Source organism: Nicotiana tabacum, chromosome 11 (assembly GCF_000715075.1).
Source record: "Nicotiana tabacum cultivar K326 chromosome 11, ASM71507v2, whole genome shotgun sequence".
Lineage (NCBI taxonomy): Eukaryota > Viridiplantae > Streptophyta > Magnoliopsida > Solanales > Solanaceae > Nicotiana > Nicotiana tabacum.
This window is the reverse complement of record NC_134090.1, coordinates 2,698,741-2,770,829: the sequence shown is the minus strand read 5'-3', so window position 1 is coordinate 2,770,829 and position 72,089 is coordinate 2,698,741. Positions and strand designations below refer to the sequence as shown.

General features: G+C 35.7%; 3 protein-coding genes and 2 long non-coding RNA genes across 10 annotated transcripts; 1 reads left to right on the top strand and 4 right to left on the bottom strand.

Annotated features, from left to right (window-relative positions):
• Positions 1 to 3,781: 3,781 nt before the first annotated feature.
• On the bottom strand, positions 3,782 to 6,094 carry LOC142166174 (6,7,8-trihydroxycoumarin synthase-like). The gene is made up of 2 exons (XM_075224651.1): positions 5,132 to 6,094; positions 3,782 to 4,554 (listed from the first exon to the last, which is right to left on the bottom strand). Exons 1-2 carry the CDS (start codon positions 6,017 to 6,019, stop codon positions 4,327 to 4,329), a joined length of 1,116 nt encoding a protein of 371 aa, XP_075080752.1. The 5' UTR covers positions 6,020 to 6,094; the 3' UTR covers positions 3,782 to 4,326.
• LOC142166465 (cytochrome P450 71A1-like) lies at positions 3,922 to 4,308 on the bottom strand. The gene has a single exon (XM_075225849.1). The coding sequence runs from the start codon at positions 4,306 to 4,308 to the stop codon at positions 3,922 to 3,924; it is 387 nt and encodes a 128-aa protein (XP_075081950.1).
• Positions 6,095 to 37,969: 31,875 nt separating the features above from the next.
• LOC142166173 (uncharacterized) lies at positions 37,970 to 44,880 on the top strand. Of its 6 annotated transcripts, none has more exons than XR_012696366.1 (5): positions 37,970 to 38,106; positions 38,959 to 39,021; positions 39,334 to 39,354; positions 43,192 to 43,503; positions 44,662 to 44,880. It is a non-coding gene; the product is annotated as an uncharacterized LOC142166173 (long non-coding RNA). The 6 variants fall into 6 exon arrangements; XR_012696365.1 differs by lacking the exon at positions 39,334 to 39,354 and adding an exon at positions 38,193 to 38,268; XR_012696368.1 differs by lacking the exon at positions 37,970 to 38,106 and adding an exon at positions 38,115 to 38,268.
• A 16,135-nt stretch (positions 44,881 to 61,015) lies between these two features.
• LOC142166172 (uncharacterized) lies at positions 61,016 to 61,467 on the bottom strand. The gene is made up of 2 exons (XR_012696362.1): positions 61,343 to 61,467; positions 61,016 to 61,245 (listed from the first exon to the last, which is right to left on the bottom strand). It is a non-coding gene; the product is annotated as an uncharacterized LOC142166172 (long non-coding RNA).
• Positions 61,468 to 61,802: 335 nt separating this feature from the next.
• LOC107810120 (UTP--glucose-1-phosphate uridylyltransferase-like) lies at positions 61,803 to 68,845 on the bottom strand. Its single transcript, XM_075224650.1, has 21 exons — positions 68,580 to 68,845; positions 68,399 to 68,446; positions 67,579 to 67,670; positions 67,347 to 67,437; positions 66,112 to 66,172; positions 65,954 to 66,031; positions 65,802 to 65,852; positions 65,627 to 65,700; positions 65,059 to 65,131; positions 64,879 to 64,936; positions 64,686 to 64,732; positions 64,527 to 64,592; positions 63,639 to 63,671; positions 63,199 to 63,251; positions 63,027 to 63,102; positions 62,887 to 62,943; positions 62,668 to 62,751; positions 62,467 to 62,568; positions 62,279 to 62,383; positions 62,080 to 62,151; positions 61,803 to 61,994 (listed from the first exon to the last, which is right to left on the bottom strand). The coding sequence occupies exons 1-21, from the start codon at positions 68,660 to 68,662 to the stop codon at positions 61,968 to 61,970; spliced, it is 1,431 nt and encodes a 476-aa protein (XP_075080751.1). The 5' UTR covers positions 68,663 to 68,845; the 3' UTR covers positions 61,803 to 61,967.
• Between the last annotated feature and the right edge of the window lie 3,244 nt (positions 68,846 to 72,089).

Sequence of the window (72,089 nt, the reverse complement as noted above, 5' to 3'; positions counted from 1 at the left end):
AGGCTATATGTTGGTATTGTTGGGACCCACAGAGGTCGTGTACATGTGAATTGTCTACTTAAATTGTTGTTTTGTACTCAGTCACAACTTACTTGATTATTTTATCTCAGTCTCTATTGTTCATTATTGATGTATCATATCATTGTTGTTTGGGCTGATTTTTATGATTGTGGAGAGCCCAGGAGACTGGAGAGCTTTATGACTGAGTGAGGCCGAGGGCCTGATTGTGAGTTATTATACTATAGCACGTGAGTTGGCCATGCAGCACGTGAGTTGGTCGTGCGGATTCTTATATTATACTATAGCACGTGAGTTGGCCGTGCAGCACGTGAGTTGGCCGTGCAGCACGTGAGTTGGCCGTGCGGATCCTTATATTATACTATAGCACGTGAGTTGGTTGTGCGGATCCAAATATTTATATTATGGCACGTGAGTTGTCCGTGCAGCACGTGAGTTGTCCGTACAGATTATAGCGCTTGGGTTGTAGGAGCCCCTCCGGAGTTTGTACACCCCCAGTGAGTGCGAGTACCCATTGAGAGTGAGTGATGAGGGCTGGGAGCCCAGTGAGTGATTGTTGTCCTGAGAGGTTGTACTTGATTTCCATCTGTTGTTACACTTAGTTGTTATCTGTCATTGTTGTGAAATCTCTGAAAGATTTTTATATACAGATTACATGAACAGGAACTGTCTAAAAATTGATTTGACATTAAACTGCCAGATTTGATAGCATGTCTATTCTTTGCTGGAATTACTGAAAATGAACCATAACTGTGTAGCTAGTTACTATCTTCATTTCCTTATTTATTATTGTTACTTGCTGAGTTGGTTGTACTCATACTACACCCTGCACTTCGTGTGCAGATCCAGGTGTTCCCGGATATAGTGGGTGTTGATTCTTTCACACAGCTGATTTTTTGGAGATTCTGAGGTAGCTGTCGTGTTTCCCAGACCTTTCCTCTCCTTCCCTATCTCCTTATTTACTATTTTTAGTCGCATGCTGTTATAGACCGTATTTTTCAGACTTGTATTCATAATTAGATGCTCATGTACTCAGTGACACCAGATTTTGGGAGTGTTTATATCAAAAATTGTGAGGCCTTTTATTAAACTCAAATTATTATGTTTTTCAAACTTAAAGGAAATTGGGGGTTATTGATGTTATCGGCTTGCCTAGTTTCGAGATAGTCGCCATTACGACAGGTCATATTTTGGGTCATGACACTAAAGTAATGACTATTATTCGTTAATTCATTTTTTATGGGCCTGCGAAAGTTTAGGCGATTCGGGGCCAGTATGTCACGACCCGGAATTCTCACCCTCGGGAGCGTGATGGCGCCTAATATTTCACTTGCTAGGCAAGCCAACTTTAGAATAGTTTTTAGTCATTTTAAACAAATCAAATTAATTAATACCAATTAAACTGAATAAACTAAAATAGAGAAAAAAAAACCACAGTAACCGCAATATCTAGATACAATCCAAGAACTGGTGTCGCAAGTGCGCGATCGGCTAGAATAATACTGAAAATGGTCTGAATGAAAGTAGAAATGTCTGAAATGAAATAAACAGCTACGATAATGTAGAGAGGGGCTTCGGAGCTGCGAATGCGGAGCAGTTGTACCTCAAGTCTCCGTCAGGTAATCAATCCGAGCAATAACTGGCCGCCACTAGGACCGACTCTAAAATCTGCACAATAAGTGTAGAGTGTTGTTCAGGTACAACCGACCCCATGTACTCTGTAAGTGCCGAGCCTAAGCTCAACCAAGTAGTAACGACACTAAGGCGGGTCACTTATAATAATATGTACATAGTATAATAATAATAATAACATGAAAGAAGCGCAGGAAAAGTAAGGCAGTTAACTGATGAAAATAAACTCAATCCTCGAAATCAGTAAAATCAGAGATATCAGTCCTTAGAATCTCGTACAAAAATACTGAAAGTTAACACAATGCACAATGAATACCAAATACACAATCTGTTGCTGCGCGCAACCCGATCCAACCGTACAAGCACAATACTCCCTTATTTCACCATATAAATATCAAGAATAACATGTAAAATCTATTGCGGTGCGCAATCCGATCTCACTATATAATCAGAATCAATATCACAATCCTCCCTTATTTCACCATATCAAAATCACATATAAAAATCCGTTGCGGCGTGCAACCCGATCCCACCATATCAATATCAATCCTCCCTTATTCCACCCATTGCGGCGTGCAAGCCGATCCATAAAAATCAACAAATGTAAGCAATTCAACAACTCAATTCGCAAGAATCCCTATGATTAAAGAATACGAAAACAAGCCATAAAGGGACCTCGTACCAAATCAAGGAATGCTACAATTAATACAAAGTAACAAGACAAGTCAAATATATGACAATTAAGGTGTACAAGTAAGACAATTAAGACAGATAGCAATTAATCATGGAAGCATGGGAGAAATGAACATTTTAATATGAGAGAAATAAGTAACAAGTAGCAAGTTAAGGCATATGAAGCAATTAAAACATGTAATAGTTAAGACATGGAATAAAATAATTAATGAAATACGGGAAAGGATGGAAACAAGTATTTTGACGGTGTATATACACTCGTCACCTCGCATATACGCCGCTACACATGTAATTCACGTAACACATAGCTCAAGGGTTCATATTCCCTCAAATCAAGGTTAGATCCAACACTTACCTCACTCTGCAAGCAAATCAAAGCTCAACTGGGGACTTTCTTCTAAAATCTGCCTCCAAACCAATCGAATCTAACCAATATTGACTCAATAACATCAAATAATGCTAGGGAAATTAATTACAAAACATAAAGTTAAGATCTTTACACTTTTCCCAAAAAGTCAACAAAAGTCAATCCCAGGCCCCCTTGGTCAAAACCCGAGATTCGGACTAAAATCCAATTACCCATTCACCCCCGAGCCCGATTATGTGATTAGTTTTGAAATTCGACCTCAATTTGAGGTCTAAATCTCAATTTTACAAAAACTCCCCTAATTCTTCCTAAATCTCTAATTTTCTACTATGAGAGAATATAGATTATGGTTAGAAATCAATGGGTATTGATGGAAATGGAAGAAAACGAGTTAAAGTACACTAACCTATGAAAGGGTGATGAAATTTCTTTTCGCAATCGCCTCTAGGCTGAGCTTTAATGAGCAGATGGTAAAAAATGGGTGAAATCCCGTATTTGGGACATTTTAAATCACTGGCGTTAGGTCTTCATCGCGTTCGCGAAGGACCTGACGCGATCGGGAAGCACTATAGCCCAAATGGCCTTTGCGTTCACGAAGGACCTGACGCGATCGCGAAGCACTGTGGCCCAAATGACTTTCGCGTTCACAACCCAATGATAGCGTTCGCGTAGAACACGAGCCCAGCTCCCGCCAGAATCCCACAAACCTTCGCGTTCGCATGTGGGCGGTCGCGTTCCCGAAGGGTAAGCCCCCAAAGCTTCACGTTCGTGACCTGTTCCCCGCGTTTGCATAGGGCAAATCCATCCCCAGCCCAGGTTATTCCTCGCAATCGCGAGAGTATCTTCGCGATCGCGAAGAACACACCAGATAACAGCATACCCTAAGAACCAGCAATTTTTCTAAGTTCAAATGGTCCGTAGCCTATACGAAACTCACTCGAGTCCATCAGGCTTCAAACCAAACATGCACACATGTGTAATAACAGCGTACGAACTCGCTCAATTTGGACTTGACCACAAGAGTTAAAAGAGTTCTTAATGATGCTGCAGACTCTACAAAGCTTGTTAGCATTTGGGGAAAAGGAGCAGAATTCTCATTATTTATGATAAGAAATACTACTTAACACACAACACAACAAACAGAATACAAACAGTGCTGTACCAACAGAATATATTATATAACAAATAGAGATTTTCTGCTTAGTAATTAATTAGTGATAAAGTTTTGCGACTAGACAAAGAGGATTCTTCTTGTGCGTAGTGAGACCCGGCAAAGTGTTGGTATCAATATCTTGTTTCACCATACCAAAAGGCAGTTCCCAATCAAATGCATAAAGAAGATTGGCAAGTGCAAGTTCCACTGTTGCTACTCCAAGTGAAATACCAGGACACCCTCTTCTACCACCTCCAAATGGAATCATTTCAAATTCCACTGACTTATAGTCAATATCAATATCTTCGTTGGTTACACTACTACTACAGAATCTCTCAGGGATGAAGTCCTCTGGATTTTTCCAACATTCAGGATCTCTACCTATGGCCCATGCATTGAAAAAAACCAGAGTATTTGGTTGGATTTCATATCCATCATTTACCATACATTTTTGAATGGTTTTTCAAGGCACAAGAAGAGGAGCTGGTGGATATAATCTCAATGTCTCCTTTATCACTGCCTTGAGATAGGGAAGCTTTTGGATATCATCTTCATCTACTCTTCCTTTTTTACCAACCAATTCTCTTATATTCTCTTGTAATTTTTTCATTGTCTTTGGCTCCTTCATCAAAGCTGTCATTCCCCATACTACTGCAGCTGCGGTCGTGTCCGTTCCAGCAATAAATACGTCCTGAGAATTCATGTATACATTGGTTAAACTATATATGTATGTATCATCAAATGATTTGATTAATTCTTGTAACATATATTTCCTATATTGTTTCAAGTTTGAATAGGCACAAAGTTTAAAAATGTAAAAAGACTTTTAAATACCATTTGAATCTTATGGTCTTAAACAACAACGACGACAAACCCAGTATATTCTCACAAGTGGGGTCCGGGAGGGTAGTGTATATCCTCGGGATGAAGTCCTCTACCTAGTGAAGTTGGAGAGGTTGTTTCCAATAGACCCTCGGCTTAAAAATAAGGAAAAGGAATAAGGAAAAAAAAAGGAGGGGAGAGGGAAATTAGTAGTACTAAACACTAACAACAGGAAATGCGATGCGTTCTAAATCACATGACGAAGTAACATCTACTTAAGCATATACAGTGTCTTAAACATGCGGTGTAATAGAGTATCATTAAGCGTAAAGTGAAAACTTTGGAAGTAAAAACTTACTAAATATAGATATGCGATGTTCTTTTTGAAATGGGTTATATAAAACGGAAAGTAAGACGCATAAATTGAAGCAAAGGGAGTAAACTACCATTAGCACTGCTTTAATATGATCCCAAGTGAGAATCAAAGATGATGACAATGTTTGATGTCGTAAAACAATTAACGTATCAAGAATATCACCATCCATTGATTTTGGCCTAGTTGGGCTGAGGTGCTCCTCAATGAGTTGTTGATAGAATAAGTCCAACTCATTGTAAATCTTTTCAAGTCTAGCACCCTTTCCATTGACTTTATCAACCCAACCAAAAATTGGAAAAAAATCAGAGACAAAAAAATCTCCAAGCACAGCTTCTGCTTCACGTAGAAGTTTGTGAAATCTCCTCTTTTCATCACCATTCTCATCATATCTCTTTCCAAATCCAACTCTACATATTATGCTGCTTGATAAAGACAATATAATCTCACTAAGATTAACCAATTTCGACGTTGAAGCAAGTTCTGTAACATGATTGACCATTCTGGACACTTCATCTGCACGAATTGGACGAAAAGATTGCACCTTTTTTGTGTTAAAAAGATGTATAACACAAATTTTTCTTATTTCCCTCCAATAATCACCGTAAGATGAGAAGCTAACATCCAAGCCGTTATACGATAACTTTTGTTGGCCAAGAAATGATGGCTTGCCAGAAAATGTAATGTCATGAGTTTTCATTGCTTCTTTAGCAATTTTTGCTGATGAAATTACTACTACTTTGGAAAAACCAAGTTTCATGAACATTAAGGGACCATATTTCTTTGAAAGTTGCCATAGGTATTTATGAAGGGATTCTTTATCTAATTGATATAAGTTTCCAATAAGTGGAAGTCCAGGGGGACCTGGTGGATGATTATGTGCCTTGACTCCAACTTTTCTGCAATTTTTTAAAAGGAAAATTACAAGTGCAGGTATAGCTATTAGGAAGAGGAACAACATTTTGGTTATCTTTTCTTGTGTGATCAATGAATTGTCTCAATTAACATGGGATAATATACATAAAAAGAATCCCTCGAGTTTCCGATTGAACACCTAAATTTTGTGGCTGTCATACAGTACGGCCACTTAGTGTATCTTAGGACCAATCATATTTTGCCACGTATTTTTTTTTATATATATACTATTGTTATGTTGATTGGTTCGGTTACTTACGCAATCCCAAGAAAACCAATCTATGCAATTTGCACGTAGAAAAGAAAGGGACCTCTCACTCAATTCAATAACATGTTGTAGGACATAATTTTATAATAATAATTGTTATTTTGATCAGGGAATACTAAGCAAAACAATCTACGTAATTTGCGGGTTCAGTCGTATGAAAGAAAGGGACCCCTCACTCAATTCAATAATAACATGTTCTAGAACGTATTTTTATAATAATAATGTTCGTATTTGACCAGGCTTTTTGGACGTTTCATGATTAAACCGACTAACGCACTTTCGAGATACCACATTGTTTATAAATACAAAAAAAGTTTTGCAATTTTTACAACATCTTTTGTTAATATATTTTCTTTTTCTTATTATTTTTCTTTTTCTTCTTTCCTTTTCTTAATTCTTCCCTAACTTATATGCAGTCTTTATCTAACCGGAAGGATGGAAATCATATCCAAGCCGAGAACAAAAACCCAGCAAGATCAAACCCAAGAGAAGACCAAAAATTTGAGGAAATTGTTGCTTCAAACTAAAAGCTTGGTTAATGTAAAGGAAGTGTCTGAGAATTATTTTTTCCTGGGTTCAAAAGGTAATATTTATATCACTTCAAATAACTATAGCGGGTCATAGAATTAACCCCACAAAATTTAGGTGTTCAACTGAAAATTTGATATAACTACAAAAAGATTTTTACGTATTATCCAAAACAGATTTATTAGATACTAACGAATTGAAGAATAATATTATACTACGTCGAAAATTTCCTTTTATCTTATAAACTCTATAGGCGATCAATGGTCGTTACAAAAATAGGATGAAGGTACAAATGCATATCTTGAAAATGTATCAACAATAAACAAAACAATAATATACCAGTTTATTCCTACGGTATGGGGTCTGAGCTCGAGAAGGATAGTGTGTACGTAGACTCTACTCTTACATTGTGGAAATAGAGAGTTTGTTTCCGCTAAACCCTCGACTCATTACTCAGCAGGTTTGAAAAGAAAAAACAGTTGTGGAAAGCCATATTGAGAGTAATGAAGACAGCAACGGTAAAAACAGCAAAAACAAAGCACTAAGATAAATAAAGCAATGAAAAGGATACGTAGTAATAAAAATATAAGATAAGATAATAAGAAAGAGAAAAAATGATAATGTGTCGTGTAAATAAATATGGTTATATAATGAAAAGGTCATGTTAAGAGTAATGAAGATAAAAACAATAACAACAAAAAAAAAAAGGGTTAAGATAATTAACATATAATAATAGAAATATAAAATAAGACAATAAGAGAGACAAAAAATGATATAGGCAAAGAGCCAAATATACTTTTGTACTTTTGAAAATGGTTAAAAAAATACCCCTCGTTATACTATTGGGCTATATATACCCTTCTCGTCATACTTTGAACAAATATACCCTTATTTTGGATGGAGTGTCATGTGTCAGCACCAGATGAAAACGACCAATTTTTTTTTTACCCGTTCCGTTTTTAAAAATCCACCATCTGACCCGTTTTAAAATTCAGTTTTTTTAAAGCATATATTTTATAAAAACTGAAATTTTCTTTTGTAATAACTGGAAAAAAAAAAGGAATTTGCAAAGTATATATTTTTAAGTCTTTTCAGTTTTTTTAAAGTATGTTTTTTTGTAAAAACTGAAAAAAAATATTTTAAAAACTGAAAAATATATATTCTGTAAAAATTGGAAAAAAAAATTCAAAATATATATTTTTCAATTTTTTGAAGTATTTTTTTTTGTAAAAACTGAAAAGAAAAAAAAAAGATATGTTCGAGTGATTTAAACGATAGCTAGCTGAAACTTTGACCTCAGAGTTTGGTCAGAATTTTTCGGTAACCTTTGTTCGCCATATCTCTCATCGTTGCTCCGGTGTCTAACATTGTTGTAACAGCGTCTCAGACGACTTTTATTGTCTCTCCATTAGTTAATTCATTTTTGTTGTTATTATTCATCGGGTTTTACTCACTTTTTATTGTCACAACCCGGAATTTTCACCCTCAGAACCGTGATGACCGATGGCACCTAACATTTCACTTATTAGGCAAGCCAACGTTAGAACAATTTCTAGCCTTTGTAACAAATAAGATTAACTGGTACCAATTTAACTGAAATAGAACTGAAATAAGTGACAAAACTATAACAACCGAAATATATAGATACAATCCCAGAACTGGTGTCACAAGTGCATGAGAGGCTAGAATAATACAGATAATAGTCTGAACCAAAGTAAAACTGTCTGAAATAAAATAAACAGCTAGGATAAAGGTAGAAGGGGAATTCAGTGCTACGAACGCCGAGAAGTTGTACCTAAGCCTCCGTCAGATGTCTGATCTGAGCAATCTATTGACCGCCATTGTGACCGACTCCAAAGTCTCCACAAAAAGTGCAGAGTGTAGTATGAGTACAACCGATCCCATGTACTCTGTAAGTGCCGAGTCTAACCTCGACAAAGTAGCGACGAGGCTAAGGCGGGTCACTTATAATAACTTGTACGCAGTATAATGATAATAATAACAGGAAAGAAAGGCACGAAAAGTAAAGCAGTTAACTGATGACAATAAACTCAATCCTCGAAATTAGTAAAATAAGAAACACCAGTCCTCAAAAGCTCGTACGAAAGCACTGAACGCTAACACAATGTAATAAGGAATACAAAACACACATTATGTGGCAGCACACAACCCGATCTCACTGTACAAACATAATCCTATCGTATTTCACCCGTTTCGGCATGCAAACCGATCCCACTGTAATCCTCCCTTATTTAACCGTATCAATATCAATATCATTATCCTCCCTTATTTCATCTGTTGCGATATTACATATAAAATTCGTTGCGGCGTGCAACCCGATCTCACCATATCAATATCAATCCTCCCTTATTCTACCTGTTGCGGCTTGCAACCCGATCCATAAACAAAATCAATAAATGAAATCAACTCATCAACTCAAATCACAAGAATCTCTATGATTACATAATATGAAAGCAAAGTCATACGGAGCCTTGTACAACTCAAGAGATGCTATAATTAATACAAAGCAACAAGACAGTCAAATATATGATAATTAAAGTATACAAATGGACATTTAAGGAAAGTAGCCATTAATCATGGAAGCATGGGAGAAACAAACATTTTAATATGAGAGAAACAAGTGACAAGTAGCAAGTTAAGGCATAGGAAAATAATTAAAGCATGTAACAGTTAAGACATAGAATAAAACAATTAATGAAATGCGAAAAAATATGGAAATATGTATTTTGACGGCGTATATACACTCGTCACCTCGCATATACGCCGCTACACATATAATTCACATAGCACATAGCTCAAGGGTTCTTTTTCCCTCAAATCAAGGTTATACCCAACACTTACCTCGCTCTGCAAGCAAATCAAAGCTCAATCGAGGCCTTTCCTCTAAAATCCGCCTCCAAACCAATCGAATCTAACCAAAATTGACTCAATAACATCAAATAATGTTAGGGAAATCAATTACAATACATAAAGTTAAGATATATACACTTTTCCCAAAAAGTTAATAAACGTTAACCCCGGGCCTGCTTGGTCAAAACTCGAGATTCGAACCAAAACCAAATTACCCATTCACCCCCAAGCCCGATTATATGATTAGTTTCAAAATCTGAACTCAATTTGAGGTCTAAATTTTAATTTTACAAACCCCCCTCCCCACCCCACCCCCACCCCCCCCCCAATTCTTCCCAAATCTCTAATTTTCTACTATGAAAGAATATAGATTAAGGTTAGAAATCAATGGATTTTGATGGAAATGGAAGCAAATGAGTTAAAGTACACTAACCTATGAAAGGATGATCAAATCTCTCTTCAAAATCGTCTCTAGGCCGAGTTCTAATGAGAAGATGGTGAAAAATGGGTGAAATCCCATATTTGAGACACTTTAAATCACTGGCATTAGGTCTTCATCGTGTTCGCGATAGACCTGACAAGATCACGAAGCATTGTGGCCCAAATGGCCTTCGTATTCGCGAGACGTTCTTCTTGTTCGTAATGGTACTTCCCCCGGCCATCACATTCGCGGGCCAGTGACCGCGTTCGTGTAGAACACCAGCCCAGCTCCCCCCCCCCCCCAGAATCCCACAAACCTTCGCGTTCGCGTGTGGGTGGTCGCGTTTACGAAGGTTAAGCCCCCCAAAGCTTAGAGTTCGCAACCTATTCCCCATGTTCACGTAGGGAAAATCCATCCCTAGCTCTGGATACTCTTCGCGATCGTGAAGAAGAACACACCAGGTAACAGTAGACCCGCTGAACCAGCAATTTTTCTAAGTTCAAATGGTCTGTAGCCTATCTGAAACTGACCCAAGCCCCTCAAGCTCCAAACCAAACATGCACATATATGTAATAACATCATACGAACTCGCTCGCACGATCAAAACTTTAAAATAACACGTAAAACCATGAATCAGACACCAAAACAATTAAAAATTTTAAAGAAACTCAAGAACATGAAATTTTACAACTGGACGTCCGAATCACGTCAAATCAACTCCGTTTTGCACAAAATTATGCAAATAAGTCATAATTACTGAAATGAACCTACACCAAGTTTTGGAACGGAAATCCAAATCCGGTAGCAACGAAGTCAACCTACGGTCAAACTCACGAATTCTTTAAACCTTAAAATTGTTAGTTATCAATAAATTACGTTAAATCAAGTTAGGGACTTCCGAATTTGATTTAGGGCATACGTTCAAATCCCAAATCACGATATGGACCCACAAGAACCGTAAAAATACTGATCCAGGTCTGTTTACACAAAACGTTTACCATATTCAACTCAAATGAGTTTTAAAGCACGGTTTCAAATTTTCATCAATTTTTTCATAAAAAATTTTTGGAAAAGACACGGACTGCGCACGTAAATTGAGGAAGGCTAAACGGATCTATTTGAGGGCTCGGAACACATAAATGACCTATCAGGTCATCACACAGTCACCCGAATACATGTCGATGACATAGACTATAGCACTCAAAAATCAGGGAATCGTCTTGAATTCCTATTTTTTGCCCTAAAATACCAAAAAACGAGGAACACTCGTGCTAGAGAGATGCCTATATTCGTTATGTAATTTTTGACTCCAACTTTTCTGCAATTTTTTAAAAGGAAAATTACAAGTGCAGGTATAGCTATTAGGAAGAGGAACAACATTTTTGTTATCTTTTCTTGTGTGATCAATGAATTGTCTCAACTAACATGGGATAATATACATAAAAAGAATCCCTCGAGTTTCCGATTGAACACCTAAATTTTGTGGCTGTCATACAGTACGGCCACTTAGTGTATCTTAGGACGAATCATATTTTGCCACGTATTTTTTTTATACTATTGTTATATTGATTGGTTCGGTTACTTAAGCAATCCCAAGAAAACCAATCCACGCAATTTGCGCGTTCAGTCGTAGGAAAGAAAGGGATCTCTCACTCAATTCAATAACATGTTGTAGTACATAATTTTATAATAATAATTGCTATTTTGATTGGTTTGGTTACTTAGGAAATACTAAACAAAGCAATCTACGTAATTTGCGGGTTCAGTCGTATGAAAGAAAGAGACCTCTTACTCAATTCAATAATAACAAGTTCTAGGACGTATTTTTATAGTAATAATGTTCGTATTTAACCAGGCTTTTTGGACGTTTCATAATTAAACTGACTAACGCACTTTCGAGATACCACATTGTTTATAAATACAAAAAAAGTTTTGCAATTTTTACAACATCTTTTGTTAATATATTTTCTTTTTCTTATTATTTTTCTTTTTCTTCTTTCCTTTTCTTAATTCTTCCCTAACTTATATGCAGTCTTTATCTAACCGGAAGGATGGATATCATCTCCAAGCCGAGAACAAAAACCCAGCAAGATCAAACCCAAGAGAAGACCAAAAATTTGAGGAAATTGTTGCTTCAAACTAAAAGCTTGGTTAATGTAAAGGAAGTATCTGAGAATTATTTTTTCCTGGGTTCAAAAGGTAATATATATATCACTTCTATTAACTATAGCGGGTCATAGAATTAACCCCACAAAATTTAGGTGTTCAACTGAAAATTTGATATAACTACAAAAAGATTTTTACGTATTATCCAAAACAGATTTATTAGATTCTAACGAATTGAAGAATAATATTATACTATGTCGAAAATTTCCTTTTATCTTATAAACTCTATAGGCGATCAATGGTAGTTACAAAAATAGGACGAAGGTACAAATGCATATCTTGAAAATGTATCAACAATAAATAAAACAATAATATACCAGTTTATTCCTACGGTATGGGTCTGAGCTCGAGGAGGATAGTGTGTACGTAGACCCTCACTACTAGAAATTCGCTAAAAACCGACCAAAAAAACCGATTAACGTTGGTCGGTTATGGCAAATTACCGACCAAAACACGACCATTACGGTGTGGACGGTGTTTTGATGGTCGGAATGGCTTACCGACCAAAGTTGGTCGGAAATTACTGACCAACTTTGGTCGGTATATTAAAACGACCATCTGACAAGTTTAATTACTTACCGACCAACTTTGGTCGGAAATATATTTTATTAATTTAATTTTACCGACCAAAGCTGGTCGGTTTAACTAAATTATGTTTTTTTTATTAATTATTAAAATTAAAAAAAATCGACCAACTTTGGTCGGTAATTGAAAATATATATTTTTTAAAAATAATTAAAATTAAACATTACCGACCAACTATGGTCGGTAATCTCAACAATGCAAGCAAAATACCGACCAAAGTTGGTCGGTAATATTGAATTCTGGGAATTCAATGTTCATTAACCGGCCAACTTTGGTCGGTATTTTGGAATAATTTTTTTTTTTTATTAAAAACCGACCAACTTTGGTCGGTTTTTCTGGGTTTAATTTTAGCATAAAATGCCTGTTTTGGCAGCTACACCACCTGCCAGCATACCAATACAACAACACAACAACAACAACACAACAACAACAACAACAACAACAACAACAACAACAACAACAACAACAACAACAACAACAACAACAACAACAACAACAACAACAACAACAACAACAACAACAACAACAACAACAACAACAACAACAACAACACAACAACAACAACCAAAATATTCAATAAATACTTTAAAACTAACAAATTAAAGTTCAATTGAACATAAAAATCCAAAACCAAGTTAAAACTAATTACAACTAGTTCAAAACTGGTTCTATTTGTCTAGTTCAAAGTATATAAAAGTCAAGGGGTATTTTCTACAACATCATCATCACTGTCTGATGAACTTTCATTTACAAGACGATATAGAGAACGGTCTTGTGGAGGACGGGAAGCACGATCACGGGGAGGACGGGAGGAATGATCACGAGCAGGACGAGAGGAACGATCACGTGGAGGTCGACCCTCTGGAGATGACTCACGAGATCGGGGCAACGAAAAAGCTCCACTAGATAGGAGAGTTCTGATTTGAGCTTGCATGCCAAGGAATTGAGCATCTCTAAGCCTTTCTCTTTCCTTGGCCGCTTCTAGCTCTGATGTGAGCTTTGTCACTGTCTCCCGCATAGCGGAGAGGCTCTCCCTTTTAAGTTGCTCGCCTTGCGAGGAAGTCCCTATTCCTCTCATTCCACACTTATAGAGATGGAAGTTTTTAGTAGGAAGCCCGTATACCTTCCCCCATTTTGGACCGCCAACAGACTCCAACCATATTCTTTCAGCATCCTCGTCCGAAGGTTGGGTTGGCTCACCCGATTCACCAGCTGCATGACTACGGATGAATTCCTCCACGTTACTTTGGTAGCGACCCTATATTATTTTAAATTAAATCAGTATTTCAAAATTTTTATAAAAGTAAATTATAATACTTAAATAAAATTGAAAGCTTACATATGCAGTCGAGGCCCGGTCCTCGACCCACCTATCTTGATCCCCCTCTTTCTTCTTCTTCACAATATGTGTCTCCTTGAATAGCTCATCATGACTCATTGGACGCCCATACTTCTTTTCCTGAAAATAAATTAATTTAGTTAATAAACAGAATAGATATACTTAGAAAAGTAAAATAATTTAAGCAATTACGTACCAATCTTCTTTTTATTGTCCCTAGGCTGATCGCACCTCCAGTGTGCAAGGAGCCTCCCTTCTCGGATGCGCGAGCTTTATTTCCTTTTTTACTTCTCCGCCAATCTCTTGCGAGCTTTATGATGAAAATTTGTAGCCACTTCCGCGCTATAGCGGTCTTCCCATACACACTTGCTCTGTATTTCAAAAGTTAAATATTAGATGGAAACATCATAAATATAAATTATTAAACTGTTTAAAAGAACATTTATACCTTAAATTGATTGAAATTTGCTCTTTCAGTGAGAATGGGCAATCAGTCCAAGTCGCATAAGGGCCATCATAAAGCTTTCTGATGGCATTGGTGATTATCCTCGTAGTCTTATTACCCGGCCTGAACCTGCAATTTAACAATAAAAACACATTAATATCTTAGTAAAAATGTTACAAATCAATAGACGCAAAAATAATGAATAACACTTACCCATCACCCTCAGGGACTATGATGATCCTGCCATATCGATCATAATACACTACCTCATCATCACCATCCGAAGCATGTGTATCAGAGGCATATGAAGACGGTGTAGGCGGGTCAGAGCTAATGCCTCGCAGGCGAAGGCCTGCAATAGATGGAGTCGATGATGAAGATGGTTGCGATCCCCATGACTGCGACATAGCTGGATGCGACCCAAGTGGATGTGATACCGATGGCTGTGACCCGAGTGGCTATGACCCGAGTAGCTGTGACATGGGTGGATGCGATCCATGTGGCTGTGATATGTAGGGATGTGATCCATGTGGATGTGATGCAGATGGCTGTGAGGCAGCTGGACTGTATGTCGGACGTATAGTCCTATGGCCCTGTGATGGAAGACTGGGTGTCTGAATGAAGGTGTACGGCTCGTGATGCTGTGGCAGCTCAGTATAGCCGTGTGGTGGAGGATAAGACATAGGCATCTCTGAAAAGGGTGGACAAGAGGGAGTATTATTTTCTACCCTCCTCTTTCCCTTCCTACCCTTTTCTCGACCACGAGAACTAGTAGGGTCATTGTTACCTTGACCCTTGCCTGCCATCTGCATAATATAATACATATTTAAATTGAAACATATAAGAAACTAGCTATAAAACGAGAGTGCTTTAAAAAACCAACTTTTTAATCCTCATCGATGTATTGTTCCTCGTCCGAGAATTCTTCGTCCTCACTTGTTTGAGCTTCATCAGTTGATTCTTCATCCTCATTTTCTATAATTGTTACTTCATTTATATCAACTTCTTCCAATATGCGTTCAGGATGTTTCAAATCATTTTCTAGCTGATCGTCCACTATTTGGTGAACATTGGAGATATCGTTTTGATATGCAACATCTAACACATTCTCGACTTCCACCCTACCTACAGGCTTAGTTTTTATTACAACCCACCAATCGGACTTATTCCGCCGCAATGGATAAGGAGCATAATACACTTGCCTAACGTTATGTGCAATTATGAAAGGATCATAGCGATCATACTCCCTCGTATGATTAACCTCAATTATGTTGTATTGGTTGTGTACTCTTGTACCTCTTGTTGAATTTGGGTCAAACCACTTGTATCTAAAGAGTATCAATTTCTTATATGGCCAACCTGTATATTCTAGTTGTAATATTTCTTTGACCACACCATAATAATCAATATCTCCAACTTGGTTGCCATCACCACCTTGAACCCACACCCCGCTGTTGTTGCTATTTTTATTTTTAGAGCAATCCTCTGTATGAAACTTATAACCATTCACTACGTACTTAGACATTGTTGTGACCTGAAGCCCAGGTCCCCAAGATATATCTTTCAAAAATTGATTTACACCATTATTTGGATTATTTACCTACATAGAGTTAAAAAAATTCATAAGTTAGCACAACTTATGAATCAATTTTTATACATTCACTACATATATATATATATATATATATACACTTACATATATATATATATATATACACACACTTACAAACTGTTTGAACCACGTATCAAATCTCGTATATACAGCATCATAGCCAAATTGACCCACGAAGTGACTGTGACATATCAAATATTTTTAGTAGTTGCATCAATATGTAGTCACAGTAAATTTTACATTTTGATAACTAATAAATCAATACTTACTTGAGAAATGGTACAACTTCGGGACAATTTAGCAACACATGAAGTGTAGCTGACTTGTACTCCATATCACTCAAACTTCTCTTTCTAACATCCTTAGAACATCGGCCTGGTTGATTGAATATGGACATTGGTGGATATAATGGATCATTCACACATTCGACCGTGTGCCTATTGGGCCTATTCCTAGAACATGGCACGTTACTCTCAAAATAATAAGAACAAAAATGTGCAGTTTCCTTTGCAAGATAGGCTTCGCATATAGATCCTTCAATCTTATTCCTCTGCTTAACAAATTATTTGCATTTGTCAATTGTCCTACATAATCTCATGTTAGCCAAGAACATTCAAATAAAATAGAATATTACATCAAACTTATAATATTACCTCTCAAAGGGATACATCCATCTGCATTGAACAGGCCCTCCAAGTCGTGCCTCGTGTACAAGGTGTATTGGAAGGTGTTCCATCACATCAAAGAAATTATATGGGAATATTTTTTCCATCTTACTAGAAATTACACGGATGTTCTGGTCCATCTGAAGTAGGTTTTCTTCCCTTAATGTGGTAGAACACAAGTCTTTGAAAAACAAACTAATCTCTGTGATGGGTTTTCAGATTCTTTCAGGCAAACCACAAAATGCAATAGGCACTAAGGTCTCCATGAAAACATGGTAGTCATGACTTTTCAAATGGCTCAACTTCCCTACCTCCATATCTACTTTTTTTCCAAGATTCGACGCATAACCCTCAGGCATCTTCAATTTCGTAACCCAATCACAAATTTGTCATCTTTCCTCCAAAGTGAATGTGTAACTTGCTTTGGGCTTGAACACCTTACCATTGTTTGCTGTCTGCAAGTATAATTCAGGCCGCCTGCAATATTCTTGTAAGTCCATTCTAGCCTTCGGGTTATCTTTTGTCTTACCTTTAACATCCATCACTGTGTTGAACAAATTATCAAAATAATTCTTCTCAATATGCATGACATCAAGGTTGTGTCGGAGAAGATTATCCTTCCAATAAGGCAACTCCCAAAATATACTCTGTTTCGTCCAATTATGATTAACACCATATCCGGGGAATCTATAAGGTGGAGCCTCAGTAACTTTACTGAAGTTCTGGACCCTCTCCCAAATTTCCTCACCTGAAAGTATCAAAGGTGGAGAATCATATTCCACTTTATTCTTTTTGAATGCATTTTTCATCCTTCTAAACTCATGATCATCAGGCAAGAATTGACAGTGACAATCAAGCCATGATTGCTTTCGGCCATGTTTCAAAGTGAACGCTTTACTATTTTTCATGCAGTAAGGACAAGCTAGCTTCCCAGCAGTCATCCACCTAGACAACATTCCATACGCAAAAAAATTATTAATAGTCCACGTTAAATTAGCACGCAAATTAAAATTCTGCTTGGTTGATATGTCATATGTTTCAATACCATCATACCACAATTGTTTTAGCTCATCAATCAAAGGTTGCAAATATACATCAATCAAACTTTTTGGATTACGTGGACCGGGGATAATACAATTTAAGAATATATATGGACTATTCATACACAACTCAGGTGGTAGATTATAAGGTGTAAGAAAGACAGGCCAACATGAATATGGTGTCGCAGATATAGAAAAAGGCGTGAAGCTATCCGCACACAGACCTAACCGAATGTTCCTTGGTTCACTAGCAAAATCTGGATATGTTCTATCAAAGTGCTTCCAAGCTTTTCCATCTGAAGGATGACACATAACACCAGGTGGTCTTCTATTTTCAAAGTGCCATCTCATATGAGAAGCAGAACTCATCGACGCATATAACCTCTTTAACCTAGCTATAAGAGGTAAATAATGCATCGCTTGACAGCGACCATATTCCAGCTGGAAAGCCTCTTGAAACGAGGCTTTTCGCAAAATTTACAACTGTCTAAAGTTGCATCATCTTTATAATATAACATGCAACCATCTTCACAACAATCAATTCTCATTGACGAAAGTCCTAACTTAGAAACCAATCTCTTCGCCTTATAGAAATCACCAGGTAAGTTGATATTAGGGTCAACTAGTTCACTCATAAGGTCAATGAAAGAGTCCATGGCTGCTTGAGAAATATTCCAATTAGATTTGATACTTAGTAATCTAACTGCAACAGACAGCTTAGAGTGCGGACTTCCTTCACGTAGTGGACGACTAGCTTCCTCTAACTGTTCATATAAACGTTTTGCGTCATTATTAGGAGTTTGTTCAACATTTTTATTGGGCTCACCCCCAAAAGCATCCGCAACCATATCCTGAATTCTAGAATCAATAATTGTATTCTCCACCGACCTACTACTTTCACCAACAACCATGTTATGAAATATACCACGGCTACTATCGATCTCTCCATGACTAGTCCACACAAAGTAATTCTCTATAAACCCCTTCCTATAAAGATGAAGCTTAACTTCCTCCGATTTTTTAAACTTCATACAATCGCACCTGACACAAGGGCACCTAATTACTCCTTCACTTTGGTATGGTGGAAGTGGCATTACATGTCTAATAAAGTCATCAACCCCTTCTACAAAATCCTCCCGCAATCCCCGCCGATTAGGATAATTTCTATTGTACATCCAAGTACGATGTTCCATCTATACAAATAAAACAAGAATAAATTAATTTATTCTATAATTATAAATTAATTATATCATTTTTAGTTAATTCAAGATAATAATTGGCTTCTAATTACACCAATTTATATCCTAAAATTTTAATTCATATCTTAAAAGTTCAATTCATATCCTAAAAGTTCAATTCACAAGAACAAATCCTAAAACCTAAAATTTCAATTCATATCCTACGAGTTTAAACATAAACTAACTAAACTAAAGAAATTCAACCCATACCCTAAAAGTTCGATTCACAAGAAAAAATTAATTTATTCTACAATTATAAATTAATTATATCTTTTTTAGTTAATTCAAGATAATTATTTTTTTTTAATTACACCAATTTATATCCTAAAAGTTCAATTCACATCCAAAAGGTCCAATTCATATCTTAAAAGTTCAATTCATATCCTAAAAGTTCAATTCACAAGAATATATCCTAAAAACTAAAATTTTAATTCATATCCTACGAGTTTAAACATAAACTAACTAAACTAAAGAAATTCAACCCATACCCTAAAAGTTCGATTCACAAGAACAAATTAATTTATTCTATAATTATAAATTAATTATATCTTTTTTAGTTAATTCAAGATAATTATTTTTTCCTAATTACACCAATTTATATCCTAAAAGTTCAATTCATATCCAAAAAGTCCAATTCATATCTTAAAAGTTCAATTCATATCCTAAAAGTTCAATTCACAAGAACAAATCCTAAAAACTAAAATTTCAATTCATATCCTACGAGTTTAAACATAAACTAACTAAACTAAAAAAATTCAACCCATACCCTAAACTAAACTAATTCATAACTAATTGACTAATTAACAAAACTAATTAGTTAATAAAACTAATTAACAAAACTAATTAAAACAAGACCTAAACCCTAATCCTCAATAAAATGCAATATTGAAACACTAATCAATTGAAACTAATTCATAACTAATAAACAAAACCTAGAAATAATAAATAAATGGGTTGTAATTCAAACCTAGAATTTTTAGGAGATGGAGAAGGAGAGGGGCAGCAGTGGCAGTGGCAGCGGCGACGGCGCGGCGACGGCGAGGGCGAGGGCTGGGAGAAGGAGAGGGGAAGGTTTTGAGTGAAGAGGGGAAAATTTCAGAGAAATGGGGGTTTCCCCCGTTTTTCAAATAAATGCTTGGTCAGTAATTTTGGTCGGTACATTAAGTGTTGACCGTTTGACCAAAAACCGACCAACTTTGGTCGGTTTTTTTTAAAAAAAAATTAAATTCTTTTTTTTGTGTGTTTTTTTCTTAAAATATTATAAACTATAAAAAAATATTATAAACTACAAGCATTTATTTTATTTAACTATGTAATTATTATAAATAATTATAAACTATAAGCATAATCTTTATAAATAATTATATTAACTATTTAATTTTAATAAATTATAATAGCATCTATCTAAGTAAATTTTCTAAGTTATAATTAAGTATGTGAGTAATTTCTCACACACACACATACACGATATTGTAATTGATGCTAATAACTTTTTTTTTCATTCGTTCATCACTAATAATGCATGACATATATTAATCGATATATAGGTCGAGACGTTTTGATGAATCATCGATTAATATTCATCGATACATCTAAGTAAGTTATAAGTCGATGAATCAATTTACAAATAGATATATTTGATGATAAAGTATATATACTAATTAGTATCTTCCCAAGTCTATCCCTAAAAGAACCCGACCATGTGGTCCTAGCGCTTCGTGTTCTTATATATATATACACACACAAACACACTTCACTGTAATACTTTAACTATATATATATAGCTTGTTATAGTATATGTTAGTGTGTATATATATAGCTTATTAAAGTTTGACCATGTTTGACCTATTAATTTAACTCGTTTACTTAATACTAATATCTTCTTTCGTTTATTTAATTTGTGATCCATATATATATATATATATATATATATATATATATATATATATATATATATATGTTAGTCGATATAGGTCAAACGTTTTGTTTTTAATATTTATCGATGCATCTAAGTAAGTTATAAGTCAATGAATCAATTTACAAATAGCATGTTATATATAGTATATGTTAGTGTATTCATTATTTATATTGCAAAAGTATTAACGAATTACATTTATATTATTTAGATAGTAAATATAAAAGTAATTCGAAAGTTTGATCAATGTTGACGTAATAACCGACCAACTTTGGTCGGTTATTTTGCAGAAAATAACAATTACCCACCAAAGTTAGTCGGTAAATGCTTCCCCTACATTAACCGACCAACGTTGGTCGGTAATTTTAAATATAAATTCTTAAATATTATAAAACATTTTAAATAATAAAATAATCATTAAAATTTAAAAAATTGGATCCAGATTACTGACCAACGTTGGTCGGTAATCTAAAATTTTCTTGTCTGACCAGCTGGGTCAATTCGTTGACCAATTTACCGACCAACGTTGGTCGGTATTTAGTTTTAAAAAAAAAAAATTCCCCAGTTTCCGTCCAACCTGGACGGTTTTTGGTCGCTTTTTTTGACTGACCAACGTTGGTCGGAAATAGTTGGTCGGTTTTTAGCAAATTTTTAGTAGTGCCTACTCTTACATTGTGGAGGTAGAGAATTTATTTTCGATAAACCCTCGACTCATAAAAAGCATTACTCAGCAGGTTTGAAAAGAAAAAATAGTTGTGAAAAGCCATATTGAGAGTAATGAAGACAGCAACGGTAAAAACAGCAAAAACAAAGCACTAAGATAACTAAAGCAAGGAAAAGGACATGTAGTAATAAAAATATAAGATAAGATAATAAGAAAGAGAAAAAATGATAATGTGTCGTGTAAATAAATATGGTTATATAATGAAAAGGCCAAGTTAAGAGTAATGAAGATAAAAACAATAACAACAGAAAAAAAAAAACGTTAAGATAATTAACATATAATAATAGAAATATCAAAATAAGACAATAAGAGAGACAAAAATGATAACGGCAAAGGGCCAAATATACCCCTGTACTTTCGAAAATGGTCTAAAAATACCCCTCGTTAAATTATTGGGCTATATATATACCCTTCCCGTCATACTTTGGAACAAATATACCCTTATTTTAGATGGAGTGCCACGTGTCAGCACCAGATGAAAACGATCCTTTTTTTTTTACCCAATCCGTTTTAAAAAAACTCACTATCCTACCCGTTTTAAAATTCAGTTTTTTTAAAGCATATATTTTGTAAAAACTGAAATTTGTTTTTATAAAAACTGAAAAAAAAAAAAGAATTTGCAAAATATAGATTTTTAAGTCTTTTCAGTTTTTTTAAAGTATGTTTTATGTAAAAACTGGAAAAAAAAAATATTTTTTTAAAAAATGCTTTAAAAACTGAAAAAAATATATTCTGTAAAAACTGGAAAAAAAAAAAGAATTTTCAAAATATATATTTTTCAGTTTTTTAAAGTATTTTTTTTGTAAAAACTGAAAAGAAAAAAAAAGATTTTGCAAACTATTTTTTATTTTTTTAAAACTAATGCATATGTAGTCCACTATTTTAGGAGAGTTTTTTTTTTTCAGTTTTTAAAAAAATATTTTTATTTCAGTTTTTACAATAAGAATACATTAAAAAAACTGAAAAGACTTAAAAATATATATTTTGCAAATTCCTTTTTTTTCAGTTTTTACAAAATATATATATTTTTCAGTTTTTAAAGTATTTTTAATTATTTATTTTCAGTTTTTACAAAAAGAATACTTTAAAAAAATTGAAAAGACTTAAAAATATATATTTTATAAATTCCTTTTTTTCAGTTTTTACAACAAAAAAAAATCAGTTTATACAAAATAAATGCTTTAAAAAAACTGAATTTTAAAACGGGTCGGGTGGTGGGTTTTTTAAAACGGATCGGGTTAAAAAAAAAAATTGATCGTTTTCATCTGGTGCTGACACCTGGCACTCTATCCAAAATAAGGGTATATTTATTCCAAAGTATGAAGGGAAGGGTATATATAGCCCAATATTATAACGAAGAGTATTTTTAGATCATTTTCGATAGTAGAAAAGTATATTTGGCCCTTCGCCGAAATGATAATGTGTCGGTGTAAATAAATAATGCTAGATAAATCACATGTCTAGTCTTCTTCTGGTGCATACATTTGTCTTGCAATCGTTCAACTAAAGTTCACTTCTGACAGGGGTGGAGCTCGCGTATCGATTAGTTTGGCCGAACTCAGTTATTTTGGTCCAATCTATATATTTGTTTTTAAAAATTTATTGAATATGTATAAATTATTAATTTAAAACTTAATAACTTAAAAGGATTAGAACCCTAAACTCATAAATTTAAATCTCGGTTCCGCCTCCTACTTCTGATTCCTCCAAATCCAAAGTATAATGTGAGGACACATAAACAGTGACTCGTAGACGTGGCATTGTTGTTCACGTACCTTGTTCGTCTTTTTTCCTTTTCGTATTTTTCTTAGTTTCTCTTTATGCACCTACACCATTGATGTCTAATAATGCCAATAGGCATAGCGGCATAATTAAAATTATGAATAATTAAAATTAAAGAAGTATCGATAAATGTATTAAATTAAGAGGGGAAAAGCTCCTTTATCATTATCTTGTAAACATAATCTTGAAAGATAAGAGCAAGATTTATTTTTCTTTTTTCTTCACCCTCACCCAAAAAAAGAAGTATAACTTACTAGCACCGATGCTATCACGTGCAATAAATATGAGTATAAGAAGTTGATCGATTGGCAAAATTTTATAACTCCGTCAAACTAGCTTATAATATCTATTGATTTATTTATAAGTTTAGTCAACATTAAGTGTTTATAATAAATCAAAATTAGCTAAAAATGTGGGTGGGGGTGGAGGTGGGATGGGGGAATCTAGCTAAAAGTTATAAGCTACTTAAACTATTTTAGCTTATAAACACTTTTAATTTAATAAAAAAAATCTAATTTTATCTTTAATATTTTTTAATTCCTAGAATACCTTTCCCAAAGCGAAACTCCTAATTTTCTCTCATTACGTATTCGTCGTTCCTCATTTTTTTTATAAATATATTTTTAAATTTATAAACCTTTGTAAACAAAAAATAATTAACAAAAGAATAAAAAAATTCTTTACAAATACTCAACTGCTTATTTTTAATTTCGACACTTTTATCCAAACATGTAGCTGCTTGTTTATAAAATTGATTCCAAAACTTACATATTTTTCATCACTTCAAACTTATTAGCTATTTATAATCAACTAACTCAAACGGAATGTAAATAATATGCACCATTGTCAATGTAAAGATATGTTGGAGTGATTTAAACGATAGCTAGCTGAAACTTTGACCTCAGAGTTTGGTCAGAATTTTGCCAAAGAATTTTTCTGTAACCTTTGTGGGCCATATCTCTCACCGTTGCTCCGGTGTCTAACATTGTTGTAACAGCGTCTCAAACGACTTTTATTTTCTCTGTGTTGGTTAATTCATTTTTGTTGTTATTATTCATCGGGTTTTACACACTTTTTATTGTCACAATCCGGAATTCCTACCCTCGGAACTGTGATGACCGATGGCGCCTAACATTTCACTTGCTAGTCAAACCAACGTTAGAACAATTTCTAGCCTTTGTAACAAATAAGATTAACTGGTACCAATTTAACTGAATAACTGAAATAGAACTGAAATAAGTGACAAAAACTATAACAACCGAAATATATAGATACAATCCCAGAACTTGTGTCACAAGTGCACGAGCACTAGAATAATACAGATAATGGTCTGAACCAAAGTAAAACTGTCTGAAATGAAATAAACAGCTAGGATAAAGGTAGAAGGGGACTTCAGAGCTGCGAACGCCGAGCAGTTGTACCTCAAGTCTCCGTCAGATGTCCGATACGAGCAATCTATTAACCGTCGTTTTGACCGACTCCAAAGTCTGCACAAGAAGTGCAGAGTGTAGTATGAGTACAACCGCCCCCATGTACTCTGTAAGTGCCGAGTCTAACCTCGGCGAAGTAGTGACGAGGCTAAGGCGAGTCAGTTATAATAACTTGTACGCGGTATAATAATAATAACAACAGGAAAGAAATGCAGGAAAAGTGAAGCAGTTAACTGATGACAATAAACTCAATCCTCGAAATCAGTAAAACCAGAAACATCAGTCCTCAGAAACTCGTACGAAAGCACTGAACGCTAACACAATGTAATAAGGAATATAAAACACACATTATGTGGTAGCGCCCAACCCGATCTCACTGTACAAACATAATCCTCTCTTATTTCACCCGTTTTGGCATGCAACCCGATCCCACTGTAATCCTCCCTTATTCAACCGTATCAATATCAATATCATTATCCTCCCTTATTTCACCTGTTGCGATATCACATATAAAACTCGTTGCGGCGTGCAACCCGATCCCACGATATCAATATTAATCCTCCCTTATTCCACATGTTGCAACGTGCAACCTGATCCATAAATAAAATCAATAAATAAAACCAACTCATTAACTCAAATCACAAGAATCTCTACGATTACATAATATGAAAGGAAAGTCATAACGGAGCCTCGTACAACTCAAGGGATGCTGCAATTAATACAAAGCAACAAGACAGTCAAATATATGACAATTAAAGTGTACAAATAAGACATTTGATGAAAGTAGCTATTAATCATGGAAGTATGGGAGAAACAAACATTTTAATATGAGAGAAACAGGTGACAAGTAGCAAGTTAAGGCATAGAAAAACAATTAAAGCATTTAACAGTTAAGACATAGAATAAAACAATTAATAATTTGAGAAAAAATATGGAAACAGATATTTTGACGGCGTATATACACTCGTCACCTCGCATATACGCCGCTACACAGGTAGTTCACATAGCACATAGCTCAAGGGTTCTTATTCCCTCAAATCAAGGTTAAACCCAACACTTACCTCGCTCTACAACAAATCAAAGCTCAATCGGGGCCTTTCCACTAAAATCCGCCTCCAAACCAATCGAATCTAACCAAAATTGACTCAATAACATCAAATAATGCTAGAGAAATCAATTACAATACATAAAGTTAAGATCTTTACACTTTTTCCAAAAAGTCAACAAAAGTTAACCCCAGGCCCGCTTGGTCAAAACTCGAGATTCGAACCAAAAATAAATTACCCATTCACCCCTGAGCCTGATTATATGATTAGTTTCAAAATCCGAACTCAATTTGAGGTCTAAATCTCAATTTTACAAACCCCTCGCCCTCCCCCTCTCAAATTCTTACCAAATCTCTAATTTTCTACTATGAAAGAACATAGATTAAGGTTAGAAATCAATGAGTTTTGATGGAAATGGAAGAAAACCAGTTAAAGTACACTAACCTATGAAAAGGGTGATGAAATTTCTCTTCAAAATTGTTTCTAGGCCGAGCTCTAATGAGAAGATGGTGAAAAATGGGTGAAATCCCATATTTGAGACATTTTAAATCACTAGCGTCAGGTCTTCATCGCGTTCGTGAAGGACCTGACGAGATCACGAATCATTGTGGCCCAAATGGCCTTCGTGTTCGCGAGACGTTCTTCGTGTTCGTAATGGTTCTTCCCCCTGGCCATCGCGTTCGTGGCCTAATGACCGCGTTCGCGTAGAACACAAGCCTAGCTCCCCCACCCCCACCCCCCGAATCCCACAAACCTTTGCATTTGCGTGTGGGTGGTCGCGTTCGCGAAGGGTAAGCCCCTCAAAGCTTAGCGTTCGCGACCTGTTTCTGTAACGACCCGATTAATCGTTTTGAATATTATAACCCCGTTCCCCCATTTACTGTTCAATTTATGCCTTGCAATTGATTTATGACTTATCAGGTTAGTTGGTTCGGGTCCGGAAGGAATTCGGAGTAAAATGAGACACTTAGTCTCATAATTAAAAAAATTAAGTTAGAAAAGTGGACCGGATATGGACCTATGTGTAAACGACCTCGGATTTGAATTTTGATGATTTCAATAGTTCCGTATGGTGATTTTGGACTTAGGAGCATGTCCGTATAATTTTTTTGGAGGTCCGTGGTGGAATTAGGCTTGAAATGCCGAAAGTTTAACTTTTGGAAAGTTTGATCGGGGGGTTGACTTTTCGATATCGAGGTCAAAATCCAATTCTGAAAATTTTAATAGGTCTGTTAGGTTATTTATGACTTGTGTGCAAAATTTGAGGTCAATCGGACGTGATTTAATAGGTTTCAGCGTTGTTTGTAGAAACGGAAAGTTTCAAAGTTCATTAGGCTTGAATCTATGTGTGATTCGTATTTTTGTTGGATGTGATTTGAAGACTCAACTAAGTTCTTATGATGTTTTAGGACTTGTTGGTATATTTGTTTGAGGTCCCGAGGGCCTCGGGTGAGTTTCGGATGGTTAACGGATCAAAAATTGAACTACAACAGCTGCTGCAATTTCCTTCTGTAGGAAATTTCTTCTGCCAGAATCGAGCCCAGAAAATCGAGCCCAAATAAATCGAGCCCATAGTCGAGGGCCACGATCGAAGGCAGGGTCGAGGATTAGGATCGAAGCCACGATCGAGCCTAGGGTCGAGGGCCACGATCGAAGGCAAGGTCAAAGATCAGGATCGAAGCCACGATCGAGCCTAGGGTCGAGGGTCACGATCGAAGGCAGGGTCGAAGACATGATCGAAGGCCAGGGTCAAGGGCCATGATCGAGGCCCAGGATCGAGGATCTCGATCGAAGGCCAAGATCGAGGCATAACCGAGGTAGTCTGGGCAGAATTATAAAGCAGGCACTTCATCCCATTTGCCATTTTTGACAAATTGGAGCTTGAGGAGAGACGATTTTTGATAGATATTCAAGGAAAACTTGAGGTAAGTCCCTTGTGATCATTTCTACTCCATAATATTGAATTATCATTGAATAATCCGACTAGATTACATGATTTTGAGGTGTAAATCGGAGATTGAAACTTAGAATTTTGGAAATAAGATTTGTAGATTTGAGGGTTGAGTTGAGGTCGGATTTTGGTAAAATTGGTATGGTTAGACTCGTGGTTGAATGGGCTTCCGGATTATGTAACTTTTGTCGGGTTCCGAGACGTGGGTCACATGGCGATTTTTGAGCTAAATTTTGGATTTTTATGGAAAATTAGTATTATCTTATGAAATTAATTCCAATAAATTTTATTGACTGAAACGAATTATTTATGACTAGATTCGAGGCATTCGGAGGCCGATTTATGAGGCAAAGGCATAGCAGAGTAAAGAATTTCACGTTTTGAGGTAAGCAACTGTTTTAAATCTGGTCCTGAGGGTATGAAACCCCGGAATTTTGTGTTATGCGATTATTTTGGAGGTGACGCACATGCTAGGTGACGGGCGTGTGGGCGTGCACCAAGGGAATTGGGACTTGGTCCGTTCCGTGGAAACTGTATAGTTGAATAATTTATTGTTAGCTATATGCTCTCTATGTATTGAAGAAATTTGACTGTAAATCATGTTAGAAATCATGCTTAGGCTATGTGATAGTACTGTTGGGAACCACAGAGGTCACATACTTATTGAATTATTTGTTAATTTCTATCTTATGCTCAGTCATGATTTTACTTGCGTATCATACCTCAGTCTTTCGTGATATTTGTTGATGCATTATGTTATCTTTGTTTGGGTTGATCTTTGTGATTTCTAAGAGCCCAAGAGACTAGAGAGATTAAGGACTGAGTAAGGTCGAGGGCCTGTCGGTGAGGTAAGGATATTATGGCACGTGAGTTGTCCATGCAGGATATTATGGCACGTGAGTTGTCTGTGCAGCACGCGAGTTGTCCGTGCAGCACGTGATTTATGTGTGCAGATTATGGCGCTTGGGCTGTAGGAGCCCCTCCGGAATCTGTACACACCCCCAGTGAGCGCGGGTACGCATTGAGTGTGAGCGCTGAGGGCTGAGAGCCGAGTGGTTGAGTTGTGGTGATGAGTTGAAAGATTGTTGCCTGAGAGGTTGTACTTGCTTTGCATTTGCTGTTGCACTTGGTTGCTATCCGTCATTATTGTGAAATCTCTGAAAGATTTTATATCCGGATTACATGAAATTGAACTGTAAAAAATTGATTTGACTTAAACTGTCGGATTTGAAAGCATGTCTATTCTTTGCTGGAATTACTGAAAGTGAACTATAACTGTGTAGCTCGTCATTATCTTCAGTTCCTTAGTTATTATTGTTACTTGCTGAGTTGGTTGTACTCATACTACACCATGTACTTCGTGTGCAGATCCAGGTGTTCCCAGACATAGCGAATGTTGATCATTTCGCGCAGTTGATTTTCAGGAGATTTTGAGGTAGCTGCCGTGTTCCGCAGACCTTGTCTCTCCTTCTCTATCTCCTTGTTTACTGTATTTGGTCTCAGACTATTATATACCATATTTTTCAGACTTGTATTCATATTAGATGCTCATGTACTCAGTGACACCAGGTTTTGGGGAGTGTTCATGTCAGTATTTGTGAGATTTTGTATTGTATTAAATTATTGTATTTTCAAACTTAAGAGAAATTTGGTTTATCGAGATTATCGGCTTGCCTAGTATCGAGATAGGCTCTATCACGACAGGTTGGGATTTTGGGTCATGACAGTTCCCCACAGGGAAAATCCATCCCTAGACCAGGTTACTCTTCGTGATCGCGGGAGTATCTTCGCGATCATGAAGAAGAACACACCAGTTAACAGCAGACCCCCAAAACCAACCATTTTTTTTAAGTTCAAATGGTCTGTAGCCTATCTGAAACTCACCCAAGCCCCTCAAGCTCCAAACCAAACATGCACATATGTGTAATAACATCATACGAACTCACTCGCATAATCAAAACTTCAAAATAACACGTAAAACCATGAATCAGACATCAAAACAATTGAAATTTTCGAAGGAACTCAAGAACATGAAACTTTACAACTGGCCATCCGAATCACGTCAAATCAACTCCATTTTTGCACAAAATTTTGGAGACAAGTCATAATTACTGAAATGAACCTACACCAAGTTTTGGAACCAAAATCCAAATCTGGTAGCAACAAAGTCAACCTATGGTCAAACTCACGAATTCTTTAAACCTTTAAATTGTTAGTTTTCAACAAATTACGTTAAATCAAGTTAGGGACTCCGAATTTGATTTCAGGCATACGCTCAAATCCTAAATCAAATACGGACCCACAGGGACCGTAAAAACACTAATCCAGGTATGTTTACACAAAATGTTTACCGTAATCAACTCGAATGAGTTTTAAAGCATGATTTTAAATTTTTATCAATTTTCTCATAATTATTTTTTGAAAAAGATACGGACTGTGCACGTAAATTGAGAAAGGCTAAACGGAGCTAGTCGAGGGCTCGGAACACGTAAATGAAAGATAAAATATAAATGACTATTAGGTCATCACATAGTCGTCTGAATGCATGTCGATGGCATGGACTATAACGCACAAAAATCAAGGAATCGTCTTGAAATCCTATTTTTTTGCCCTAAAATACCAAAAAATGAGGAACGCTCACCCTAGAGAGATGCCTATATTTGTTATATCATTTTTGATGGGCCTGCAAAGTTTTAGGCGATTCGGAGCCGGTCGCTTAGATGCATGCTGATGGCTTGGACAATAGCACACAAAAATCTGGGAATCATCCTGAATTCCTATTTTTTGCCCTAAATCGCTTAAAATGAGAAACGTTTATGGTGGAGCGATGACTAGGGGTGCTTACCGGGCAGATTCGACGGATATTTATGCTAACGATTTGGCTTACCAGTTATTGGTTTAAAATTGTAGTAGTCTGCTAGTCAACCAATAAGATATCGGGCGGATTGGTATCGGATTGGCAATTATCGGGCGATTTATCGGATTATCGATTAAGGAAAAATTTGGAGTAAAACATCACATCTGCTTTGTTTTTGCAATGATTCTGGATGAAGTAAATGAAACCTTTTATATTAAAAATTAAACTAACTGAGTAAGACTAGGAAATAGAAATTAAACCCCAATAAAGGCACTCTTCAAAGCTGAACTAAGGATTTGTTCATGCCTCAATTGGATTAAACCCCAATTGGTTGTTCATGCCTCGATAGTATTTGTAAGGTAAGGTCTAGCTCAGTAGGTGTTTGCTTATGTCCTATGCCTTTGGGATTTTACTCAAGCGGCTATGAGATTATATGCCCTCATGAGACTTTGCTGGCAGCTACACCATGATCCTCTACTTGAGGCTGCCACCAAAAGGCAAAATGAAGCTACACGATAGAGGAAACATTACCGAAGTTTTTGCCCCCCTTATTTGTACTCTTCCATTGTGGTTTCTTTTTCTTTTATTATTAATAAAATAGCTACTGGGCAGAACGCCTAGTAGTATAACTTGCCAAAAAAAAAAACTAAACTAACTAACAAAGGCTAAAATTTCTTGACTTTGCTTTGCTTTGCAAAACAAATTCATTCAAAGCTGGAGCAGGTGTAGTATTTGAGCAATGAGATTATCAACCACCTTTAGCTTAAACCATATACTTATATATATATATATATATATATATATATATATATATATATATATGGAAGTAGCAGACTAGCAGTTCTACTCTGCCCCAACTAACTTAAATTCAATACTACATCAAGGTCTACATCTCTTACTAGATCATCATGACGGGTTCCATATACCTTGGACCGACCAATATATACTACTTTATATACATAGAGGTAAAAGTGTAAGTATAAAAATTCTTAACGAGTTAACGGTTTATCCGATAAGAAAATTGAGTAATCCGCCGCCAAACCGTTAAATCATTAATTATAAAATTTTAATTCGTACATCAACCATTACCCCGATAATCCAATACTAATAAGCCAATAAGCTATTTGTGCGATTCGGTTAACGGTTACGATTCGATTTTGACCAGCCCTAGCGATGACTATTGTTCATTAGGTAATTTTTTATGGGCCCGCAAAATTTTAGGAGATTCAGAGTCAATCACCCGGATGCATGCCGATGGCGTGGACTATAGCACACACAAATCTGGGAATCATCCTGATTTCTTGTTTTTGTCCCAAAAACACCAAAAAATGAGGAACGCTCATGCCTGAGCCATGACTATTCTTTGTTAGATCATTTTTTATGGGCCCAGAAAATTTTAAGAGATTCAGGGCCGGTCATCCGAATGCATGCCGATGGCCAGACTATAGGACACGAAAATCTGGGAATCGTCATGAATTATGATTGTTTTGGCCCTAAAATGCCAAATACGAGGAACGGTCATTCTGGAGCGATACATATTGTTCATTAGGTCATTTTTTATGGGCCCGCAAAATTTTAGGTGATTTGGGGTCGATCGCCCGGATGTGTGCCGATGGCATGGACTGTAGCACACGAAAATCTGGGTATTATCTTGAATTCCTATTTTTAGGCCCTAAAATGCCAAAAATGAGGAACAGTCGCCTCAAAGTGATGACTATGTTCGTTAGGTTCATTATTTATGGGCACATAAAATTTTAGGCTATTCGGAGTCGTCGCCCAGATGCATGTCGATAACGTGGACTATAGCTCACAAAAATCTAAGAATCATCTTGAATTCCTATTTTTTGCCTTAAATTGGCAAAATATGAGGAACAGTCATTTCTGAATGATGACTATTGTCCGTTAGTTTTTTTTATGGGCCCGCAAAATTTTAAGAGATTCGGGATATGGCGCCCGGATGCATGCCGACGGTGTGGGTGATAGCACACAAAATCTATGAATCGTCCTTATTTTTTGTTTTTTGGCCCTAAAATACCAAAAATCGAGGAACGGTCGTGCCAGAGCAATGACTATTGTTTATCAGGTTATTTTCTTATGGGTCCATAAAATTTTAGGAGATTCAGGGTCGGTCAGCCCGGATGCATGCCAATGGCGTGGACTATAGCACACGAAAATCAGAAAATCATCATGGCCTCCAGTGTTTTTTCCCCAAAAGGACAAAGAGGAAAAACGATCATACCGAAGTGATGACTATTGTTCGTTAGGTTAATTTTTATGGGCCCGCAAAAGTTTAGGCGATTCAGGACCGACCACCCGGATGCATGCCGATGGCATGGACTATAGCACATGAAAATCTGAAAATCATTATGAATTCTTATTTTTTTTTGGACCTAAAATGCCTAAACGTGAGGAACAATCACCCTGGATCAATTACTATGTTTATTATGTCATTTTTTATAGGCCCATAAAAGTTTAGGCAATTCGGAGTCGGTCGCCCAGATGCATACCGATGGCGTGGACTATATCATACTAAATTCCTATATTTTTGTCCTAAATCGTCAAACAATGAGGTAAGGTCATGCCAGAGCGATGACTATTGCTCTTTAGGTCATTTGTTATGGGCTCACAAATTTTTAGAAGATTCGGAGTCGGTCATCCGGATGCATGTCGATTGTGTGGACTATAATATATGAAAATCTGGGAATCTTCTTGAATTCCTATTTTGGCCCTAAAACGCAAAATTTAGGAACGGATGTGCTAGAGAGATGACTACTGTTTGTTAGGTCATTTTTCATGGGCTCGCAAAATATTAGGAGATTTGTGGTCGGTCGCCCGGATGCATGCCGATGGCGTGGTAGCACACGAAAATACGAGAATCGTCTTGTATTATGATTCTTCTAGCCCTAAAATACCAAAAACAAGGAACGGTCATACCGAAGCGATGATTATTGTTCGTTAGGTCATTTGTATGGGCCACCAAAATTTTATGCATTTCAGGGTCGGTCGCCCGTATGTACGATGATGGCTGAAATATAGCATACAAAAAACTGGAATCATCCTGAATTCCTTTTTAGGCGCTAAAATGCCAAATGACAAGGACCAGTCACCCCTAAGCGATGAATATGTTTTTTAGGTCTTTTTTGACAGACCCGCAAAATTATAGGTGATTCGGAGTCGGTCTCCCGGATGCATGCCGATGGCTTGGAATATAGCACATGACAATCTAGGAATCATCCTGAATTCCTATATTTTGGCCCTAAATCACCAAAAAATGAGGAAATATCATGTTAGAGCGATGACTATTGTTTGTTAGGTCGTTTTTATGGGCCCGCAAAATTTTAGCAGATTCGGGGCCGGTCGCCCGGATATATGCAAATGGCGTGGACTATAGCACACGAAAATCTAGGAATCGTCCTAAATTCTTATTTTTTGGACCTAAGATGCCAAAACAAATAAGGAACGGTCGAGTCGGAGCAATGATTATTGTTCGTTAGGTATTTTTTTCTGGTCCCGCAAAATTTTAGATGATTCGGAGTCGGTCGCTCGGATTCATGCAGATGGCGTGGATTATAGCATATGAAAATCTAGAAATCGTCTTGAATTCTTGTTTTTTGGACCTAAAATGCCAAAAAATGAGGAACACTCGCCCCGAGCGATGACTATTGTTCCTTAGGTCATTTTTTATTGTCCGAAAAGTTTTTAGGTGATTCAGGTTCAGTTGCCCGGATGGCATGGGATATAGCACACGAAAATTTAAAAATCGGGCAGAATTTCAATTTTATGGCCCTAGAACACCAAAAATGAGGAATGGTCATGGCAAAGTGATGATTATTGTTCCTTAGGTTATTTTGTATGCTCGGACAAAATTTTAGGTGATTCGGGTTCGATCGCCTAGATGCGTGCAAATGGCATAGGCTATATAGCACACGAAAATCTAGGAATCGGGTGGAATTCTCGTTTTATGGCCCTAAAATGCCAAAAAATAAGGAACGATCATGGAGAAGCGATAACTATTGTTCCTTATGTCATTTTTTATTATTCATCAAAATTTTAGAGGATTCGGGTCCGGTCCTCCGGATGCATGCATATGGCGTCGGTTATAGCATACGAAAATTTGGGAATCATGCGGAATTTTAGTTTCATAGCCCTAAAATACCAAAAATAGAGGAACGGTCATGGAGAGGCGATTACTATTTTTCCTTAGGTCGATTTTTGTGGTCCGGTAAAATTTTAGAGGATTCGGTTCCGGTCATCCCGGATGCATGCAGATGGCGTGGGCTATATCATACGAAAATCTTGAAATTGGGCAAAATTCTAGTTTTATGGTCCTAAAACACCAAAACAAATGAGAAACGGCCATAGAGAGGTGATGACTATTGTTCCTTAGGTTGTTTTTTATGTTCCAACAAATGTTTTGGCGATTCGGGTTCGTTCACCCGTATGCATGCAGATGGGCTATAGCACACAAAATCTGAGAATCGGGCGGAATTCCAATTTATTGGCCCTAAAATACCAAAAAATGAGGAACGGTTATGGCGAGGCGATGACTATTATTCCTTAAGTCATTTTTGAACAAGTTCGTTCACCCAGATGCATGCAGATGGCATGGGCTATAGCACAAGAAAATCTGGCAATCGGGCGAATTTCCCATTTTTATGACCCCTAAAACATCAAAAATTGAGGAACAATCGTAGCGAGACGATGAATATTGTTCCTTAGGGCATGGTCCGGCAAACCTTTAGGCGATTCAAGTCCGGTTTCCCAAATGCATGTAGATGGCGTGAACTGTAGCACACGATAATCTGAGAATCGGCCGGAATTCAAATTTTATGGTCTTAAAATGCCAAAAAATGAGAAATGGTCATTGAGAGGTGATTATTAATGTTTCTTATGCGTTGTTTATGGTCTGGGGAAATTTTAGAGGATTCGGATCTGCCCGCTTGGATGCATGGAGATGGCTTGGCAATAGCACACCAAAACTTGGAAATCAGGTGGAATTCCACTTTTATGAACCTAAAACGTAAAAACACGAGGACCGGTCATGGTGAGGCGATGATTATTGTTCCTTAGGTTATTTTTGATGGTCCTGTAAAATTGTAGGTGATCCGGGTCCGGTCGCCCGGATGCATAGACATGTCGTGGGCTATAGCACATGAAAATATGTGAATAAGGCGAAATTTTAGTTTTATTGCCCAAAAATGCCAAAACAAAGAGGAACGTTCGGTCATGGTGAGGCGATTACTATTGTTCCTTAGGTCATTTTTTATGGTCCGGCAAAATATTAGGCGATTCGGGTCCGGTCGCCCGGATGCATGTAGATGGCGTAGGTATAACACACATAAATCTAGAAATCAGGCGAAATTCCAGTTTTGTGGCTCTAAAACACTAAAAAATGAGGAAGAATCATGACGAGACGATAACTATTGTTCCTTAGTTCGATTTTGATGGTCCGACAAAATCTTAGGAGATTCGCGTCCGGTCGCCCGGATGCATGTAGATGGCGTGGGCTATAGAACATAAAAATTTGAGAATCGGGCGGACTTTCAGTTTTATGCCCTAAAACGCCAAAAAATGAGAATGGTCATGGCAAAGCGATGACTATTGTTACTTAGGTTATTTTTTATGGTCCGACAAAATTTAGGCGATTCGGATCCGGTCCCCCGAATGTATGCACATGGAGTGAGCTATAGCATACGAAAAATTTGGGAATCGAGCGAAATTCCAGTTTTATGGCTCTAAAACGCCAAAAAAGAGGAACAATCATGGCAAGGCGATGACTATTGTTCCTTAGGGAATTTTTTATGGTGCAAAATATTTTTAGGCGATTCAGGTCCGGTCGCACGGCTGCATGCAAATGGGGTGGGCAATAGCACATAAAAATCTGAGAATCGGGCAGAATTTCAGATTATGGCCCTAAAATGCCAAAAAATAAGGAACGGTCATGGAGATGCGATGACTATTGTTCACTTGGTGTTTTTGATGGTCCGCAAAATTTTAGAGGATTCGGGTCTGGTCGCCTGGATGCATGCAGATGGCGTGGGCTACAAAACACAAAAACCTGGAAATCGGGCGGAATTTCAGTTTTATGGCCCTAAAACGCCACAAAATGAGGAACAATCATGGTGAGCCGATGATTATTGTTCCTTAGGTCATTTTTTATGGTCCGACAAAATTGTAAGTGATTCGGGTCCGGTCGCCTGGATGCATGCAGATGGCGTAGGCTATAGAACATGAGAACGTGAAAATCGGCCGGAATTCAAATTTTATGATCCTAAAACACCAAAAAATGAGGAACGGTCATGGTGAGGCGATGATTATTGTTCCATAGGTCATTTTTGATAGTCAGACAAAATTGTAAGCGATTCGGGTCTGGTCGCCCGGATGCATGCAGATGGCTTGGGCTATAGCACACAAAAATCTGGGAATCGGGTGAAATTTCACTTTTATGGCCCTAAAGCCCACAAAAAGAAGAAGGAAACGACAAAATTTTGGGAGATTCGGGTCCGGTCGCCCTAATGCATGTATATGGCGTAGGCTATAGCACATAAAAATCTAGGAATCAGACGGAATTCTAGTTTTACGGCCCTAAAACATCAAAAATAAGGAACGATCATGGCGAGGCGATGGCATTATTTTTTAGGTCGTTTTTGATGGTCCGACAAAATTTTAGGGGATTCGGGTCCCGTCGCCCGGACACATACAGATGACATGGGCTATAGCACACGTAAATTTAGGAATCATCCTTAATTCCTATTTTGGGTCCTAAAACACTAAAAATGAGGAACGGTCATATTTGAGCGATGCCTATTGTCGTTAGGTCGTTTTTTTATGGGCCCGCAAAATTTTAGCCGTTTCAGAGCTGGTCGCTCGGATGCATGTAAATGGCGTGGACGATAGCACACAAAAATCTAGGAATCGTCTTGAATTCCTCTTTTTTTGACCCTAAAATCACTACAAAAATAGGTAAATTACGGAAGTTTATTTGCGGAGGGTATAAGTGACCTTCGGAATTTGCATATATTTGCGGTAATTTATTTTCCCCCACAAAATTATACAATTTACGGGGTTATAAACTTTTGCAACCCTAAAAAAAAAGGCGCCTAATTTATTTCACACTCCCTACTTTTTTCCCCAGCCTTTTCAGTCTAGAAACTTCTGCCTTTCACACTTCCGCCTAGTAGACTCTCTCTCTCTCTCTCTCTTTCTGCAGGAAACCACAATCTCTTTAAATTGAAATTCTCTCTCTACAGGTATTTTGATTTTGAATATATATATTGTTAAATTCTCTCTCTACAGGTACCATTTCACCCATTTGATGAACAAGATATTTTTTCAGCCATTGTGGTATTTTAGGAACAAGATATTTTTTACCAGTTGAAATCAATTCACGTTGGTTGTGGGATTAACAGGAGGTTTAACTTTTCTACCAATTGCTTGTTCCCCAATTACTACTTCTTATGTTAGATGCTTTTTGATTTGTACCAGATTTTTCCTTTCTTCATTGTTAATGGAAGTATTATTTTTAATAGTTGTGAAAATTTTCGAAAATTTATATGCACTAGAAACGTTTTACTTTTTTGCTTGTTCTTCACTGAAAAATGGGTTAACTTTGCTGAAGTTCTAAGGATTTGAAGTCTAGTATTTCTTTTTCTTACAATCAGTTTGCATTTTTTTCTTTACTTTTGATTGATCCTACAAAAATCTAAAACCACATTTATTGTTTAGAGTTTTGACATAAATATTACCATGTTTGTCTAGGTATAATACTTTAAAGTTGGCCATCTCCTTTTACTGTTTAGGGTTTATTTTTTTATTTTTTATTTTATTGTTTTGGTTCAGTAATTTAGATAATTTAAATTGCATGATGGATAATCTAGTTCAGGCAGGTTTCTTCTATTTCTGGGTTTTTGAATTTGATTATAGGCACAACATTTTACTTAAGGTGTAAGAATTATTGACTTTTACTTTTGTCTCATGGAAGTTTGGTTTAAAAAATAAAAACTGAAAAGTTTTCTGTATTTGTAATTCTACTTTGTGTAAATTTTTAATTTGTCAAATATTTTTCTATTTCGAGTATAATTGTTGTTGTTTTGATCAAATAGGACTGAGAGGCTGATTTATCAAAAAATATAGTAGAAGGTTTTGGAATTCTGTCGATATCGGAGGTAAGAAATATATTTTTGTATGTTTCAATTCATTTTTAAGTATTTTTTGTTCCTTCAAGTTGTTTAGTAATGTGTAAGTCGTTAGTTCTCAAATAACTTTAGATATAGAAATTTACTAATTATTGTTGGGACATGTGACTATGACTATATATGCAAATACATTCTCTGTTTCGGAATTCTCAATTTTTTGTAGTGTTTATGATTATTGATGGCTTTTTGCTGTATGTATTTATTGCTTCATAGTTAATATTTTGTATTCATATTTTCTATCTAATAAAAGAAAACTGATATTTTCTCTTTATATTCTTAAAGGTTCATCTGCTGCACTTGAAGGTTAATACTTTCCTATGGATAAATTTTGGATTAGAAAGCCAAGGAACACCACTGAACATTTGCTTGGTTTAAATCAATTTTTAGATTTAGCATTTGCTAATGCTGTTGTGGGAGATAGAATAAAATGTCCTTTTCCAAGTTGTGGATTCACAAAGTGGCAGACTAGAGATGTAGTGCTTGATCATTTGATTTGCAAACCATTCCCTCAAAATTATGTCACTTGGAGTATTCATGGTGAAAGGAACGTGTTGCCTAATTCTAGAAACATTGAGGTTATACAAAATACATTACCTCCTGAAAATCCTGTAGAATTACTGATCAATGAAGCATTTGGGGGCCTAACGCACGATGGGGTTGATGTAGGTCCATCACAAGTAGTGGGTGGTGAAAAAAGGTTAAATGATGAGCCTGCTTCAAATGACAAAGACTTTTTCGAGTTGCTTAGAGATGGAAGTCAAGAATTGTATTAAGGGTCCATGTACTCAAAACTAGAATTTTTATTAAAATTGTATCACATAAAGTGTTTGTCTAGGCTAAGTGACAAGGAAATGACCATAATACAAGATTTTTTGAGGGACACATTTACATTTGCAAGGATCCCTGCTTCTTTTTATGAGGCCAAGAAAACCATTAGTAAGCTTTGTCTTGATTATATCAAGATAGATGCTTGTCCAAATGATTGTATGTTATTTTGGTGGAATGATACTAATGAGGAAACATGTAAGTATTATCACACTTCTAGGTGGAAGCCTAACAAGAAGAGAAATGAAAATCTTGTGTCTGCTACAGGTAAGAAGCAAACCAAAAGGAAAACTAAGAAGCCTGCAAAGATTTTGCGTTACTTTCCATTAAAACCAAGGTTGCATAGATTGTCCATGTGCTCTAAAATAGCAAAACATATGAGATGGCATGCTGAAGATGGTAAAGAGAAGGAATCATGAGTCATCCTAGAGATGGTGAGGCATGGAAGAGGTTTGATACAACTTTTCCTGAATTTGCTTTTGATCATCGAAATGTTCGGCTAGGTCTAGCTAGTGACTTCAATCCTTTTGGCACGATGAGTACTAATTATAGCATTTGGCCAGTTGTTTTAGTTCCATACAACCTTCCTCCTTGGTAGTGTATGAAACAACCAAATATTATTCTCTCAATGATCATTCCTGGTTCACGTACGGTGGGAAATAACATAGATGTTTACCTACAATCCCATATTAAGGAGTTAAATGAGTTGTGGAGTGAGGGTATCGAAACCTTTGATTCATCACAGAAAGAGATGTTTAGATTACGAGCAGCTCTTATGTGAACAATTAATGACTTTCCTGGACTCGATATCTTATTTGGCTGGAACTCACATATTGGTTTAGCATGTCCCACTTGTAATTTTGATGCAGAACCTTATCAGCTTCGGCATAGTAGAAAGTGGTGCTTTATTGGTCATCGTAGATTTTTAGCAAGAAATCATAAATTTAGATTGATGAAGCATCGCTTTGATGGAAATGTGGAGGAAATAAATCCACCAAGAAAGTTATCCGGATCTGATATTTTGCAATAAGTGAAAGATATTGATGTTACATTTGGAAAACCATCTGAGTTGAATAAAGAAGGAAAAGATTTAGACAAAGAAATATTAGACAAGGTGCAGCACAACAATGGAGGAAAAAAAGCATATTCTTTAATCTTCCATATTGGGAATTCAACTCGTTGCACCATAATTTAGATGTCATGCACATCGAAAAGAATGTGTTTGACAATATTATATATTCATTGCCTAATGATAAAGACAAGTCAAAAGATAATACTAAGGCACGAAAAGATTTACAAGATATGGGTATAAGGCGTGATCTTTGGCCTGATGAGAATAATGATTGTCGGCTTGCTGTGTTTACCATTCCAAAGGAAAATAAAGTGGCCTTCCTCACAACTTTAAAGAATATTTCAGCGTCGGATGGTTATTCGAGTAATATTTCGGATTGCATTGATCCGGACCAAAGGAGAATCTTTGGATATCACATCATTATGGAACAATTGCTACCAATAGCAATTCGCAATGTGTTGCCAAAGGAGGATGTTGCAGTCTTAGTAGAGCTTTCTTCTTTTTTTAGAGAACTTTTTCTTAAAAGTTTGAGTTTGGCGGATCTAGAAAAGTTACAAGATCGCATTTTGCCCACCATTGTTCCTTACTATAATGGTTCATTTAACTGTCCATCTAGTAGATAAAGCAATACATGTACATTACAGGTGGATGTATTTTATTGAAAGGTAAAATATTTCTTATTCGGAATTTTGATATATGTTATATTAATTCAAGTTAAGTGCTTGTTCTAAACCTGTTTCATTTCATGTTATAGACTGTTAGGTCATTTTAAGTCCCTCGTAGGGAATAAGGCACAACTAGAAGGTTCCATAGCTGAAGGTTACATTGTTGAAGAAGCTCTAACTTTTTGTTCTCGTTACTTTGAGGGGATTGAGTCAAGGCAGAATAGGCCCAGACGTGTAAATGATGAACCAAATCTTAATGACGCTTCTGAAATATCCTCTATCTTCCCTCCACAAGGTAAACCGGTTGGAGGCTCCTCAACATTTCCCTTGACTCCATTAATGAAGACGCAAGCTCATTGATATGTCTTATTTAATTGTGCAACAATGAAGCCATTTATTGAGTAAGTAAACAAAATTGATATGAATAACAGCAAAAGTTTAGAGTTAAATTGATTAAAATTGATATAGTTAGCTCATTTGAAGTGAGTTTAGGGATCACATAAGAAAGAGCACAAGAGGGCGGAGACCTTCAGCATCAGATTTAGAGAGGAGGGTTAATAGAGAGTTTCCTGATTGGCTCCCAAAGCGGGTGAGTGAATGGTATAATAACATTTGCTTTACGTAGCTATTCTCCTTGGATTTAATATGCTTCACTATAATAAGTTTGCTATTGTTAGATTATGAACCCATAAATTGCAGACACTATCTCTACCGATCTGAAGTTCCTAGCACGAGGTCCAGCGCCAGATGCTAGAAGGTTCACTGCTTATAACATCAATGGATTCAAATTTTGAGTTTTGTCTAGAGATCAAGGATTAAAAACTCAAAATAGTGGAGTTTTTCTTATCCCTGACACCTCTTGTGTTGCATCTAGTGCTGATAGAAGTGCAAGGCAAGTAAACTTGTCGTACTATGGGAAGTTAGAAGATATTATTGAGCTTAATTACTATCGATTCACGGTTGTGCTCTTCAAATGCTAGTGGGCTGACACTACTCGTGATAGAGGGTTCAAAAAAGATGCTTGGAATTTTATTGATTCATATTGGTGATCGTGAGGATGAGATATATTAGTATGAGATATATGCTCGAATAGGGTTAGGTAGATATAGAAACTTTATATAGTTCATTTCAATTTATCTCCAATTGAAGTGTAGTTGATCGATTGAAGGATATAAAAGTTTATATTATTGGATTTCAATTGGTCTCGAATTGATAAAATCTTCGATAATAATAATTTCTTGTTATTGTTTCTTTTCTGAAGATCTCTAAAAGTTTTGGTGTAGCTTTTTTTTTTTTTTGGTTAGATATTGTTTGAAATTTGTTTTTTCTATCACGTGCCGTTGTACCACTGATTAACAATCAACAAGAAATTCATTTGAGGGTCCTCTTGTAATTCTTTATATACTCCACCAGCACTTATTACTGGTACTTGTGTATTTATCATGGCTCATTTGGTGATCTAAGGATGTGTGGAAGATTTAAAAAATTAAGCGCAAATGTATCTGATTTCCTTACTTTGCCAGATGGTCAATATATAATGTTGGCTCATAGTTCTTTGATTATGGGTATTGTGTTTAGGAAATAATTGAGCTAGAAGTGAGTGAAAGTACAGTGGATGAGTCTCAAATTTCTCCAAATGATGTTGTTGTTAAGGTGCTAGGCAAAGAGCATCGATGTTTGAGATTAGGAACTACTCCAAGCAATACTTTCAGACAGACATATCTTCGTCTTGGTAATATTAGAATTGTGAGTAATAATGCTGGATGTTCTTCTTCTGGATGCCAATAGAAGTATGATCAATTGTTGAATACCCACAAAGCATACATGTTAATGAAGGAAGGGTCGATACCAGAATAAGTTGATGGGATCTTTGGTTCTCCTCCTACAACAGTAAACACTAAGTACTCTTATTTCTGGTATATTGTGCAATTTTATTTTTTATTTGATAGTTTATTATATTGTGAATTCGTTGCACTTCCACATCGATGTCCTTTCAACTTGAGAAATGGGCTTATTATTGGCAGTAGCGTTTACGTTCTCATCAGGTGACAGAGTGCTCTTGGATTTCATATCCTCTTTCGGGCTTAATTGATGCCTGGAATTGCAAATGCTAAGGGGTAAATTTTTCTGCTTAAGCTCACCTTTCTTTCTTTCTCCCAATGCACCAAATATCTTCTTGGCCAGCTTTCCCAAATTTCTCTTTCGAGCTAATTGCTTATCCTTCCTCAGTTTTCATATTTATACAGCCAGCCAGCTTTACTACATTGTGATGCTTTCCCATTTTTCATCTTTGTGTCGTTATCTCTATCGGTGTTTGATGTGTTTATATCTACTATAGTTAAGTCCTTCTCCTGGATAAGACAATCTGAATCCTTTGCTCTACTGATGCCATTCATGTTACTAGTGGAAGGTCGGTTTTCTTTCCAAGATGTACTTTCATTTTGAAGCTTAGCTTTCTTAGAAAGAGAAGAGCTCTTAAGCCTCTTGTGTTTGTGATTTCTTGAATCAGAGGTCGAGTTCTTTGAAATTCTTGGTGAGTTGTTTATTGCCCTATGCAAAGTTCGAGCTAATTCTTGGAAGCATGACTTGTTTGCTAATTACATGTTAATTAAATCTGTTTTGAGTACCAAATTGAGCATGTACTACGGTGCTCCTAAGAATAACTAGATAAGATAGAATGCGGAAGTGGTTGCATTGTTTGATAATCTATTTGCTTTTGTCTAACTACTTAAACACTCCCTTAGGTAGAGCCGTAGGACTCTATCATCAGAAAATATTAAAATGAATAGGGCAATAAACAGTGGTGCTTCTATATTTTTTCTCCTATGGGGTGGGAGTTTAGTTGATTCAACTATGACTAAACTGCCTGTTGATAATGGATGTAGTTTGTTGGGGTTTAATTGAAATATATCTTTCATCCCAATAACTTGTTTATGATAAAAGCTTTCATTTTGTTGGTTTAAATAGATAACATATATTTCATCTTAATGTGACTTGTTTGCTGATACTCCTAATAGTTATATTTTTTTTTTTTACTTTTTGCTGCAGCCAAGTGATAGAGCTAGTGGACCCGTTTCACCCACTGATGCAAGAAGATCTTCTGGCGCTAGTAATTCCAGCGACAGCCAATGAAATTCATTTTAATTGAAGTGGATGTATTAGGATAATGTGATTAGCTGACTAACATGGATAATTAATTGTGCTCTAATTTAGCTTGATGCCATATGATACTACTCTATCATAGTATTTTGCGTGGTTAATGAAATGTTGATGCTTCTTAATTTTAATGTTTTGGTTTAAGCATTAATATTTCAATTTATATTAGGGAAAAAGTATGGCATATTGATGATAAAATATCAATTAAAATATATTTAAAAATAGATGGGGTTAAAACCCAAAAAAAAGAAATAAAAATAAATTTTGATAGCATACACATAAGACATTGTGGGAGTTTACAACCCCTAAACCCAAAAGAAAAATTAAATTTAAGAAATCAAAATCTAATTTCTGCGCATGAGATTGCGGGGGTTAAAATTGTAATTTGCGGAGGTTAAAAACCTTCGCTATTTGCTGTAACGGCGGTTTGGAAAACCCTAGCATTTATCTGCTGCAAATAATAGTAGTGATGCTTACCACGGGGTCTGCCCAACCATCATGACAGTAAATAGCGGAGGTTTTTAACCTCTGCAAATTGCAATTTTAACCTCCGCAGTTTATCCATTTTTTTGTAGTGAATGCCAAAAAATGAGGAACGGTCATGGCGAGGCGATGATTATTGTTCCTTAGGTCATTTTTCATGGTCCGGCAAAATTGTAGGCGATTCAGGTCCGGTCCCCCGAATGCATGCTGATGGTGTGGGTTATAGCACACGAAAATCTAATAATCGGGCGAAATTCTAATTTTATGGCCCTAAAAAGCCAAAACACGAGGAATGGCCATGGCGAGCCGATGACTATTGTTCTTTAGGTCATTTTTTATAGTTGGACAAAATGTTAGGTGATTCGGGTCTGGTCACCCAGATGCATGCAGATGGCATGGATTACAGCATACGAAAATCTCGGAATCAAGCGGAATTTCTAGTTTTATGGCTCTAAAACGCAAAAATGAGGAATGGTTATGGAAAGGAGATGACTATTTTTCCTTAGGCCATTTTTTATGGTCCGACAAAATTTTTAGGGAATTCGTGTCAAGTCGCCCGGATGCATGCAGATGGCGTGGGCTATAGCACACGAAAATCTGGGATCAGGCGGAATTCTAGCTTTATGGCCCTAAGACGCCAAATAATGAGGAATGGTCATGGCGAGGCGATGACTATTTTTCCTTAGGTCATTTTTTATGGTCCAGAAAATTTTTAGGTGATTCGGGTCCGGTTGCCCGGACGCATGCAGATGGCTTGGGCTATATAGCACACAAAAATTCTGAAATCAGGCGAAATTTCAGTTTTATGATCCTAAAATGCCAAAAATCGAGGAACGGTCATAGCGAGGCGATGACTATTATTCCTTAGGTCATTTATGATGGTTAGGTTGGATTTTAGGAAGCTATTCAAGGGCACAATAGTCATTTCTAATATATAGTGACATTATGTAATATGAAAATCATTTTTATATATCTTTATGCTCATAAACTTGGTTATTTCTTGTTTTCTTTCCTCTGTGTTAGGACTTGTTGGTATAATTGGTTGAGGTCCCTAGGGGCTCGGGTGAGTTTCGGATGCTTAACGGATCATTTTTGGACTTGGTTTGATAGCTGAAGTTCTGGTTTCCTTCTATGCGATCGCGTGAGAAAGTATGCGATCGCGTAGGGTTAATTTGGCAGCTGAAAATTTGTGCTATGCGATCGCGTGGGTGAGTCCGCGGTCGTGTAGGTTTGGCAAGCAGTGCTATGCGAACGCGTGGCTAAGACCATGTTCGCGAAGAGGAAACGAAGCAGAAGCTGGACCACGCGCTTAATGTTTCGCGATCGCGTGAGGAGGCTCGCGATCGCATAAAAACGATCGCGTGGGATTTTCCACGATCGCGTAGGGTCATTTTCTCGGAAGAAAATTTTGTGCTACGCGATCGCGTGAGTTGGTCCGCGATCGCGTAGAAGGAATCACTGGGCAGAGAGTTTAAGTTCTGAAAATTGGACTCCATTTTTAACGATTTGGAGCTCGGATTTGGACGATTTTTGGGAGATTTTCAGAGAAAATAATGGGGTAAGTGTTCTTAACTCAATATTGGTTAAATAACCCGAATCCATCACTGTTTTTATCATTTAATTGGTGAATTAAGTTGAAAAAGTTTGAAAACCCTTTTGGATAAATTTGAGGATTTGAGGGCCCAATTGTTATCGGAATTTAGTAATTTTGGTATGGGTAGACTCGTGGTTGAGTGGACGTTCATATTTCGTAACTTTTGCCGGATTCCGAGACGTGGGCCCTACGGGCTATATTTTGAGTTAATTTCGAATTTTTATTGAAAAATATAGTATTTTCTTATGAAATTGATTCCTATAAATTTTAGTGATTGTATCGAATTATTTTGACTAGATTCGAGCCAGACAAAGTTGGATAATCATGAAAAAGGTCTTTTAGTGGATTAAATTAGAGCAAATTGAGGTAAGTCTCTTGTCTAATCTTGTGAGGGGGAAATTACCTCATAGGTGATTAAATTAATAATTTTTGTTAATTGTGGAGGCTACGTACGCACGAGGTGACGAGAGTCCGTGCGTAGCTACTATTAATGCTAAAGTTCGGATAGTTTAGGACTCAAAAGCATGAATTACTTGTGTAAATTATATTCTTTACTTAATTAAATTATTTGATATATATTCCTGCTGATATATATTCCTGCTGGTATTATTTGATATATATTCCTGTTTAATTAAATTGTATTCTTTACTTGTGAATTTAATTATTCCTGCTGGTTAAAGAAAATCATTATAAATTCTATAAATCATGTTGATCTAGATATTGCTATTGTTATTTTATTTATTATTATTGACTCTTAGTGAGTGTCAAGTCGGTCATCTCGTCTCTACCACTTCGAGATTAGGCTTGATACTTACTGGGTACACGTTGTTTACGTACTCATGCTACACTTGCTGTACTTTTTGTGCAGGATCTAAGACATGTACTAGTGGAGGACCTATCATCGTACATCCACGTTATCCAGAGGCGTAGTAGTGAGCTACCTTGCTGAGCCGTTCTGCAGCTACCAGTGCCTCTCCTTGTATTTTCATTCTGTCTATTTTTATTTCAAATAGTATTTTGGAGTTTTGTATAATCTACTAGATGCTCATACACTTGTGACACCAGGTCTTGGCACACACATTGGTAGAATTTGGGATTGTATTATTTTCTTGGATTTAAGTAATCAGTATTTTTTAAAAAGTTTTTTAATATTGCTAGAAAAAAAAATTACTTAGAAAATTATTCTGAAAATAATTGATATATGTTTAATTTATTTGTTGGCTTGCCTAACTATAGTGTTGGGCGTCATCACGACCTATAGGTGAAATTGGGTCGTGACATTATGTTAGGAAGTATTTTTCAATTTAATAAGTCTTATACGGCATGAAATCAGATTAGTCAAGACCAATGAATTTCGAAGTAGAGGTAGAGAGCAATTACATCCGAGTGATGCTTACTACAAATAACAAATGTAAGAAAATTTCCTTCATTAACTTTAAATTTCTGTAATTATCAACAAATATTGTGACACTTCAATTAAATGGTCCAATAGTTTTGTCATTTGTTAAAAGACATTTTTTAAAAATTCCCACATTTATCATATAGTCGCTAATTTAATATCGATGTAGCCCTTATTTCTTGTAGTGCCTTCAATGGTTGACACTCCCATATATGAAATCCAATATTTTTGCCAACCTAAGGTTGCTTGATTTCTTATATTATCAAAGTGCAGTCATTTTCTACTCACCCTATTTCATTCTCTAGCTATATGCATGCATCATGGGTGAATTAATGGGAACTCACCACTAAACAAATAGAAAGAACATTGGAGCAACAATCAAGTTTTCTCCGTGTAACTTATAGGTCACAAATTCGAACCGTAGAATGCTTGTATAAGGGTAGACTACCTACATCACACTCCCTGGAGATGTGTCCCATCCTGAATCCTGCCGGAACGTGAGATGCTTTGTGCACCTGGTTGCCCTTTACTAATAAAAAGACTGGAAATAGCGACGGATAAATTCTGTAGCTAAACAAATAAATCCGTCGCTAAGCCTTTTTAGCGTTGAATTAGCGACAGATTATCAAAAAATTCTGTTCACTACTAGCGATTTCGCGATAGATTAGCGACAAAATTCATAACTAATTCCGGTTTTTTTAGCGCATAATAGTGACACTTTGAAGCTGTAATAACCAAAACCATTAAAAAAAAAAATTAATGAGCAAACGGTGAAAGAATTCAATGCACTTTACAGCAGTTGAATAGGTTCTTGAATATGATTAATTGAACTTCTTCAAGTGCATGACTGAGGCTATGAACTAATAGTATTTATTAATTAAACCTCTTAAACTTCAAGCCTCTTATATTCCTTTTGTGGACACTATAAATTTCTCCAACCCTCTTAAGATTTACGTACCTTCAATCTAAGTTTTAGCTTCATATTGTAACTCAGTAGACTTAAATTTCACTTCCTCATCTTACTGCTGCTACAAAGTAAAAACTCTATAAGATGAATTGCTTTATATTCATAACCAGATACTACTTTTTTCTCTGGTTTCCTCCTTTTTTCCTACTTCATAATTTCTAAATTAAATTTTAATTATTATTTTTTTGGTCTTATTTGCAGTTTCACGTTGCAGAATACAACTGAATGACAATGAGTGGTGAACGCAGCCTTTTTATGGTCTATGTGGTTTTTTTGCTTGTTTCTTTCTCTGGTATATCAGCTCTCTTCTTTCTTCTCTTCTTCTTTTTTTATCCTTTTAAGAGTTTAACTTATGTACACCGATTATGTAACTAAAAATTTTACACGATCAAATCATTGAAAAGGTATTTACAGGTAACCCTCATGTAAAGTGGATTCATAATCTTAAAAAAAAGTCAAAATATTTGTACCTGACAATGTAAAAATTATTTACAAAATAAGTTAAATCTTTAATTAAACCACAAAAAATGACCTAATTTTTATTCAAGCCCCTATAACTTGCAGCTTCCATATATATTATTTAAAAAAATGCCAGAAAAGAAGTGTAATTTGGAATTTCTTAGCTTTGGTTATTGCATTTAAACCACTACCATGCATGTATCCTAGTAGGATCTTTCTTTGGTTAATCTTTTTGTGAATTTTTTCCTCTTAATTCCAATTAATTACTCTAATTAGCTACAGTGACTCAAATTAATAGTAATCTTTTTATGTTAATAGTAATATCTTTTTATGTTACAGTGATTCAAATTAATCATGCACTGGAACTAGCTAAGGAAGGTGGTGCTATTCAAGAAAGAGCCCTAATTCCCAAGCAAAAATACATTATCACTCCTGCTAGGAAATTACTAGACCTGCCTGGTAAGACATAAATCCCTCGTTAAAATTGTTCCTATTTTGCGATAATTAAAAATCTTTTGCTTGCTCCAAATAAAATTGAGATCTTTATATGCACGATTATACGGTGATATGACCAGAATAGTCGATAATAATATTCCTAACACATACCAACTAAAAAAATAGTAGAATAATACATGAAATAGTGTGTGTATATATATATATATATATATATATATATATATATATATATATATATATATATATATATACACACACACACACACACACACACACACACACACACACACACGAGGGGTCACGGGACCCCGTTAGTCTCGGCAAAAATAGTGTATATATATGTTATATATATCTGTCCATATATATGGGACCCAATAAATATTTGAGTTGTGCCCCCAAACAGAGAAAGGCCGATGGAGAATTGGTTGTGTTGGGCAATTAAATTTGCTCCTTGGCTGGATGACGAGGGTTCGAAACCCTACTTCAGCCTTTTCTTCTTTTTGTTTTAGTTCTTGGAATATATCAGTTTTTATACTTAATAGTTAATACTCTGCAAATTGCTTTATTTTTAACTTTTATCTTCTTTTTGAATTAAGCTATAGCTTAGTACTAATATACATAATAGTCAACTTAATTAATTTTATTCTTTTTCAAATCTCTACCTTAAAATTAAAAGCCTCAAATTGCAACATATCGCTCCACAAATAGAAAAGTTAGAATTCTTCTACAACTGCCTTCTTCAACAATCACTTTGACTCTGACTCGGCAATGGCAACTGAGAGTTTGAAACCCTTGTTCAGTTATTTGACTATTAACATACCCATAATCTTGATTTCTTTACTAAATTTTGATAATTTAAAGTTTGGACACCCTTTTGATCATTGGCCTCTTTTTCATTTATTAAAATACTAATCATACTTAATCAAACACCTTCCCTTCCCATAGCATCCATTTTGTGAAGAAATCTCTCTTTGTTCAGTGCTTTCTTTTTCTTTAGAACTTTTTTTTGTTTATATTTGAATGGTAAGTCATCATAATATTAAGTTTTCAAAGAGTTGCACGCCGAATTTTATCGCTAGTGATTAGCATACTGTGGTGCACCCATCTTGCTCTAATCCTGGGTCCGCCTCTGCATATACCTGGCTTATTTCTAGTTTAAGCGATCGAGTAGACGGTTATTTAAGTTAAATTTTTGATAATAATAAATAAATAAATAAATAAAGGTTCCACGGGCTTTTGCCTATATACGGGTGAATCCTATGTTGTTCCAAAGTGCCATAACTATTTGTTCAACACTTCCACTTGCTTGCTCCAAATAAAGTTGAGATCTTTATATCGATTATACGCTAATATTTACTGATTTACTTTTTCTAACTGATATACATGATTATACTTATATTATATATGAATGGTGCATATATATTATACATATACGGTATATATTTTGTTTAAATGATTGAATTGGCGACTATTTAGGTTAAATTTTCAATTTAAAAAAAAAGGTTTCACAGGCCTATATACTTTGTGGACCCTATATACTTCCGAAGTGCCTTAACTATGTGTTCAACCCTTGCACTATGCGTTTAGTACTAAGAATCTTGTTAAATATGTTTAAATCTTTGATCCGTCTCTGATAAATTATTGTATTTCCGAAAACTCTGAAGAAGAATCATTTATTTGACTTCATCTTTTCTTTTCTTTTTTGGGATCATTGAACAGAGAAGAGAATAGGGCCAACATCATGTTCAAAAGACAACATCCTAGTAAATCAAGGTGCCTCAGGGACACTTCCGAATGGCATTCCAACGTACACTGCCATAGTTGAAAATGTTTGTGTCTCAAAAGGAAGTTGTAGCATCTCAAACATTCACTTGAGTTGTGGTTGGTTTAGTTCAGCAAGATTAATAAATCCTACAATTTTTAGGAGACTTAAATATAATGATTGTCTTGTCAATGATGGAAAGCCTCTCAAACCTGGACAATCAGTCACTTTTCAATATGCAAATACTTTCAAATATCCTCTTTCTGTTTCTTCAGTTACCTGCAGCTAGATGTGGTTGCTGTGTAATATATATATATATATATAGTCGATTTCAGTTTGGTATAGAATTGGAAGTGTATTTAATTAGTTGATTGATTAAATGATTAATGCACTGCTATGGTTTGCTTTAGCTATTCTGTGTAAATCTCATTATTGAATTTTACATTATCATAGTATATATAACTAGAAGGGGAGTCTTGGCGTAGCTGGTAAAGTTGTTGTCATGTGACCAAGAGGTCACGGGTTCAAGCCGTGGAAACAGCCTCTTGCAGAAATGCAGGGTAAGGCTGCGTATAATAGACTCTTGTGGTCCGACCATTCCCCGAACCCCCGCATAGCGGGAGCTTAGTGCATTGGGATACCCTTTTATAATATATATAACTACTTCAAATCCATATTGATTAAGATAGTAGCGAAGTAGAAGAAATTTCTGTTGTTACATAACATTCCAACAGATAGAATGTAATACTCTTATCAAAACGAGCACTATATATACTCTTGTTCATTGATTTAGACTCCTTCCAAGGGGACTGACATCTCCCAAAGAAATTTTAGGATTCATTTCCTGTCGCAAATATTCACTTGTAACATACCATATTTCAATGGATTGACGTAATTTTTCTACCGTGTGTACATTCCCATAATGATGGTATTTTTCCAATGTCAACCTTTGTTCTTCAGCATCTTGAACTAGTCATCCTTTAGAAGGTATTGTTAAAAGATCATCAATTCCTAATGAAATGAATTGTAGCTTGTTGTAACCCAGAATTTCCCACTTAATTCATTTAGTACAACCCCTAATATTTATATAAGATAGGCGTATATATGCTGCAATTGAAACCCAATTATTTGACCTTAGTACGCAGCTTTTCAACAGGAAATGATCTCCTATTTCCACTTGAAATTTGAATATAAGAGAATGACAAAATTTTCATGTGTTAATTTTTATAGTTCTTTTGTGTTATTTTTTACTGATCTCCTGTGAAAAGGATCATGTAACTAAATTGATACTTTTAGCTAGATTTGCAAAGAATTTTGTAATATGGCCAAATTTTCATGACATAATATTCATTATAACAAATTTGTGGTTCATGACATTTGCCATGACATAATATCCATTATAATAAATTTGTGGATCATGACATTTGCCATGACATAATATCCATTATTAGACCAAGAATTTCTTGCTATAAATAGAGGAGTTTCTCCTCATTTGAAAACACACCAATTCAAGAGCTTTTCACTCTTGTCTTTTTTTCTCCTCCTTTATTTTATTATAGAGTATTTTGTAAGAGAGTGAGTGTTGGAAAACACTTGTGTGAACCCTTTCTTTGGAGTGATCTTGTGAGGTTATTCTCTTGGGGTATTTGGGATTAATTAGAGTATTTACTCTAATTTTGTACTCTCTTTTGTACTCTTGTTGGTATAGTGAAATTGCTCATCTCCGCTTGTGGACGTAGGTCACCTTGACCGAACCACGTTAAATTTGTGTCTTCTTTATATTTTTTAATTGCCGTTATTATCAACTTTCATTGTCTTTGTTATTGTCATTATACCGTTGTTTGGCTAAATTTTGCACTACCCGGATTCCCGATCCTAACAAATTGGTATCAGAGTCAGATCTAACCAGGTTAGTTTAAATAGCCAAAATGACTCTAACAAAGTCTTATGTTGAGAAATTTGACCGAAGTGCAAACTTCGGAATGTGGCAATTAAATATGGAAGCTATCCTAATTCAGGATGGCTTAGATTTGGCACTGCAAGGAAAGGAGAAGATGCCGGATAAATTAACGGACGAGGAGTTTGCCGTCATAGACAAAAAGGCAAAAGCAGGTATTATTTTAAATCTTTCAAATGAGGTTTTGCGTGAAGTTGCAGCAGAAAGCTCAGCCAAAGGCATATGGGAAAAGTTTAAAGCTTTATATATGAAAAGAACAGTAGGAAACGGGCTTTACCTAAAGCAAAAACTCTACATTTTTCGTATGGCTGAAGGTACCTCTATACTTACTCATCTTAATACTTTTGATTCTCTTCTTATGGATTTAAGTAACATAGATGCTGAAATCAAAGATGAGGATCAAGCTGTGTTATTGCTTATTTCCTTACCCCAGTCATTTAAACATATAAGATATACTATGATTTATGGAAAGGATAATATCTCTTATAAAGATATCAAATCTATTTTGAAATCAAAAGAACAAATAGATAGAGATATTACTGGGAAAACTAGTGGGAACCAAGGGGAAGGCTTATTCATAAGAGGTAGATCCAATAAGAAAGATTCAAGTAGTGAGAAACCTAAATCAAGGTCAAAATCCAGATACAGAAATGTCATGTGCAAATATTGTCATAAGAAAGGTCACATTATTTCTGAATGCTTTAAATTAAAAAACAAAGAAAAGCATACAGAAAAGAAAAATGAGCACAAAAATACTGACACTGCCGAAGCAAGTGTAGCTGCTGATGAGACTGAGGGAACTATTTTTTTAGCAACTAATAATAGTTTCAAATCTAACAATGAGTGGATTTTAGATTCGGGTTGTTCTTATCATATGTGTCCCAGTCGGGATTTATTTACCACATATGAATCTATTGGAGGTGGAGTTGTCTTGATGGGCAACAATGCTGCTTGTAAAGTTATTGGAAAAGGTACAGTCCGAATCAAAATGCACGATGGTGTGGTAAGAACTCTCACCGATGTTAGACATGTTCCTGACTTGAAGAAAAATCTCATCTCTTTGGGCACTCTAGAATCTCTTGGGTGCAAGTACACAGGTGAAGGTGGAGTTCTGAAAATTTCTCATGATGCTCTTGTGATCATGAAAGCACGCAGATATGGTATGTTGTATACTCTTTTGGGATCTACTGTTACAGGTGCAGCTGCAGTTTCAATATCAGATAAATCAGATTCTGACATCACCAAATTGTGGCATATGCGATTGGGGCATATGAGTGAAAAAGGTCTTTCCATCCTCAGCAAAAGAGGTCTCTTATGTGGCCAAAGTACCAAAAATATAGAGTTCTGTGAACATTGTGTGTTCGGAAAACAGAAAAGAGTTAGCTTCAAATCTCCAGCGATTCATAGAACAAAAGATACTTTGGATTACATTCATTCAGATCTTTAGGGTCCTTCACGTACCCCATCAAAAGGTGATGCCAGGTATATGTTAACTTTCATTGATGATTATTTAAGGAAAGTTTGGATTTATTTCCTGAAAAATAAAAGTGATGTTTTCTTAAATTTCAAAAAATGGAAAATTTTGATTGAGAAACAAACAGGAAAACAGGTTAAGCGGCTTAGAACATATAATGGCTTGGAATTTTATAATGATGAATTCAACGAATTTTGCAAGAATGAAGAAATTGCTCGACATCGTACTGTGAGAATGACACCTCAACAAAATGGTGTGGCAGAAAGGATGAATAGAACTCTTTTGGAAAGGGCTCGTTGCATGATGTCAAATGCTGGGTTGACAAACGCCTTTTGGGCAGAAGTTATCTCTACATCTTGTTATATTGTCAACCGAGCTCCTTCTGCACCTTTGAACTTTAAGACTCCAGAGGAAGTGTGGTCAGGTACTCTTGCTAATTATTCTGATTTAAAGATATTTGGTTGCCCTGCATACATGCATGTAAATGATGGAAAATTAGAGCCAATGGCTAAAAAGTGCATTTTCCTTGGGTATGCATCTGGGGTGAAAGGATACCGACTATCTTGGATATGCATCTGGGGTGAAAGGATACCGACTATGGTATCTTGATCCCATGGCACCAAAATTTATAATTAGCAGAGATGTAACATTTGATGAATCCTCTATGTTACATTCTAGAAAAGAGTCTTCTAGTTCTTGTGATACAGATAAAGAAAAGTGTACACAGAACCAGGTGGAGATTGAGGTTGGCATTCCTTCTGAGCCAAGCTCATCAACTTTGGAGCAAAATACAGTTGAAACTCTTGAAGTTGAGACAGAAGCTGAAATTCCTGAATTTGAGACTCCTGAAGTTGAACCAGAAGAAGAGGAGTATTCTATAGCCAAACATAGACCAAGAAGAGAAGGTAAACAACCATTAAGGTTTGGAGATTATGTTGCATTTGCTTTTTCAGTTGCACAGGAAACTGAAGAAATTGGAGAACCATCAAAATATTCAGAAGCAGTTTCTGGTGCTTACTCAGCCAAGTGGCTGATTGCAATGAATGAAGAAATTGAGTCTCTCCACAAGAATGGTACTTGGTATCTTGTGAAGCCGCCATCAGGAAAAAGAATTATTGGTTACAAATGGGTCTTCAATAAAAAGGATAGCATTCCAGGGGTTGAAGATGTGAGGTATAAGGCACGATTAGTTGCAAAGGGCTATAGTCAGGTGCAAGGAGTTGATTTTAATGATATTTTCTCACATGTTGTTAAACATAGCTCTATTCGTGTCTTGCTTGCCTTCGTTGCCATGTATGATTTGGAATTAGAATAACTTGATGTTAAGACAGCTTTCTTACATGGCGAACTTGAGGAACAAATATACATACATCAACCCGAAGGATTTGAAATTGAAGGAAAAGAAGATCATGTTTGCTTGTTGAAGAAATCCTTGTACGGATTAAAGTTATCATTTCGAGTTAAACTGATTTTCCTTACATTCCAAGAGGCGACTGGTGTCACGTACTTGGTAATTTCTCTTTGAGGCCTACTATTGCCAAACAAGGCACATATGGAATGAAACAATTATTGTTGTCCTTTTCATGACTCATAGCCTTCCAAGGTCTCCAAGACAATGGTATAAAAGGTTTGATTCCTTTATGTTGGGTCATGGTTATTCGAGGAGCATGTATGATAGTTGTGTTTACTTCCGGAAGTTAAATAATGGTTCATTTGTGTACCTATTATTATATGTTGATGACATGCTCATTGCTGCTAAGGATTTAATAGAAATTCACAATTTAAAAAGTCAGCTGAAAAGTGAATTCGAGATGAAAGATTTGGGAGCAGCTAAGAAAATCCTTGGCATGGAGATCAAAAGAGATCGAAAAGCCAACAGGCTATTCCTGACCCAGAAGAAGTACTTGGAGAGGTTTGGCATGAAAGATGCTAAACCAGTTAGTACCCCTCTTGCTGCTCATTTTAAGTTATCAATTGCTCAGTCCCCGCAGTTAGAGGAAGAAGAGAGGTACATGGCACAGGTTCTTTATTCCAGTGCAGTCGGCAGTATTACGTATGCAATGGTTTGTACACGTCCAGACATTTCACAAGCAGTGAGCGTGGTAAGCCGGTATATGGCTTGCCCTGGTAAAGCACATTGGCATGCTGTTAAATGGATTCTCAGATACTTGCGAGGTACTTCAAATACATGTTTGGAGTTTGGGAGAAATACTAACACTTTGGTTGGTTTTGTAGACTCAGATTATACAGGTGATCCTGACAAAAGAAGATCACTGATAGGCTATGTATTTTGCATCGGTGGTTGCGCTATTAGTTGGAAAGCTACATTACAACATGTAGTAGCTTTATCTACTACCGAAGCAGAATATATGGCATTGACCGAGGCGATCAAAGAAGCTTTATGGTTGAAGGGTCTATTTGCGGAACTCAGTTTACACCAAAGTGGTATTGCCATTTTCTGTGATAGTCAAAGTGTCATTCACTTGACTAAAGATCAAATGTATCATGAGAGGACGAAGCACATTGATATAAAGTATCATTTCATCCGAGAAACCATTGCTGAAAGAAAAGTCTTTGTTCAGAAGATCAACACAAGAGACAATCCTGCTGACATGTTCACAAAACCTCTTCCAGTGTCCAAGTTCAAGCTTTACCTGAACTTGATTGGCATTTATGAAGAATGATTTTGCCCATTGGAGTTTTGCGGAGAAGGTGGAGCAAATTTACTATATATAAGCCGAAATTAGGCCAAGGTGGAGATTTGTAATATGGCCAAATTTTTATGACATTTGCCATGACATAATATCCATTATAACAAATTTGTGGTTCATGACATTTGCCATGACATAATATCCATTATAACAAATTTGTGGATCATGACATTTGCCATGACATAATATCCATTATTAGGCCAAGGATTTCTTGCTATAAATAGAGGAGTTTCTCCTCATTTGCAAACACACCAATTCAAGAGCTTTTCACTCTTGTCTTTCTTTCTCCTCCTTTATTTCATTATAGAGTATTTTATAAGAGAGTGAGTGTTGGGAAATACTTGTGTGAACCCTTTCTTTGGAGTGATCTTGTGAGGTTATTCTCTTGGGGTATTTGGGATTCACTATTAAAAATTCGGCAAAAACCGACCAAGGTCGACCGACCAACTTTGGTCGGTTTTTCAAAATATTTTTTTTAATTTTTTTTTTACGAAACCGGCCAACTTTGGTCGGTTTTCTTTGGCGCAAAAATGCGGGAAACTATTTTTGAGTCCCGCGAAATTTATGTTTCAAGAAACCGACCAACTTTGGTCGGTTTTTCAATTAAAATAAATAAAAATTAATATTAAAAAAACCGACCAAAATTGGTCGGTTAATTCGGCGGGTCATTTAAAAAAACCGACCAACTTTGGTCGGTAATTTTACTTTTTAATAAAACCGACCAACTTTGGTCGGTTATTTTCGTGCGAAAATACAATTAAAGAGTATAAATCAAATAAAAGACAATCTTAAAACAAAATGTACCAATGGTCTAGTGGTAGAATAGTATCCTGCCACAGTACAGACCCCGGTTCGATTCCCAGATGGTGAATCTTTTTATTACATAATTAAAATACCGACCAACTTTGATCGGTTTGTTTTGCAATATGTTTTTTTTTAATTTAATTGACCGACCAAAGTTGATCGGTAATTTCCGACCAACTTTGGTCGGTATTCCTTTTCGACCACAAAAATACCGTCCACACGTAAATGATCGCGTTTTGGTCGGGTTTTGGCCATTACCGACCAACGTTGGTCGGTTTTTTTGGTCGGTTTTTACCGAATTTCTAGTAGTGATTAATTAGAGTATTTACTCTAATTTTGTACTCTTGTTGGTATAGTGAAATTGCTCATCTCCGCTTGTAGACGTAGGTCACCTTGACCGAATCACGTTAAATTTGTGTCTTTTTTATATTCTTTAATTGCCGTTATTATCAACTTCCATTGTCTTTGTTATTGTCATTATACCATTGTTTGGCTAAATTCCGTACTACCCGGGTTCCCGATCCTAACAAATTTGGTAAGAAGTTGAAAGGATATTCAACGATGGCTTACGAGAAAAATGAGAGAAATAAAGATGTGCTTAAAAAAATGCAGTTATTTTCTACGCACCCTATATGAACGCAGGATGCCTTGTGCATCGGGCCGTTCTTTACCCTATATTTCACTCTCTAGCTATTCATGCATCGTAGATGAATTAATTGAAATTAAAATATAGTAACGCTTTGAAGCTGTAAATAATTAGCCAAACCCATTAATATTGTAAATGAACAAAAGGTTATTCAATGCAATTTTATAGCAGTTGAACTCGTTCTTGATGATTAATTGAACTTCTTCGCTAATTAATCATGTGCATCATGATATTATTAATTAACAGGATTATGGCTCGCCTGTGCATGAACTACTAGTAGTATTTTATAATTAAACCTCTTCGTTATCAATAAGCAACTTACACTTCAAAACCTATATGTATTTAGGATTTAAATTATATTCATTGATAGTGTAAAAAGATTTTCTTACACTATATTTTGATCTTCTATTATAAGACATATTTTTTCCTTTTTTTAAGGCTACCAATTAATGTTTGTAGAGAGCATCACGTGCAATTGCCTTAACTGTAAGTAAGAATTTCTTTAACAATATCAGTATATTTTGACTTACTATAAGATTTGTTTTCCATTTTTTTAAGGTTACTAATTAATGTTTGTATATGCAATTTCCTTTTAAGTGACTACATAGACACTATAAATATCCCATCCCTCTAAGAGTTTCGTATCGTAGCCTCAACCTTAGGTTATCTTTTCTTGTTTGAAGTTTCACTTTGAAGAATATAACTTAATGACAATGAGGAGCAGTGAACGCAGCCTTCTCGTTCTGGTTTTCTTGCTTGTTTCATTCTCGGGTATATATAAATGAGCTCTCTTCTTTCCTTCTCCCTTTCATTGTCTTTTTCTTTTTCTTTTTTTTTTAAAATGCTTTTGATAGTCTTTACCAGAAAAGAAAAGTGGAGTTATTCTAGTAGGATCTTCTTTTGGAAGAGTAACTTGGAGCAACGGTAAAGTTGTCTCCGTGTGGCCTATAGGTTACGGGTTCGAGCTGTGGAAGTAGCCACTAAAGGTTGCATTAAAGTAGGTAGTCTACATCACACCCTTGGGAATGTGGCCAGTTACGAAGCCAAAAATTTCCCCGAAGGTGTTCAGACTTTAAAGAAGTAAAAACATTTCCTCACAAAGGATGTTCGATATATTTTATATACATCTAAAATCTAATATTTTACTTATATACACAGTTAATTTTTCATAATATTTCAACGAAGACCACCCTTAGCAAAAGGTAGCTTCGCCCCTGAATGTGGCCCTTCCCCGACCCTGCATTAATTTTTCATAATATTTCAACGAAGACCACCCTTAGCAAAAGGTAGCTTCGCCCCTGAATGTGGCCCTTCCCCGACCCTGCATGAAGGGGGATACTTTGTACATCGGGTTACCCTTGCCCTTCTTTCGGTTAACTTTTTGAGATTTTTTCCTCCTTGGGGATTGACTCCAATTACTCTTAAATATCATGAATGTTCAATGTTGATCAAAATCTTGAAGCAAGTGTTCTTACTAATATCTTTTGATGGTACTGAATGCAGTGATGCAAGTTAACCATGCATTGGAACCAGATGAGGAAAGTGGTACTACTCAAGAAAGACATGTTGGTGAGTACAGAATAGGGCCAACATCGTGTTCAAAAGACAACATTACAGTAAACCAAGGTCCCTCAGGGACACTTCCGAATGGCATTCCGACCTACACAGTCATCGTCTCGAACGCGTGCGTCTTTGAAAGCTGTAGCAGCATCTCCAACATTCACCTGAGTTGTGGCTGGTTCAGTTCAGCAAGACTCATAAATCCTACAATTTTTAGGAGACTTGGTTATAATGACTGTCTTGTCAATGACGGAAAACCTTTAACATCTGGACAAACAGTTACTTTTCAATATGCCAATACCTTCAGTTATCCTCTTTCAGTTTCTTCCGTTACCTGCAGCTAAAGATGGTTTTGTAGATCTATTAGTATGAGATGCTCGAATAGGGTTAGGTAGATATAGAAACTTTATATAGTTCATTTCAATTTATCTCCAATTGAGGTGTAGTTAGTTGATTGATTTAAGGATATAGAATTTTACATAATTGGATTTCAATTGGTCTCGAATTGTATGCATGTTATGCATTGAAACCCAACTATTTTACTCAGTCGACAGGTAATAGACGAAAATGAACTCCCGAGCTACTTACAATTTGAATAGAATAAAAAGATCCAACAAAATCATATAACAAAAACATCTGTTGATGTTACTTCAAACATATACGAGATTTGCATATATTTTCTTAAGCAATCAGTTGAAATTTGGCTGATTGACGTATATCAAATTCCCTGAAAATAAGGAAGTAGACAAGCTACAGAGATATGAAGAAACAAACTATATCGAGTTCCATAAGGTATACAATAAAGATTTCTGTAGCAAACAATCAAAATTGTTCATTTATTTAAATTTTGAGGCAAAATTACATTCAGTACAAACAAAATGTACTTGCTGCAGACTCGCTAAATCTATTTAGCACCAGTAGCTCCTCTATATATCCTCAGGTCCATTGATATCCTGGAAATTGATGTAACAGCGTCAAAAAACTGAGTTAAATCTAAATCTGGAAGCTCCATTAGTAGTTTAGATCAACTATATTTACCTTGTTTGCAATCACAGCACCATCTGGAATTTCTAGCTTCACTCCGGATTTGGCAGCAACAGTTACTTTCCCCTGGAAAGTCAGAAGATGTAAGACACTATTAGATTCTGAAATAACACAAACAAAAATAGGACAATATCGTTGATATGTCGTCAACAATGGGAGCATACGTGAAACAGAACAAAGATTTGCTAATTACCTTCAGAGTAACTCCAGATCCAAACCATACATCACCCGTCACCTTTAAGCTATCTAGATCAATGATGCTGGGAATAGACTTGAAACGACCTAAGAAGTTGGCCACCTAAGAAGACAATATAGTAACTGCGTTCAGCCAAATGTCATATAATTCTACAGCACTAATCTACTTGAGGAGTTGATGTTAACCTTCTTGAATTCAGGTCCCAACTCAATAGCTGGGTTTGATGGATTAGACCTGGCCGGGTTCCGGATGACATAGCCTTCATCAGTCAAGGTGTAAAGATCAGACTGCAAAGATAAAAAGGTGAATGAGCACACTACATATCACTTAAGCTAACTGGGGATCGATATTATCAGAAATCAACGCAATGCCAGATTGCAATTAACCTGGACAAGAAGCAGATCTGAAGTTGCTTTCACCGGAAGGAAACGAGATCGAGGAACATTAACACCAATAGCCCGGTCAAAGAACTGGTTGAATAAAATGGTAATGAGTAATCTTGATAGGGGAAACATCATCAAGAAAGAGAAACCAAAATGACAAAAATATCAAGACTTTAAGGTATGAGTTTGGGTATTTAAAGGTACAGAGTTAAGGTTGCATACCTTAATTGCAGCACCAGCAGCAGTTTCAAGTTGAAGAACCTTGACTCCGTCCACTTCCTGACAATAAATATTGGCTACCTCAGGCACTTATACAAAGCGTTGCAACCTTGGACACATGCTAAACAAACAGAAACTGATACCTTCGGGTTGGGAATAATCTCCATCTTGAGTGCGTCTGCTTCTACAAGTCTTTTAATAGCATTCAGATTCACCCACCTGCGCAACAGCAAGGATTCAGTCAGCACATGCTTCATTGACAAGGAAGTGTCCAATATAAAGCTTAAAGTAGGTCATAAGACTATTCCGACTTACAAGTTGTTGGTGTTGAAAATTTTAAACTTTTCAATTGACTTGAATTCGTTGACCTGCATCAAGAAAGTGAAAACTGAACATCAAAACTAGCTACCTCTTGGATGAAATGGAAAGAATAATCACATACATCCTTCATGTTAAAGGGATAAAATTCAAATTGGGGAAGAAAAAGCAATGCAACCTCAAACTCATCTTGTTGAATAATACCACCAAATATTGATCTAGCAGAATAAATGATCATTTGCAACTTGACACTAGCTACATAAAGGACATAGATGGATATATACATTTCAATAATAAATTTCAGTCCAATTAGAGAACTGTGGACTAAAAGTAGTATATTTAGAAACCTAAGTAACTTTCCAGTTTCCACCTTCTAATAACATTTACATATAAAGCATCAAAGGGAAAACGAGGAAGAAACAGAAGATACAACTCACATGTTCATCAGGCACTTGTGCAATTTCCAAAAGCTGCAGCACCACACAAAACAGATGTTTAATAAGCAAATTGATAGATATGATGTAAAAGGCATGCAAGCAGAGCACCATAACTATCCTGAGTCTCTCAGAGAAGCGAGAAAATTACAATGAGTGCCAGCAGATCTGAAGGACTTTCTATATGCAATTCAAACTAATTTGTTTTTAAAGTATCTCAGCTAGGACTAGCTACAGAGAAGATTGAATTAACTGATTAATCATGATAGGAGGCAGCCATTTAAGTTAGTTTGATTAGATGTGTACTTATAGGTACAGCTGAAATCACCAAGACCAAAGACCAAATTCACCTTCTAAAGCTCAACCTTTAAGATTCTTAACATTGAACCATTGTACTTTTAAAAAAGTGGGTTCAGACCTACTATTTGTTGCAACTCAAGTGTATTTTTACCTAAAATTTTATGTTCCGCATCAACAATACTGGGCTCGAATGAACCCAATGCCGCAATGCTGCAGCCGCCTCTGCATAGGATTAGTGCTTAACACCTAAGATCCAATCTCAGAGTTGGTGTGCACTTTGTCTTGAGTAAGATCTCATACAAGCACATCATCAAACTATATTTAACTTCACAGGTACTGCCTTTTCATGGTCACATGTGCAATCTTGGGAGGTAGCAATATAAAGGGCCAGAACATAAAAAGTGACCCCAGAACTCCTCCTATAGACATATTTTAATTGTTCAAGTTAAGTACACAAGATATAGGTAGTTTAGTTATACTTGTTTGTAGGTTGTTATCGAAACATCTATGTGCTCCAGATGATACATGGACCGGAATTGCTTCTGAGCTTCAAAGATAAGAATCTAAAACAAAAAATATAAATTGCATTACCTGTACTTTTCCTTCATATGAGATTAGGGTGCCACCTTTGACATCAGCTAAAGTTTTGGGTGTAACCTGCAATACTCATCAAGCTGTAACATCGCAGAAACTATATACTATTTTCACCTAGGAAGATGCAGTTCTAAAAGAACAATATCAAGTCAATACCTCCATGCAATACTCGTTCTTGTTTTGGATCAAATGATTTAGGATTTCTGCAATGCAAAATTAAGGAAAAGATAATGCACTTTACATGACAATTGAGAACAGCTTTACTGAGAAAATCTTTCATGATTGAGATGTCATTAAATGCATACAAAACTGTAGTGTAATTAACAATGAAAAATCATAGCAAGGATACTCAAATCAACAATGGCACCCAAGTTATCTGAGTTCGCAACAAAGACATATTCCTTGCCCTGTGGAAGATTGAAAGATATAATAATTAATAGGCAACATTTCAAGCAAACAGTAAATGTAAAAAAAACCGCCATAATGCCTGCCATAATCAGAAGAAGGCAATAATTATGAGCACCAAAACCTTTGCTAGTAGTGCATCAAGCTTTCCACTATTCGCCAAAGCAGGGAAAACATCACCATGACCTGGAGGGTACCTGTATATGAGAACAATGTACTTGAGCCAAGTGAATGTAGCCATATCTACAAAAGAAAGAGACTAGAAAAGATGGACGAGGAATCATAATTCTTAAAGTCTACTCGACTGGAAATATTGGTTGGAGTAAGCAATTCAGCAAAGCTAAACCAATGAAACAGCCAGCTTTACCAAATAATTTTGTCTCATAACATAAATTACCTGCATTTCGGTAATCATTCTTGAAGCAGAAAAAACAGTAGAATATATAACCAATGAAACAAGAAACTACATACAAAGCTAAATGAAGATAAATTTTCATTATAAGTTACAGGTTATTCAGATCAACAGAACAATGAAACCCCAATTGCTAGCAAGGGAAAGAGGAAAATCATAATTTCAATGATTTTGATCTAACTATTTTTAAATGAAGTGATTTATATCTAACTTATCTCAGATTAAGATTCAATTTTAAAAGGCCATCATCAGAGGAACCACATCTTAAACTGTCAATTACCATCCATCTTTTCCAGAATTGCCTTTGCATGGAAGTGGGGAGAAATCTTCGGTAACCAAGCGAGGGTACTGGCTCTGTACATATTTAACAGAAAACATTAATTTATCTTTTCAAATCCAAAACTTTTCAAGTGCAGATACAAGCTGGTTGATACTTAACGTTAATTCACACTAACCTGATTGAACGTATGAATCTCAATGTTTGAGTTTGCATATTTTTCTACAATCTACATAGGGAATGAAACGGCAAGAAGTCATCACTTGCGCTCAGCCAAACAGGAAAAAAGTTAACCGTGGAAGAGTAGACATCAAAGTTAAATTATTTCACCTTCAGTGTATCATCATGGGTGTTGAACGAATTCATCAAAAGAAGGGGAACAGTGCATCCATACTTGGCATTGAGGGCCTACAGAGCAAGAGTTAATCGGTGAACAGGCAAAAGTGGAACATCATGACGGATAAAATGATCCATTAAGACACAGGTACCTCAATTTGCTTGACAATCAAGTCAAGGAATGTCAAACCATTACGAACTTCAATAACTGATCTGCATCAAAGAAACACAACCTTCAGGTTTCCTGCATCTATGAGATCGATAAAATTGAAACTACAATGTTTCTTTTACAAGGAGAACATCAAATCCGTATGCAATTGCAAGTTTCTGAAAGCTAATATTTCTGAAAATGGAATGAAAGCCAGGTCTTCCTAAATTTTATTTTTTTTCTCTAGCTTCCAGCGGTATAAAATACTTGAAAAGATATACATGGTAAAAGGAGAAACACATTTGCATGGTCACATTATTCACAGCATGACAAAGGAGGATAGATCAGAGCCTCCAACAGGGGAGCTGAATGATTGAACAAGATCTAATTACACGCAGTCACAAACCATCTTACTTTTACCGCGACCTGAGTTCTTAACACTTAAAAGGGGGGAATCTTAGTAGTGCAGTTGGTTGGCTACCCGATTCCCAATCTTGTAATCCCATCCCCGATTTCCTCTTCCCCTTCCCCTCCCCCCTATATATAGTTAAAGAAATACTTAAAAGGGCATCACAAGCAGCAAATTTGTATAGTAGGTGTGTATATTTTATAGCATTCCAGCTCCGCCAAATTCTAGTGGTAACTAGATCATGTAAGTTTATGGTTGAAGATACCTCGATCAACCAAAAAACACAACTTAAATTACTATCTCATCTGATGACATCATGCATTAAGAAACAGAGTATAAAAGTAAAAATAGATAGCCACTTAAAGTATATCGCTTTATAGTCTCCCCTAATGAATGCACTAAAGCAGAGTATCATGTGGTAACATCAACCAGTGCACACGATTCAGAAATTTCCGGGATCCAGACAGATTAGTCTATAAAGCAGCATCAGATGAAAAAAGACATAGAAGGTTGAGTACAGCGCTTTGTATCCACCAACAGTATTCACTTCCAAAATTGTTGCTGTAAAGGTGGGTTAACACCAATAAAGCAAGCTAAATGAAGTCACATTTGCAATATACATTTGTTTTCTACTATCTTATGACGGTGGTGTTAGGGCCAGCTAACACGCAGCTCGACTATTCAACCGGATAACTGCTACCTCCCATCAGCACAGGTATCGGGTAACTCTGTCCACCAAGGCTTAGGTAGAGGGAAAGAAATGACCTCCGCTGGGATTAGAACCTGAGACCTAAAATTGGCAAGGAAAAAAATAAGCAGCAAATACATACTTAGGACCAGTGCATCCCATTGTTGTGCCCAAGCCTCCATTGAGCTTCAGGACAACAAGTTTGTCCAAAAGCTTCTTAGTCTCCACATGATCTGCATTGATTAAGATAGTCAAGCACCTCGCCAAAAACATTCAAATGGATCTAATCCGAAACAATCCATGCACCAAGCTCACACTTGTTGATAACGATATGATAGATGACAAAAAGATAAATTTTAGAAAAATACAAATACCTTCAGAAAGAGGTGCTAAATTGTCATAAGGCACCACTATCTCATCAGTTGGCGTCTGGATCTTACTCCATTCAACGTGCTGCGCTTCTCCACTACGATTTTGAAATTCCACAACAGATCAACAGTCAATAAGCAAAAATAAAACATAAGAAAATCAGAAATGTACAGTGATTCGCGTTTTGAAAGCTACAAACTAACTTGATCTGCAAAGCTCGAAAATTGATGCAAATGTTCCAAGGAGTAGAAAAAAATAGTACTATACTACAAAGCATCAACTGATCCAGAACAATCACAAATTACGTAAATATTCAACATTATAGCACATCAAGAATCTGATAAATTACAATTCTAATCACGATTTCAAAATGCCATGACAGATCAACAGTCAATAAGCAAAAATAAAATCAGAAATGCCAAGTGATTCGATTGCGAGCTGTAAACTAACTTGATCTGTGCAAAGCTCAGAAAGTTATGTAAATTTTCCAAAATTTGGAAGAAAAAATATATACTTCAAAGCATCAACTGATCCACAACAATCACAAATTGCATAAATATTCAGACTTTAAAACATCAATGTGATAAATTACAGTTCTCATCACAATTCTAAATTAGTAATTAGATAATAACACTTCATGTAAAATTTATGCAAATTTTCCAATGAGTAAAAAAAAAAAAATACACTACAATCATCAACTTATTCACAACAATTAGAAATCACGTAAATATTCAGCATTTAATCACATAAAAAATCCGATAAATTACAACCTTAATCATCACTATTATTAATTAGTAAATCAGAGTAATAATACTCCAACTGTACCTTAGATAGCGACCGACAAGGTTAATAAATCCAGATTTCTCATTTTCACTGCCAAAAAAATTCAAAAATTCATCAGCATCTGGATCCAGAACAAAATGAAGCAACAAAAATAAAAAATAAAAACAATGTAAGAACAGCACAGAAATGGAAAATTTGAGACGAAAAATGGAGAATTAAGTACCTGATTTGGTTAAGGCTGGCGACAGCAGATTTGAGGTTAGAAAGCTTATCGGTATCAACATGAGAGAGAGTAGCAGTAGCCATAGCTAAGATTATGTGATCTACAGAGAGAGAGAGTGAAAGTTCTCGAAGATCGAAGAGTGTGAATCAGAAGAAAATATACAGAGATAAAGAGTGTGAAGAGTGAGAGGGAAGAGAGAGGTGTATTTATACGGTGGTGAGAGGGAGAGACTGTGTTGGGCTGGTATTCCAAAACAGGTGGCACGTAATGAGAGCAAACGTCAAAGGGAATGAAGATAGTAAAAGAATTTACGTCAAAATTATGAATCAATTTATCGTAATTAAGTAATAAATTGAGATAAAAATATATATTAACATTATACTTTAATAATAATAATAATAATAATGTATATAAAGATACAAGTCAAATATCTCTATAACATCCTTATTTATTTCGAATATTTTTGGATATTATAGAGAAGTATTTTTATAGAGAACATATATTATAACATAACATGAAAATTAGTTCCAGAAAAAACTTAATTTTTATAGTGAAGTTATATAGGGATGTTGTATAGATACGTTTGACTGTATATGTTTCTATTCATTAAATTAGTGTAAATATTGAATGCAAATAAGTTTTTATCGAGAAAAGATCAATGAAATTGTAAGATCAATAATGGTGAAACTTTATACGATCAATGTTATATAATTTAATTGTTGATCTGAATTAGTGTTTAATCTTATACATATAAATGTACTATACTATGAATAGAAAGCTTGTAAATAAGATATTTTAAATTAAAATTCTCTTGTAAGTTTATTTTTTGGGGAGAGGGAGGTTTGTAAGAATATGCGCAGGAATAAACTCGCTTGGTCAGGAATTTTCAAGGGTACCTGCGTAGGACATGTGATCGCGTTTGTAACTGAGATCTGCAGATTTTATTATGCATTAGTATTATTTTTGTATTTTTATATTCTTAAATTTTTATTGCTATTTATTTATTTTTTTTGGAAATTTTTTTGGTAATCTCGCAGTCGATATTGGGTAACCTGCTCACTGTGCAATAGCTCGCAAATCACACAGGAGATGTAAATCGCATTAGCCACGCCCTGTGCGATGAGCTTCGGAGGAAAATCGATCACAGGTCTCCAATGTAAAAAATCACTCACCCAACCAATTCAGCCAAACCTTGCGGGCAGATAATCTTATTATCTGTTATTGTTAAAATGCCCTTTTCCCAAAGCTTCTAAGCTTCTATTCTTTCATATTTCATCAAGAAAAATGTTGTGACCATTCTTTCCTTAAACTGAGGGTCTATTGAAAACAGTTTCTCTACCTTCATAAGATAGTTGTAAGGTTTACGTACACATTATTCTCCTCAAATTCTACTTGTGCGATTAATTACGCTTGGTATATTTTTATTGATGTTATTTTATTGGGTGATGCATGATTGTCATGCTAGTAGTATTTTTCTTTTAACATATTATCTCGTGTTCGAAACTTACCAGTCAACCAATTTAAATTAACATCGTGTAGAGTCCAGTTAAGAAGAAGAAAATCCTTTTTTTATCATAAACCTCAAATTAAGGGTTAGAATGTCAAAAACGTATGAGTATCATTTAACTTGTATGAGTATCTTTTAAGCTATTCGTTCTTTTTAATTATAGTAATCGACGTGTAGGTTAAGCATAATTGGGACATGTTATCACATCTCACTTTTGGATTGTAAATATGCTGTTCGGAAAGGTGACATGAACCGACTTTCAGGGATAAGGAATAGATGCCAACTTTAATTTGGTACGCGGATAAGTTGGGATAAGGTAAGGGATTAAATTTATACCATATTTATTTGATGGTATAAATTTATCCTAAATTTATATCATATTTGGTTGATGATATAAATTTAATCTCAGACTTATAGCATGTTTGACCAAGCCGGAAAAATAAACTTATTTTGATAAATATTTTTTCAAAAGTACTTTTCAAAAAATGACTTTTGGAGAAAAGCAATTTGTGTTTGGCTAATCAATTTGAAAAATATTTTTGAACAATAATTTGTGTTTGGCCAAACTTTTTTAAAAATGCTTTTATGTATCAAATTACAAATAAGGACACGGAGAGATTTGCTTAATAGTTAATATTATATAAGTAGATAAATAATTACAATTTTTTATTATTAAAGATAATAATTAAGTTTTTTATTTTATTTAAGTAAAATATAAAAATAAATTTGAAAAGTATTTTATTCTTTCAAGACAATTTAAATATATCAAAAATCATCCAATAAATATGAAAGTTCATCCCAAAAGTCATTTTATATTACTTAATAGTTTAAACTAAGTAAGGTTATTTTGATATATATAATATTTTGCAAAGGGTATTTTTGGTAGGACGAAAAGTCAAAACTGATTCTGCTTCTCGAGATAAGCTATTTTTTCTGCTTCTTCGAAACTGCTTCTGCTTCTAGCTAAAAACACTTTTTTTTTCAAAAAATAAACTTGGCCAAACACCTCAGATGGAGAAAAAAAACACATGCTAGAAGTTTGGCCAAACAAGCTATTAATACTGAATATATCATTTTATCTCATCAAACTTGTGATTATTTTATCCCACCTCTCAAGTGGGATAAAATAATCAAGTTAGATTAAACGCACCAGCCGATCATCTGCTAGACAAATTCAAAAGATTACTTTTGTTTAGACATTTGTTAAATATATTGCAATATCTTTTAAATAATTTAATTTGCAACTGTTGTAAAGTTAGCATGTTCCTTCCTATAATTTCTCTAATCACTCTAAGCTTAGATTAAGGCACTCACATCAGCGTAGTGACCTTTTGTGTATGGAGTATATTATTAAGTGGGCATGCGTTATAGGAACTGATGTGGTAATGTTTTATCTCCTCCTTTTGACATTATAATATTTTCGTAAAGCTTCCAGCAAGAATAATAAGTTTTATAAAAAAAAAAGGACAGTACCGTGTACAAAGTCGTCCGGCATTTAAGGTCCGGGGAAGAGTCGCACCCTTAGGGTGTGATGTAGAAATTCTATCCAAATACAAGCATTAGTAGTTGCTTCCACGGCTCGAACTCGTGACCTATAGGTAAGGGTGTACATAGGTCGGATTGGTTCGGATTTTTCAATTATCAAACCAAACCAATGGTGACGGATTTTTAAATTTATAAACCAAACCAAACCAACAAAGTTGATTTTTTCAATCTCGGATTTTTCAGGTTTTTTCGGATTTTCGGAATTTTTTTTCCCGGTAAAGTCTTCATAGCATAAAATATGTAACTTGTGCTCCAAATATTCTTAAGTCCTTGTAAAATACAACTACATATAATGTATTTTCCAAGAAACTAACACAATATAATAAGATAAGTCATAGCATTATATTAAAACATTCAATAATAAAGATAAAATAATAAAATTACATAAAACAAATATTGCTAATTAATAAGCCATAATAAAAATTAACATAATCTAAAAATACTATATAGGTGATGCT

What these genes read in the sequence shown, in the direction of transcription:
- LOC142166174 (XM_075224651.1), bottom strand. Translation starts at nt 6,019, where the DNA reads ATGTTGTTCCTCTTCCTAATAGCTATACCTGCACTTGTAATTTTCCTT. An exon ending in ATATTAAAGCAGTGCTAATG is followed by an intron (nt 4,555 to 5,131) that starts GTAGTTTACTCC and finishes ATGAATTCTCAG; the next exon opens with GACGTATTTATTGCTGGAAC.
- LOC142166465 (XM_075225849.1), bottom strand. Translation starts at nt 4,308, where the DNA reads ATGGTAAATGATGGATATGAAATCCAACCAAATACTCTGGTTTTTTTC.
- LOC107810120 (XM_075224650.1), bottom strand. Translation starts at nt 68,662, where the DNA reads ATGGCTACTGCTACTCTCTCTCATGTTGATACCGATAAGCTTTCTAAC. An exon ending in CAGATCTGCTTCTTGTCCAG is followed by an intron (nt 62,569 to 62,667) that starts GTTAATTGCAAT and finishes TTATCTTTGCAG; the next exon opens with TCTGATCTTTACACCTTGAC. An exon ending in GATCTGGAGTTACTCTGAAG is followed by an intron (nt 62,152 to 62,278) that starts GTAATTAGCAAA and finishes CTGACTTTCCAG; the next exon opens with GGGAAAGTAACTGTTGCTGC.